The following is a 72089-nucleotide window of genomic DNA, read 5'->3' as shown; positions in this document are numbered from 1 at the left end:
CCTTCTGTTTTCTTGGAATTTTCTGCTCCAGTGAATTTGCACTACACTTTTCCTTCAAGGCTACCGATTCTTATGCTGTTAGTTTCTTTTCGGCCATCACCTCTTCCATGAATTTTTTATACATGGGCATTCTCTCGAGTGCTTCAAACAAAGACATAAGACCTTCTATCTTTTTGAACAATTTCATGAATTTCTCAAAGTATGACTCACTTGGATCCTTATTTTTCACTCTCTAAGGGTAGGGTAACTTAATCACCAGTTTAGTATCCTTTTTATTTTTCTCTTCATTTGGCTTGCCAGGGGGTATAACTTTTCCCTTTTTAGAGGCCCTCTCCCTTTTCATCGTGATGGTATTAGCATTCTCCCGATTTCTTGGATTTTGAACTATTTCACTTGGTAAGGAACCTGGTGTTCGAGAACTTACTATTTGTTGTACTATCTGACCCAGCCGAACCTCAAGATTCTTTAGAGAGACGGTGGTATTTTTATGATTGTTTCTAGTCTCTTCTTTGAATTGCCTATTTTGAGCATCCATGTTTTCAATGGCAATCTCCCAGTCTGCTTTCTTTGGAGCTTGCTGTTGCTGTTGTTGTTGATATTGATTTTGATATTGACCTTGGTCCTATTGAGGAACATTCCCTCTCTGATCTTTCCAGGAGAAGTTTGGATGATTTATCCAAACTGGATTGTAAGTGTTGGAGTAGGGCTTATTCTGATTAATTTTTTTATCCCTTCAATTTGTTGAGGGGTGGCAAAGCAATACACAGTGTGGTGCGGCCCGTTATAGATTTCACAAGTGATGGTCTGAGCAAGTTGAACTTGAGCTACCTGTTGGGTACCTATGTTCATAGCTTTTAATTTCTTTTCCACTTCAGCAGCTACTGTATCTTCCAATCAGGTTTTATTAGTTTCCAGCTTTAGATCAATCACTCCATCAGGTTTACTAGTGCACCTATCATACAATTCCAAATTCTCATTGGCAGCTATCACTTCAATAATCTTTTTAATACAAGTGGCTATTGAGAAATTTGTTGAGCCACCGACTGCTGTATCAATCAACTGTTTTGTCTTTATTTTCAGCCTGTTAACAAACATCTACATCTATTTAGTTTGATCCATATTATGAGTTGGACAAGCTACTAAGACCTTTTGAATCTTTTGTAGGCATCTCCCAAAGACTCACCATCTTTCTGTTTGAAGTTCAAGATTTCATACCTTTTTCTCAGAAATATCGATGCTGGAAAATACTCATTTAAGAACGCATTTTCCATCTCTTTCTATGATGTAATACTGCCTATTGGGAGAGAATATAACCATTCTTCTACCTCTCCAGCTAAAGTAAATGGGAACATTCTCAACTTCTTTGCTTCGTCAGTATGGCCATCAATTTTCAAAGTAGTACTCATGGTTAGGAATCTCTACAAGTGATTGTTTGCATCCTCATTTACCTTTTCGGTGAAAGACTTTCGTTCAAGTTGATTGATTATGCTAGGATGCAGTTGAAAATTAGTTACATTCACCGGTTTATTGACAATGATTAATCTACCACCCGACGCATTTGCACCTCCATAGTCACCTAGGTGTCTTTCCGGAGGTGGAAGAGGTGGAACTAGAGAAATTTCTGTAGCGGGAAATTCATGATCATTAAGCTATTGACAAGCTAAAGATCAATTAATAAGAGTCGCCACCGCGATTTTGTTGTTTCCAAGGGAAAAGGGAAAAAATGCGAACAAAACCCAAATAGTAAGAAGTTTTCAAATAAAAACTAATAAAAGTCAGAGATCACATGTAAGGGGGTTGGTTACACAGAGAGAAGGTGTTAACACCTAAAGTGTCCTAGGTACTCCTAGGGAGCCCTTTTTGTGTGCATATGTATTTTGTACAAATTGATGTTTACAAACAAATAGAATGGGGGGGATGAGAAAAGAATTGATTAATTATATTTTTTGTGTTTGACAAGACCTTCGGTCTCGTGCCTACGTACCAACATATAAATGAGGGATCAAAACCTCGTAGTTCGTGCTAGAAATTTCAAAGTGAGTATATTGGTTTTAATAAAAATTGAATTTGGAAAGGCACAAAGGCCTAAAAATGGTTTGAATGAGTTAGTTCTTTTTGGCTTTTTTGAGAGTTTAAGTCAAGTACGGTTAAGTTCATTTACAAGTTTGATTTAAGAAAGCAAGTTTGAAAATGCAATGACATAAGGCCAAGGTTTCTACCTTTTTGAAAGTGGTCAAAGTTTAGAACAAAAATAGTTCACACAAAGAAAATTTGAAAATGGAGGGAGAGATTTTGAAATTAAAGAAATGGGGAGAAGATGAAGAGACTACCCTAGATATAAGAAATTTAAAAGTTTAAAGTTGAAAAGATCTAACCAAATGGGAGCAATCCAATAGACAAGTATGTCAATGGAAACCCAAAATTCCCTTGGACGTTTAGAATCAAGCAACACACAAATGCACAATTATATCAATCTTGAAGAGCAAAGGCATCAAATAAAGATGGCCTCATCCAAGCTTATCCACTTCAATGATCTTCTTCAAAATAACCTATGTAGCAGATGAATTCCACAAGTCACAGGTTCAACATGACAACTTAACAAGGATTAATGTTGCAGATGAATCTGGAGAGATCTAGAATGATGTATCAGATGAATTCAAACTTGCAAGACTTGGTTCTTCAATAAATTGGCATTGGCCAAGTCCATTAGCAAAGGAATGTTGCCTAAATTCTAAGTCTAATTGGGGAGATCAAAACAACAGTCCACTCAAAAAGTCTTTTAGAGTTCTTGTTATTATTATGTGCATTAATGGTCAAAGACAAAACAAACAAACAAGGCAACAAGGTATATCACACAAAATGGTCCAAGTGGACAAAGTGAAAATTGCATAAACATAAACAATTAGAATGATATGTACAATGACAAATGATAATAAAAATAAATTGCATTAAAAGTAAAAGCTTGAAAGTAAAGGTTAATGGTTAGTAAGTCAATAGTTAGTTTTGTTTTGCTTTTGATTTCAAGACATTCTTTGGAGAACACTCAACCCACTTGCCACAAGTATGGATCCTTGAACCAAAACATCTTCCAAAGGAAGGAAAGAAGGCCAAGTTTCCACACAATACCATGGAAGAGGGGAGACTTACAATCTCACTAACTAGAATGCTTATATGCCTTTATGTCACAAATTTAACGCTATGTTAAGCAATCGTAATTGGACTTATATAGAAGTCACAACTATTTGAGGCCGGGCAATAAACTTTTGGTGTTAATGCATGTTGGAGACATATTATTAAGAACTATGCTCATTAAACATACCACACACAAAAAATATGCAAAGGTGTGGCCTAATCTCATCCATACTCATGTTAATCTATCAATCAACTAGCATTAGGACTCTAAGATGTCATTGGCCAATTGAAAATGAATGGATGAAGAAGGGGAATTAGATGAAGAGGGAAAAGGATGAATGAGATCACAAATTGGTCAAAGGAGGACTTTTACCAAATTAATATTATTCATTCATTTTGGGAGATGGAATGTACATTCCATCAATCCCCTAAATCCAATAATATTAACTTGACAAAGTCAAATCAACCTTGATCAAGGTCCAACAATAGATGAGAAACTCAAATAAGTCAATCCAAATGGTCAACAAAATTAAAATGGCATTTATTCAATTAAAAATATTAAAATAATACATTAAATTCAAATATGTTTTTTCCAAATCCTAAAATCACATCAAAACACCAAATAAATGGCCATGTGATTTATCATAGGTTAAACAAGGTCAAAAGGCCTTAGATAAAAAATTTCATAATTTTTGGACACTTAAAAATATTTTTAAACAATTAAAAACAAATGAAAAATCAATTAATTCATGAAAAATATTAATAATGAGCCAAAAAATAATTTTAATTCAGAATATGAAAGAGAAAAATATTTGAGAATTTTTGGTGAAAGTCCCATATTTTTTGGATCAATATTAAATTTATTATGAATTATTGAAAATAATGGAATTAAATGGAAAATCAGAAAATGCAAAAATACGTGGACCATCAAATCTCCCTCATCCACAACGCGTGTTCCACCAAGGCACTAGTCAACTGCGTGGAAAACTTGTTAATCACAATGCACGACCAGGATTAGAACACAGGAATTGGATCACACGGTCTAGACCTCAACTACATCATCACCGCAACCAGAGCTCTGGTTGTCTTCTCCGGCGAGCCTCGCCGGACTAGTCATCATCAACCATCACGAAAATTTCAAACAGGGACATGATTTTAAAGAGAAAACATCACTGAACAAGAATATCACCTCCATTTCTACCAATTCCAACTATATTGAGAGATATATGGAATTGAAAAATAAGGTTCATGATCTGAGTTGCTTCGATTCATTATCAAAACAACTCAAACACCTTGCCTACATTGGTAGGACTTCAGCCAACACAATAATCAAGAGAATTGAGCAAGAAACAAGGAGAATCAAAGAGATCTAATTTTCTGAAATTTACCTTCAATGGAGGTCTGAACTTGTTAGATCTCGATCTGAATTGTGCTTTGCTTCACTCCAATAGCTTGTAGAAGAGGAATGGAATGGCTTAGAATCAATGGACTCATGGAGAATTTAATTCCAAAACAGTGGAGATTTAAGCTCAAATTCAACAGAAGTTTTCAAGTTTATCCTCTCAATGTGAAGGGTTTTTTGTGGGGAATCAAAGCTGGCGCAGTGTGTGTGTTGATTGTGAGCAAATGAGCTTCAATTTATAGAGGATTCAAGTTTTAATTGCACACTCCATTCAAGTTTCTAAAATTGGCAAAGTGAGGTAAGCAGCTGCGTGGGCACGCATAAGCCCATCAAATGATTGCTATAAGTCCAAATTTGAAGTTCAGATAGGTTGAAGCAAGCTTGGAATGCAAGGCAATTGAGAATTTGAATTTGAAGTTTGATCCATGACACATGATACCATCCTGTTTAAGCCATGCGCAGCCTATGCATTTCTCATCCAAAATACATGAATTTTAGCTCTTTGTAAAGGTGAGATCAAGAGGAACAAGTTTTATGTTGAACACTTTTTCATTTGGAGATTGGAACTTGGAGATATTTGAGGTGGAAGTTTGGAAAAATTTGACATATTGAAAATTTTCTAAGTGTCAAGCCATATGTCACAATATTCCACCTTGATTAACTTTTTATGAGAGCTTCAAATGAGAAAAGTGTCTTCATAAAAGTTTTATCTCTCTCAAAGACCTTAAAAATGGTCACCAATTTAATGTCATTTGGATTTGAAATGATAGAGTTATGCATTTTTGAAGTTTGGCAAAATCACTTGATCAATGGTATAGGTCAAAAGTGACCTATAATGTAGCCTTATATCACATGTGCAAAGAAATTTAATTAGCTCTCACTCCAAACATCAAAGTTTAAGTAGACACATTGAATTTGATTGTGAAACTTGGAAATATTTCATATCATAAAAATTGAGCAAGTTATGGCCTTGGGTAGTTGACTTTCAAATTAGAGTTTAGACAAAATGACCTATAATGTTTCAACATAGAAAATGATTTTCCAAGCAAAACTAGCTCTAGGTCTCAACATGAAAGTTGTTTATAATGTCATTTATAGTACGTTTTATCTTGGAATCATTTTAATATGATGAGAATTGTAGGAGATAAGGTCTAGGGAGACCCAGTTTTGATCAGATGAACTCATCTGGCCAACCACCATCAATCAACTTGCTAATTTCCAATTATCTTGACTTTCTTGGCTCATGGTAGATCATATATAAATAAGATGATGAAATTTGAAGTGTCCCTTGAGAAATTTGATCATTTGGTGAGATAGCTTGTTGGAGAAGTTACTCAAGATACCCAGTCAAACTAGGGTTTCCAAGGCAAATCACCCTCAAACTCTTGAAGCAAACTTGATCAAAATAACATGTAAAAATGATTGGGACTCTTACATGATGCTTATAACCATTCTTGAATCAATTATTGATTGTGCTCTTTGTTCGTGAGGGTCTTAAACCCTAAATGTGATCAATGAATCAAGGAAATCATGTCCCCTACCTACAAAAGAGTTAGATAGATACAAAGACATATTTTTGGTATTTTGGTTAGTAAAATGATAAAATACAAGTATGATATAATAACAAAGTGCTTGGTGATCTCTCCCAAAACAAACCCAATGAAAGAGGGGTAAGGAGGATGCCAAGGTATGATCCCAATGCCCATGCTTATGATGAAATGCATGAGGGATCTTAGGGTCAAAATTGGGGTCTTACAGCTGCCCCTATTTAAGGACATTCTAACTGAGGAGGTGAAGGTTAAAATCTTCGGCTCGACTCAGTAGAATACGCTTAAATAACAACATAGAGAAACAAATTTTGGTCCCTAAGAGACCTCACGATGTATATGATATGAATGCAAAAGTTAACGCTTTGTGGGGAAATATTGCCACAAAGGAAAAAGAAATCAGAGAAACCGAAAATCCGCAGGAGCACAATGCATTCCATAAGGAAAACTCACTGGGGAGACAGAGACTCTAGGGGGGATAAAAGGAGTTATGTGTAGGCCAGACTACGACTTAAAACTACTGGGGGACTCGAGGGAATCCATTTAAAATGGAAAGTACCAGCCGGGGAAACAAACACATTTGCAGAGGATACGAATAAGCCAGGATAAAACTGAAGTATTTAACTCGTGCAGGGAAAAAGCGATTTCACTAAGGAAATACGCACTCGACTCGACTGGGGAGAAAATAAAATTTCAACACAGGAGGAGCAGAAATCTATTATCTACTACCTGTTACTGGGTAAGGAGATAATAAAGATCTGACAGAGAGGACATCCGTCATCTGTTAAGATGAACATATCAAGGATGACTCGCTGAGGAAAAACCCAGAGGAAATATTCATTACCGGTTACTGGGTAAGAATAGCCTTGCTGGGGAAAACTGCAGAAAATAGGATTTACAACTACCAGTTAATAGGTAGAAAACCAAAGGTGAGAGTATCCGTCATCGGTTAGGATGAACATATCAAGGATAAACTCGACAGGGAAGAAAATCCGTCATCGGTTAAGATGAACATATCAAGGATAAACTTGCCTAGGGATGTCAAGGAGGATACCCGTCATCGGTTAGGATGAACATATCAAAGATATACAGACTGAACAACAAAAGGGGAATTACATCTATCAAAAACTGGATAGAAAACCATCAGAGAGAGAATCCGTCACCGATTAGGATGAACATATCAAGGATTAAGCTCTGCGAGGGGACAAACATTCCATCATAAATAATACCTAAAATATCAGTCAGGATAAATTTATTGAGAATACAGACAAATCGGTTGAATAATTTCTCAAGAACGTGCACAAATCAGCGGGTAAAAAGTTTCAAAATTAAAATTACAGACACCAGTGCAAATTTGACCCGCCTGAGCCTTTTAACCGGTGCAAATTTATTTCAGAATTTGAAGAAACGCTGTATTTTTTCAATAAGTATATTTTGTGCTAATCATTTTAGTGTGTCTGATTTAATTTTCCGAGCAAATTTCCATCCGACTCCTGTTTATAATCGGTCCTTTCATTTCTTTGTTCTAAGTACCAGTTTGTTTTATTATTATTATTACTTAAATAGAATTATTATTTAGGAATTTTTAATAAATATTTCTCTTTAATAATAGATAATAAAAATTGTTAATAAAATAGATATATTTAAATAGCATTGGATTCTGTTTTTTCTTGCAAATGAACAGCTCATAAAAATTCTCTCTCTCAACCGACTCTCACGTGACACTCCTCTCTTCACCTCACATTTTCTTCATTCACACTTTCCCTCACAGCTTACACACGCGTCCTTTTACTCTCCCTCACTGTAATACCCCAAAATTTACCCTTCATTTTTCTTGGAAGCATGGGATTTTGTTTCACACTTCATTAGCATCATACTAGGTCATACTCATTGCATACTGCATTAGTGACATGGATATCAGATTTTGATTGATCACTCCTTAACAGAAGGAGCCCACACAAAGCAAGATTGAGAATTGGACTTCATTTTCTAAATATACAAGTCTCAAGGGTCTCAAGGGGGTCCAAGTATCTCATTGTGGTCCTCAGTTCATCAGTGAAGGATTCAGAGCTATCAGAGTGTTCATCTGGATTTAATCAGAAATTAGGGTTTCATGGTTACCTGCAACAGGAAATGTTTGGTTGAAAGTAGAGGGTCTCATCCATGTCATGATTAGAGAGGAATCTTGGCATGGGAAGATTCACAATTATCTTAGAAAGATCCATTGGCAATCAGTTCTTGATCAATTTTGCCCTAAAACTAGGGTTTGGTATAAAATCAGTTTATTTCTGATTCCTTGGGTGAAACTCTTTTCCATGGACCTCCATATGTCCACAAGGGTCTACATACAAAAAATCAGCTCTTTATTTGAGCCAGAAGTACTTCAATTGATCACTGGAATCGGGAATCAGACAATTTGGGAAAAGTCAACTGTGGGGCCAGAAAAGTCAACTCTTGACATTTTGAGAGTGGAATCTCAAAATCCATGCCTAAGGGAGCCTACATGTGAAATTTAATCAAGGTTGGATCATGGATTCATCATTTAATCAGGAATTGAAAAAAGTTACTTAATTTGGAAATGGTTGACTTTCCATTTAGGGCAAGTTTTCATGGTTGTTGCACTCACTTTAAGCCCATTTTCCATCAAGATTAAATCTCCATTTGAAAATATCTCCAACATGAAAGTTGTTCCTCTTTTTCCAAGCTTTCTAGAAATATAAAGTTTGCTCCATTTGGATCAAAATTGAGAAAGTTGTGCTTAGTCAAAGTGAGACATATTTTTAGGACACTTAGAAAAATTTCTAAGTCTCAAAATCTTCAAAGTTTGTCAAGACTTCTTGGCCAGTTTACTTGCACTTCAAGACATCATCTGAAAATAGTTTCTTCACAACAATTGTACCTTGCCATGTCCTCTTTCACATCCTTTTGGAATCATCTCATTTGGATTCATGGTTTGAGAGATACATTCACCTAAAGTGGGCATCATGACTTGATTTTCTAGGCAGCATTTAGGCCAAACTGGCCCAACCATTTTGCAGTTGTTGAGACATGATCTTGAGGACCTTTTTTCACCTTCTTCCATTCATCATTTCAACTTGTGATCAACATGAAAGATGACATACTCCATGAGGTCTTGCTACTATTTGCATTGGTTCATCATTTGGTGACTTGATCATCAAGTTACATGGCCATAAAGTCACTACCTTGGAATGGATTTCTTGCTTACCAAGCCATGCTACAAACCAAGTCACATTTTGCTACCTCATTTTGGGCCTTGTAACAATATGTACATTCATTTAAACTTTGCCAAATAACACAATCTCACATGCCCTCACCAAATACACCTCACTTTGCATTTTTATTCTTATGGATAAAACATCATTCTAAGCCCATTAGAACATTTGACCTACCTATTTAAAAGATGCAAACCCTAAACCTAAAAAGAGCATTGGAATTTCGTGCAAGCAAGCAAGGGCAAAGTCACAAGTCAACTTCCATTCTCTCTCAACAAGCTCTTGAGTTAGGGTTCTTAAAACACAAAGGAGGCATCATATTCTTCCATCATCTTCTTCTATCAAAGGGGCAGTGGACCTAACCTCCACTAGGTAACTCTATTATTCTATCTTCCATGGCCATGTATGGATATATCCATGTTCATCATCATCATCATTACCATCATCATCATTATCATCACTACTGTTTTGCCATGCTAATCATAGGTTCATGTTGGCTTCAAGCCCTGTTTACAATGCCATCATATGCTTGTAATTCTTGATGTTGGTTTATGTGGAATTTTTTGCCCTAGCCCGTGTCCATGTTGACCTCTTGTGGTCAACTTTTCTCCATGATTAAGCCATTATTTTTACTAAAACAAGTCACCATGATGATCTATACATTTCATACTTGAGATTTGGTTTTTATTTCGTGGCATTTGGGGCACTATAACGCTTGCATTCTTGAATGGAAAATGGAAGAAATCCACTGCGTTTTCACGCGTTTTCTGCATGCATGGCTAGGGTTTTGGTTTGTGGAAGGAGACGATGACGTGGCGCCTTGATAGCCGTTAGATCTATCGCGCGTGCTGTAATCGTGGCCGCCCCTTGTTTTTTGTCTTGTAGTGTTTTAATGAAAGTTGACCAATTGATAGGATGTCACATGATTTTTTAAAAATAAAATGTACATTTCATTTTGTCACGCCCTGTTTTATTTGTTTGGACCATGGGCCTATGCATTTCGCTTTCCACACCCCCACACGCCTGGCCCATCAACATTAATCCATCCCTTTTCAATCTTTTTTAATTCCACATTTAATTTCTGTTTTGCTTTCAATTAATTTAAAATATTACTTTATTCATAAAAAATATCCAAAAATATTTTTCATATTTCTTAATGTCTTATTTAATTTTATTTAATTTTTATTTTCGTATTTATTTAGTATTAATATTTTATTTTAATTATTTATTCTAAATGGTTCATTTTAACACACATTTTTTTCTTGATTTTATTTTTATGACTTAAAATTATTTTTAGCTTTTAATTTTTGGGATGAAGGTTGACCAATGTCCCTTGGTCAAACTGACCTTTTCTTGAAATTTTATTTCTCATTTTTTATTTATTTTGGATTTATTTTTGACCTAGTTTGGTTGGTTGACTTTTGTTTTAACCTCTATTTTATTCCAATTAATTTATGAACCAATTTTCATTATTTTTAAAATCTTTTTGGGGGATGATGATGTCCTGACCCCATATAACTTAGTTTAATTTTTCATAATTTTATTGATTAATTTGCTATTTATTTCATATTTTTTAAGTTGACTTGAACTTTCAGTTGACTTCTTTATGATCGATGTTTGACTTAGGGATTGCTTATGGCAATTGAAGAGATCTTTTGATCCTCCCTTGTTCATCTCATATGCCATGTATTAAAGGCCTTTCATCTTGATTTTATTTGGTCCTCACCTCATTTCCTGATTTAATTATTCAGTGGCCCCTTTTGTGCATCTTTTCATGTGTCTGATTCATCTGTTATTTGTTACACTTGTTTCTTTCATCCATGCTTACCATTGCTTGATTGTTTAACATGTTCATATTCCCATGCATTGTTTAATACTCCATTATTTCGTTCTTTGATTCTTTGGCTTGATTGTATACTTATTTACTTATTCGATCTGATTGATAACTGTTGCCTACTTGTATGATGTATGAGGCATATATTCTTATTGTTTGGTTGCCATGAACCATCCCCATTCATAACAAATGTACCCCTCTTCCATGAAGTGTATACTATTTATTCTTTCATTCTTTATTCATCTGTTAATACAAGAATTAAAACGAACACCCGATAATCATTTCAAAACAAGATCAAAAGCTCGATCCAACGTCGAGTAATCATTTTTCAAAACTGAACAGAACCAGCACATATTCATCCATCCTTTTGTAAGTCGATTGCTTCATGCATCGCCATTTCTTTTGTAAGTCGATTGCTTCATGCATCACCGTTTCTCTTGTAAGTCGATTGCCTCAGGCATCGCCATCTACCCTTATCCCTTTCCTCTCCTTGCTCCATCCGTCGACTCTTGTTCCGTTTAAGTAGCACCCATTAGGTAGAACCCTTTGTATGATAACATAGGTAGAATTCCCTTATTCTTTGCATGCTAACATTAGGTAGATGTTCCCTTTTGTAAATCCTAACACATAGGTCCATATTACATGACAACTCTAGGGCAGAGCTTCCCCACTTTTAGACCTTCTGTGCGTCTCCGATCTTGTGGCATGTCAATCTGTTCTATTGCAAAGAGGTAACTGCCTAAGACTCGATTCAGCGAGCTGCGGCATCTACTGCTAGGACGTTGAACACATTGCCCACTTTCCTTTGACACAACTGGTGTCCTCTTTTGTAAGTCCATGTTCAGATGGCAATCTTTAACCCCTAGTTAGTCGAACTACGACAACTCTGATTCTCATGTTCAGATGAGATACGTAGGCACGAGACGTGATGTCTTGCCGAGTTTTTGACTAACGACTAACAACTAATCTTTGCTTGTTTTTGCCCTTGTTGTGATTCTTTTCTCTCGCCCTCGTTGCGATCGAGACCTTTCCCTTTCTCTTGCCCTAGTTGCAATCGAGACCCTTGTTCCCGTAGTTAGCTGAACTACGTTTTGCTCTGATTCTCATTCCAGATGAGATACGTAGGCATAAGACGCGATGTCTTACCGAGCACACTTCTCTTTAACCCATAAGTAGCCGAGCTACGAAGACTCTGATTCTCATACTCAGATGAGATACGTAGGCAGTGAATGCGACATTCTTGCGAGTCACTTTCTTTTAACCTTCCTTTTAGTAAATAGTACCTTAGATAAACCTACACCCTTTAGACAAGAACAACAAGAGTGGATCCCGTAGAGTACTACGGATGCGTAGGGGTTCTAATACCTTCCCTTCGCATAATTGACTCCCGAACCCAAGATTTGGTTGCGAGACCTTGTCTTTTCCTTCTCTTCAGGTTTTCTTCGATCGTTTTCTTTCCCTCCTTTGGGATAAATAACGAACGGTGGCAACTCTTCTGTTTTCTTTTCCTTCGCCGGTTTTTTTTTCCGCATTCAGTTGCAACACTCACCCACTCACGATCCTCACACTCACTCATTCTCTCCATACACTCATTACACACGTTCCTCTCACACACTCATAACCTCCACTGTTCACACTCTCTTTCACTCACGTTTCTCCCTCCATTCATAACAAATTCACCCACTCTCCACCTCACTCACTGTTAACTCAACCGAAAACCATCTCAAAACCTTCATCCCTCATCTTCGTCGACGTCGATAACCATTCCCTTCTCAAAAACTTCCAACACCGCCGTCACCTCCTTGGATATCTCCTCCTACTTCATCTCAACCGCTACCCTCAACCGTCGATCCATCAATCTTTTGTTTTATCGCCAAACACAAATCGCCAAACCCTTCAAAACCTCCACCCTCGACCCTTCACCTTCATCGTCAACGCCACCCCAACCATCGACCGAAAACCCCTATCCTTCAACGACACCGCACACTACCACCGTGAAACCCCCGAAGCCGCCGGACGAACAATGACCAACACCACCAAAACACCGGCGAACCCTTGCTAACTCCTTCGCCGTTCAACGGTTCACCAGTTGACCTCCGTTTCCGTTCTTTCCTTCAACAAAGAACTCAGATTCATCTCTTCCAGCCATTCACAATGCCGGTCGACGAATCCTGTCAAAGGGCCTCTTCGGTTGTTTTTCAGGAACAAGTCTCCAGTTGCAACTCACATCCCGGATATCAACACCAACGAATTACGGTAATGGTGTGCGTCACATTCTCCGTGACGCTGTACTATTTGCTGTAAATTATTTGAATTCTGATTGTTTACAGTCGTATACATTGATCTTGTTTGAGCATTGTGTTATGATTGTTATATTTTGGTTAAAGAACCGATTTTTGTTGTCGCGGAGTTTTCACTCGTGGCTTTCACGCCTCAGGGTCCACGTTGTAACCTTGTTTCTACCTTCATTTTTAAGTCTTCCAATGTGCTTACTATATTCTTTTTATTTTTACTTAAATGTTGATTAGAAACATGAAGTTATTTTGTTGATTACACACTCCCTGGATTTGATTAATGATTTTTGGGCCTGTTTACGTTTTGGTTCCTTGAATAAGGACCGGGCGTCATGTAAGTTCTGAATATGTGTGTACATCAAGTTCCGGAGTCACGCGGATTGTGCGGTACTGCAAGTGACCGTTTGATAAGCACCTTTCATCCGGATGTCATCACAATATGCGGAGTTCTTTTTTCTCCTTTAAGATGATTCTTGCATTTGCGTACTGCACTATAGAGGGATGTGCGAGAACTGTAATATGGTGCTGTCACGGTCCTTGTGACACCAATTATCATTTACGGCAATAGTGCATAAGGTCCATGAATGTTATACAAAGTTCACAAATATTGCAAGAATGGTTTGAGTATAGCTAGGAGATGATAATATGGGATCTCTAATATGCGGATCCAGCAATTTCATGCCGGTATACCGCCAAACTTCAATAAATTAATTGTACGATTTCACCGTATTTAGAACTCACATACGACATTCTAATTTCATGGTCGTTTTGTACAAACCGGTTTGAGCACACCGATTTAATTAAATAAATCAACATTTGTCACTTATTTTCATTTGTTTTTAAAATAATAATTAATTGAACTTTTGTTTGATTAATTCGGTTTAATTAATTAATTAACTTAATCATTTGGGATAATTAAATAATTTTGATAGTTAATCTTAATTAATTCAATTAATCAACTTAACCAAATTCTGATAAATTAATAACTGAAGGTTGATCGATTTCTTTTCTATCATATTTTCATAATAACAAATTCAATTTCATTCCAATTCATCATCATATCAAAACAACTTCAAACCACAAATAAATCATACAATTCTCGATTCAAATGTCGAGCCCATTTTCAAAACACCTTTGTAAGTCGATTGCTCTCTAGCATCACCATCAACCTCACATAGCTTACTCTTGGGCTTTCTTACAATGAGACCTATTCGATTTTATTTAATCGAGTAGAAGAACAATACACTAAAACGGAATTCACTTCATTCATAAATACCAATTCAAACCTCGATTCAACGTCGAGTATTTTTTCAAAATAAATTAATATAACTTCTAAACATTTTTTTATTCTAAAACTTGGGCTGAAAAGGATATAGGAGGCGTTCGCTTCACTATTTCTCAATTACCCGAATGATTGGCGTATGCCATATTACTCGAGTTCTTGTCACCCGATTAAAACATCAAACCATAATATTTTGAATCACGTCTTCTAAATCAACTACAAATTCTAAAACCTAAATTCTAAATTTCCGATAATAAGAGGATGGGAGGCGTTCGCCTCACTATCCTTCGATTATTCGAATAATTGGCGTACACCATATTGGTCGAATTCTCGTCGTCAAATTAAAATACAATCGAGCAAATTCAAATCACCTTTTAGATCAAATCCAATTTCACAAAATAAACTTTAACTTAAACTTCAATTGAGAATGGGAGGCGTTCGCCTCACCATCCTTTGATTATTTGAACGAGTGGCGCACACCACATTGCTCAAATCACCGCCTTTTCAAAACCCACAAATTCAAATTCAAACTATTTTCCTATATCAAATACAATATCTAAAAACATATCTTTTATAAATTAAACTTCGGATGATAAAAGATGGGAGGCGTTCGCCTCACCATCTCTCAATTATTTGAATAATTGGCGCTCGCCACATTGCTCAAATTATTGACTTCCGACTAAAACACGCTAAACAAACTTGGATAAGGGAATAGGTGGCGCTCGTCTCATTATTGTTTGAATAAGCAAGTAGGAGGCGTACGCCTCACTACCGTGCATATTCAACATCCACAAACAAACTTTCAAAATAATTCGAACGAAAAAGGAGTAGAAGGTGTTCGCCTTGTTATTCCTCGAAAGAATTGGACGATTGGTGTGCACCATATTGCTCAATCTTTCATCGTTCTTCAGAAACATCTCAAGCAAATTAAACTAGCTTCTCGCCCCACACGATCGAAACCAATCAAACAAAACACCCAAACACATCAGTTCAACTCGTCACCCCCCGCGTGACCAAAACCCTTCTCTCAAAAAGAACATTGTTAATCCTTTCTAATTCGCCCAACAAACCAGTGCTAGAGCCTCCATCGAGAGTAGACAAGCCAGCGTTTAGCCGTTAGAACGCCGACCTACACAGTCGTTCATCAAACAAAATACACAAAATATTCGTAATAGCCCGAACTACGAATGCTCTGATTTCCTTATTGCACCATCAGGATACGTAGGCAGGAGATTGTTGTATCTTTGCAAGCACACTAATAAAAATCTCCCATTTCCCCCTCCTGAGGCCTTCATCCATATTTATCATCAATTCTAATTACTCGAAGAAAGCGAATAATAGTCAACTAACATTCAATTAGCAAATCGGACTAAAAGGTTCCCGTTGAGTACAACGGACGTGAGGGATGCTGTAAGACCCCAATTTTGACCCTAAGATCCCTCATGGCATCATAACATTGTATTTGCATTGCCTCAAGGATCATAAGCATCTTGGCTCCTTTACCTTTGGGTGGGATCTTTTGAGAGTTGGTTTGAGATCACCAAGCATACTTGAATTGTATATTATTGCTTTTCTCATTTTATTTACTAACCAAAAGCACAAAAATATGTCACTAACATCTCTTATTTGTAGCTTGAGCAGTCACAAGGTCTAAAGCTTCTAGGAGATCCTATGTGCATTGATATGGCCAAGAGAAGATGAAAGCAAGCATGGCAATGGTTCCCAAAGCTCTCATCCATCAAATATGCCTCCCAAGTATATCAATCCATCATTTTGATCAGAGCAAATCAAGGGGTTTGAGGTTTGTTTCCCAAGGAAACCCTAATTCACCTGTTCATCAACTGTGCCTTGCTCATGAAGCAACCTTAACCCATGGTCAAATACAATCAAGGGAAGTTCCTTAATTCATAATTTCATGCATATTTGAACTTATTTGAGTGTCCTCAATCATCAATTCATCAAGATATGAGGTTTGGACTTGAGAAGTTGATCAGTCAATTCATCTGACTATTTTGAAATATACTGAGACCTGAATTTTTATGTGTTTGTCAAATGGATATGACCCCAAGATAAAAAATGTTCTTAAGAACCATATGAACAACTTTCATGTTCATAAAAGTTTTATTTGAAGCTTGGAAGATCATCATCCATTCCAAGACATTATAAGTCATTTTGACTAAAACCCTAATTTTGGGTCAACTTCCCAAGGACATAACTCCTTCATTTTTCATGATTTTGAGGTGAGACCAAATGCATTGGAAAGGTTAAGATGTCTAATTTAAATGTTATGTTGAGCAAAATTTCAAAATCTCAAAATAAATACATGTGATAATGCAAAACATTATAGGTCACTTTGGACCAAATGCATTAAAATGTGAAAAAGTCCAACTTCAAGTGCCCATAACGTCTTCATCAAAAATCCAAATGATGCACAATTTAGGTCCAAATTGATTTCCTTGAATTGATCTACAACTTTCATGTTTAAGAGTTTGTCATTTGGAGCTTTCATAATTGAGACATAAGGGCATGAACTTTGGCCAATTTTGAAAATCTCATATATGCATGTTTTGCACCCTACACTTCACGTCCAATTTTCATCAATTTCCAAGGCCCAAATGGAGTTTTGATCAACATAACAAATGATCCTTATGCAATAAGCTTTCCAACCATTACTCATAAGGTGGTGTTTCCATTTTAGCATTTTCGAAAGCTTGAACATAATAGTGCAATTTTGGAAAATCATTTCATTTTTCCTTGCATGAGCTAATACAGTCCAATCTGCACATCCATTTTGTTTTCATCATGCATCAACTTTCAATTCCAAGTGGAATTGGGCCCTCCATGCGCCTGTGCAGGCCCATGCATGGAGGCCCTTTCCATTCATGCAAGCATTTTGATCATGCATTTCAGCTTGCTCCTCCTATAAATACAAGGCCAATGCTCTTCATTTCTTCAACCTTAAGGCGCCCCGATTGCTGCTAAACTGAAACCTCAGCCATCACTAAAGGAACTAGCTCATTTTCTTCAAATTTTTCAGATCTGAACTTTGATTTCATTGATCAATTTTCAGATCTTAAAGTTCCTAAACCTTTTTCTCCTTGATCTATAGTGTCAACTGTAAGAAATATCATCCAAGAATTGTGACTCAAAGCCTTGCAAATCAAAGGTTCATACCAACTGTTATTTTCTTCGAATCTACTTGCATAGTGCTTAATTCTCATTGTTGTTGTGTGATCTGAAGTCCTCTGCATAAAGGCAACATTGTTGTGCTTTCAATTTTTGAAAATCATGAAGTTCATATGAACACCACAGATCTTCCACTTCTGATTTCTCTCAACATAGAGATCTAGAATGGATTTGAGTGGTACAGGGGTGATGTACATCACCCCAGCTCTCGATTGATACCTAGATCGTGCCTTTTGGTTACCATTTTTTCTCTGCAACTTTTGGACATGTCCGAAACTTTGCCGGAGAAGACGGTGGCGCTGGCCACCGTCTGGTCTCCAGATTTAATCAGAACCGTCCATTCATGTTTCCAGATGCAATCACGCACGTCCAATGTTATGACTCATTTAATGGCATGGTGTATCACGTTTGACTCACGCATATGGTGAACACGCGCTTCTTAGCCGTGTGATGATCCACGTCAATTAATGAATCATCATCAGTCGGCTCACGCTTTTTCCAATTTCTATTTTCTGTTTTTTATTTCCATTTTATTATTTTAATTCCCTTTCTTTTCAAAAATTCATATCTCTCTCATTATTGGTCCAAAAATTATGGGACCAATTTCATTCTTCTCCTTTTAACTTCTACTTTCTAAAAATGATTATTAATATTTTTTATTTTATCATTTGATATTTTTTAGTAATTTTCTCTTTTCTGGTTATTTTTAATTCATTTAAAATAGTTTTTGATATCCAAAAATACAAAAATATTTTTCCAACCCCTTTGAATGATGATAGATCTATGAAAAATATTCTCATCAATTTATTAATTGATTTGAGATTTATTTGAGGTTTTAGTTCAATTAGGTTATTTTTATGCATTTTTAATTGATTTAAAATAGTTTCTGACTTCTAAAAATGCTGAAATTTTTTGTCAAACTTTGTTTGACCTTGTTGAACTTGGGATAATTTATTTGGACTTTTCAAAGTTGATTTGAAGTAAGTTTGAAGTTTGACCTTTCTTTTTATTTTAATTCAAGTTTTATTTTAATATTAAAAAAATACCAAAAATATTTTATTTGTTTCTTGACTTCTAATCTTCATTTTGCTTCTGTTTTCTATTGTTTGACCTTGATCTTCTCTATCTTTGGTCAATACTTGTTGGTTATCTCATTCCATTTCCATTAATGCACTTTAATTCTTCATCTTCTTCTTCTTCTTCTTCTTCTTCTTCTTCTTTTCTTTTTTTGATCAATGAGTTAAAGATTGGTGGTTAGCATTGATACATGGAGGTTTAATCTTCCTTGATTCAAGTTTAATTCATTTTGATCATGGATCAAGTGAATGGATTTGCATTAAGGATAGGTTGCTTCATAAATCATGCAAAGAACCTAAATCAATACAAGATCATTTCTCATCTCCTTTTTGGCATGGCAAGTTGTTGGAGTTTGATTCACTAATCAAAATCTCTAACTTGTGTTGTTGCCTACATTATTATTGACCGGCCTCAGATAGTTGTGACTTCTACATAAGTCCAATTACGATTGCTTAACATAGCGCTAAATTTGCCTTATGGCACACTAACTCTAACACTAACCATTAACCATTAACATTTACTTCTTGCTCTTTACAGTTATGCGATTTACTATTCTTGTACATATTATTCATTTGCTTTTCCCCTTTGCTCATTTGAGCACATGTTTATGTTAATGCAATTTGCCTTTTGCTCACTTGAGCACATAATTGTGTATATTATTATTGTGCTTGTGTTTTGTTTTGATTGTTGTGGACCAAATGCAAAAATGGACAAATGGACTTAGTTTCTAGGACATTCCCTATGCAAAATTGGAGTAAAAAGACCTTAATGTTGAAGATGGATTAGAAGGACCAAACCTCTAAACTCGCTCTTGTCCATTCTTGATTTGCTTCATAGAACTCTTTGATGTGTGTGCTCTTTGTGCTAGGGAATCCTATGTGAGCCAAATTGAAGAATCATTGCCATGTTCATCCAAAGTGAAAGATACAAGAGACATTGGGGATCTTCTAAATAGCATGTTTGATTGTGTTGATTGCTTGAGCTTACACTTATTTTGCTTACATATTCCAAAGGACGGGAGCTACTTGGATCATCAATATGATCTCAAGAGAGGAACTCCATTTGTGGTCTTGTTTCTTATCCCTCATCTCTTGTATGATTAGGACTTTAGCCATTCTTCTTCTTCCCTCCACTCTAACCCAAGCCAAAGCTTTTGTGCAAACATTTAACATTTGTTTTCAATATTAGAAACCTAAGCCTTATGCTTTTGATTTTCAAACTTTCTTTTCATAACACTTATTTTGAATTAAATCTTTAAGTCAACTTTGACCATGTTTTGTAAATACTTTTCATTGATAAATATAACTCATTCAAATACTTTTTTTTGTGGTTTCAATGGCAACTCCCTTAATCAAAAACCTTTCATAACCTTTAGCTATTAGGTTTGAGTTATCCTTGAGGTAGATGTAATACTCACCTATATCCTTAGTGATGAACAATGAGTCTTCCATGCTTATTATAGGGTTAACCCCTCACTAGCATGTTGAAGCTATCCTCACATGGTGGATTTGTGGTTTTAGGTTGACTTTTCTCCCTTGGATAACAAAAGACCTTAAGGCTTTTGGACCAATCAATTCACCAACTCATTTTGAGACTTTTACCCCGAACTACGAGGTTTTGATCCTAATCTTTTTAAGATGGTACGTAGGCAATGTATTTATCCATCCAAACACAAAATGTAAATAACTTGTATATTCTCTTCTTATCTCTTCAATCGTGTTTGCACAAACAAATTTTCACAAAATACCAACCTTACAACAAGTGTGAAAAGGGCTCCCTAGGTGTACCTAGGATGTTTTGGGTGCTTAAAACCTTCCAATTGCATAACCAACCCCCTTACCCCGATCTCTGACATTTTTACTAGTTTTTGATTCGATAAAACTTTTAGGTTTTTGTTCGCTTTCTAACCATTCCTTTGGATAAATAGAAGTGCGATGGCGACTCGATTTGTATGGTTTACCTTGGATTTAGTCAATATCTCTAATGGTAACAAATACCTAGTGGGTTTTGCCTATTTTTAATATTTTGTTGTATTGTTGTGTATATTATTTTGTGACATATTTTTGTGCAATTTGGGATTACTGTATTGTATGTAATGATTGAATTGCTTGAATATTAATTCCTTGTATGCTTGGTGATCTTTGTGAGATGAGTTCTATACCCGAACTCGAGTGCACTTAGGATAGGAGAATGGCATAGTCTTGTTGACTTGTGTGGAGTTATTCCTTAGCAAGTTGACTTGCAAGCCCATTCACTTGGTGGAGGTCATGTTGGGATCAATAATGTCACACGAGTAGTCGTGGTTAGACATTACTCTTTCCAATATAGACCTTAGAAGCCAAGGACCTTAGTTTACCAAGCCCATCTTGGCCTATTTTTAGGATGTAGTGCGAAAGTCGTTCAAGTGTAAGATTTGATACGATTGTTACTCGATACTACACTCATAAGAGTCTCTCTTGAGAATATTTTTGGAATACGAGTAGTCGTTTCTCCGATAATATCCGAAAGATGGGATGATGACTATGGGAACCTCTTGTAGAACATGTTTGGCAGGTTTAAACCCTAGTACACTCCCTTTGGGTGGTTTTTAACCGAGACTCCATGCTCGTGACTTGCAACAAACCCTTGATTCATGGTTGATCCATTCTTGTGTCCTTAATATCAATGGAACTTGGGTGTTGATAAAGTGTAAATCATAATCCACCAAAATGGATGGTTGATATTAAGGATGACATGATCCATCCCATGACCTTTGTTTGGTGTGCTTTGCTTGATCCTTGAGTGTGATTGTTGCATTCATGCATTCATGCACCCATTTGCATCCATATCATCAACAATGAGAAAATTTTCAAGGAACTTAAGAGGTCTATTTGCAAACTTTCAGACATGGAAAGACAAAGAAGGAATACAAAGAAGTACAGTTTCAGACAACCCGACTTGAAAGAGCTAAGGAGTTTGACATCCTATGTATTAGATCCCTTGGGGTTCAAGGCTCGTTATGGGAAGCTTCTATCTGTTTTGACTACTCAAGTGCACGAAGGATTGATGAGTGTATTGGTGCAGTTTTATGATCCCTTGTACCGTTGCTTCGCATTTCCGGATTTCCAGCTTTTGCCTACGCTTGAGGAGTGTGCCTGTCTTGTGGGTATACCTATCCTAGATCAGTTGCCGTTCAGTGGCTTAGAGAGGGTTCCTACTTCTCAAGAGATAGCTGATATGTTGCATATAGATAAATCTCTGGTTGGTGCTCATATGACTACCAAAGGTGGAATTCAAGGTCTTCCTTCTGAGTTCCTCATTGCTCAAGCTATTATGTATGGGAAGGCCATGAGTGAGGACGCCTTTGAGGCCATATTTGTACTTCTCATCTATGGGCTAGTGTTATTCCCCAACATCGACAAGTTTGTGGATGTGAACACTATTAGGATTTTCCCTACTCTTAATCCCGTTCCGACTCTGTTTGGTGACACTTACTTTTTTTTGCATATGAGGAATGCAAAGGGTGGTGGTACCGTTGTGTGCTGTTTGCCTCTGTTGTACAAGTGGTTTATTTCGCACTTGCCACAGACGGTCGCCTTCAAGGAGAACAAAGGATGTCTACGATGGTCCACGAGACTTATGTCTCTCGCTAATGATGATATCTTTTGGTACAACCGTGTATATGATGGTGTGCAGATTATCGACTCTTGTGGTGAATTCTTCAATGTGCCTCTTCTTGGTAGATGTGGTGGGATTAACTATAACTCTATTTTGGCATGTCGTCAGCTTGGGTTCCCCCTAAAGGATAAACCTAATAACATTCTGTTAGAGTGTGTGTTCTTTCAGGAGGGTAAAGATCCCCAAGGCTTGAAGGGCAGGATGGTCCACGCTTGGCGCAAGATCCATAAGAAGTGAAGGAAAGAGCTTGGTCCAAAGAACTATATCGCTTTGGAACCCTATACCTCTTGGGTTAGGAGGAGAGCTTCTGAGTACCTCATGCCTTATGAGTATCCAAAACCTACACCTTTGGTTGTGGCTGGGCCTTCAACCCTCCCTGACCAAGGAGTAGAGGAGTTGAGAGACGAAGACCATTCGCGTGCCTGGATCCGTGAACGAGAGGAGTTGCTTCAGCAGATCAGAGAGAAGGATGCTTTGATAGAGTTCCTTGAGCACAAGGTTATTGATGAGCCTGATGATGCATTGAATTCTCTACTTCCTCGGTCTTCCAAGTTTTGGAAGAGGAAGTATGATCGACTCGCCAAAGAGAAGGCGGATATGGAGGCAGCCTACGAGAGGGAGGTGAAGAGGCTTCGTGCAGCTTATCTTCCAGTGTCCAGAGCTTTAGATGATTGTTTCTAGGGTTCCATAGGATGTTCATTTTCCTTCTCTCTTGTATTGAATTTGGTTACCAAGACTGTACTTCTTTGGTGTAAAAATATTTCCAAAATTATGTGATGTGATATTTCCATATGTGATAAATGTTTAATATTTCCAATATTTGCGAATATGACTCTAAAGTTCCTCTGATATAAAAATTAAATCATATGCATTGCATGCATCATGTGCATAAGCCGGTTTTGCTCCAGGCTTCTTGTTCTATGGTCTAACTTTGTGTTCTTCATTTATTTTGAAGACAAGCTGACTCACCGGTACTACACCCGAGCCAACGCATTAAGACTAATGGATCATTTGGAGCAACAGAACTGTGAACTCAAGGAGGAAGTAGCCAGATTGACTGCCCTGATGGAGTCATTCATGGCTGCCCAGAGCCAGTCGTCTCTGACACCTTCAACTCCTCCCAAGAGGACAGTCATCTCCGAGATTGCCTCTTCAACTGTGCCTGCGGCCAACGCCCACTTTGCACCAACAGCTATGCCAGCCGGGTTTCCTTGGGGGATGCCTCCCAACTTCATGCCTGAGGGTCCTGCACCCACCTTTGCTTCTCTGCCGGCATCTAGCCCGGTCCTTGCTGTTCCTCCTCCTGTCGTGCATACTATGCCTAGAGTAGACAACACCATCTATCATTCTGAGCCGTATGAGGGCCCAAATGTCTATGAAAAGATGGATGCTATGAATGATCAATTTCTAGAGCTCCGCAAGGAATTGAAAACTCTCCGAGGAAATGACCTCTTCGGTAAGTCTGCTGCTGAACTCTGCTTGGTCCCCAACGTCAAAATCCCTGTAAAGTTCAAGGTACCTGACTTTGAAAAGTACAAGGGAAATACTTGCCCTCTCAGCCACCTGGTTATGTATGCCAGAAAGATGTCGAATCAGACCGACAATGATCAACTTCTCATTCACTACTTCCAGGACAGTTTGTCCGGTGCTGCCCTAAGATGGTATATGGGCTTGGACAACATGAACATCTGATCCTTCAATGACCTTGGCGAGGCCTTCGTCAAGCAATACAAGTATAACATGGATATGGCTCCCGATAGGGATCAATTGAGAGCCATGTCCCAGAAGGACAAAGAAACTTTTAAAGAGTACGCCCAGAGGTGGCGAGAGTTAGCAACACAGATTGTACCCTCGCTGGAGGAGAAAGAAATGACCAAGATATTTCTAAAGACCTTGAGTTCTTTTTATTACGAGCGGATAATTGCCAGCGCTCCTTCTGACTTCACCGAGATGGTGAACATGGGGATGCGTCTGGAAGAAGGAGTCAAGGAAGGGCGCCTGACCAGAGAAGAAGGCTCTTCTGCCAAACGGTATGGGACGTTTGGAAAGAAGAAAGATGGCGAGGCACATGCTGTGACCTCCCATGCTAAATCTAGAAGACCCTCAGTAAGGAGGAAGACCATGCGTCCTGCCGGTAACCAACATCAGGTGGCTCACATAGCACCTGTTTTCAGAGATAATCAGCAATATCAGCATCACAATAATAATCAGCAACTACAACATCCTCAATATCAACAACAACAACACCGTCCTCAACAGCAGGCCTACCAACCTCGAAACAATAATCAAGCCAGTACAAGCTATGAGAGGAAGAAGGTCACCTTCGACCCTATTCCCCTGACCTATGCCGAATTGTATCCCTTCTTGATAGAGAGGAAATTGATTACTCCACGAGACCCACCGGCTATACCTACCCACCCTCAGTGGTGGTATAAGCCGGTGCTCCCGAACATGATGTGGAAAATTGTTACCCACTGAAGACCAAGGTTCAAGACCTTATGAGATGTGGTATTCTGTGTTTCGAGGACGTAGGTCCTAATGTGAAGAAGAACCCATTGCCCGAACATGGGAAATCCTTCGTCAACATGGTCCAGGGCTGTCCTGGTAAATATAAAGTCAAATATGTCAGCCATATTCGACAATCTCTGGTCGAGATGCACAGACTGCTGTGTGAGTACAGTCATTACGAGCATGACCACGACAGATGCCGAGTCTGCACTGTCAATCAAAGAGGATGTTGCCAAGTCCGCAAAGATATCCAAGAAATGCTGGATGAAGGAGTCATTGAGATACTTCAGAATCGAAATGTTGATGAGGATGATGATAAAGTCAATGTAATATCTTCAGTATTTCGGATCCCTGAGCCCGTTGTCATCAGGTATGATGGCAGCAAGCAGAAGGTTTCTCCCTCTTAGATTATTAAACCAGCTGGCCCTGTGCCATACTCTTATGATAAACCGGTTCCCTATCGCTACAATGTTGTGGCATTGGAGGATGGGAATGAGGTCCCCCTGCCCTCTACCTCTGTTGTTAATATTGCCGACGTCAGTGGCCTGACCCGTAGCGGTCGTGTTTTCTCGACTCCGCCAAAACCCCAAGCTGACAATCGAAGGGCTGATGTTGCCGATTATGCTGAACGCCCGATTGGGACTGCTGTGAATGCTCCGAATCCGGCACTTGTTGCCACTAAACCTACCTCTGTTATGAAAACTCCAGTCTCTGTTGGCCAGAGTGGCAATACGAAAGAAGACTGTGATGAGATGCTGAGGCTCATCAAAAGGAGTGAATACAACGTTGTAGATCAGCTTCTACAAACGCCATCAAAGATCTCTATAGTGTCTTTGTTGATGAATTCAAAACCACGCCGAGAAGCTCTGCAGAAGGTGTTAGACGTGGCTGTAAGACCCTAATTTTGTCCCTAAGATCCCTCATGGCATCATAACATTTCATTTGCATAACCTCAAGGATCATAAGCATCTTGGTTCCCTTTGCCTTTGGGTGGGATCCCTTAGGAGTGGTTTGAGATCACCAAGCATGTTTGAATTGTATATTATTGCTTTTCTCATTTTTTTTATTATTAACTCAAAAGCACAAAAATATGTCACTAACATTTCTTATTTGTAGCTTGAGCAGTCACAAGATCCAAAGCTTCTAGGAGATCTTTTGTGCAATGATATGGTTAATTTAAGATGAAAGCAAGCATGGTAATGGTTCCCAAAGCTCTCATCCATCAAATATGCCTCCCAAGTATTTCAATTCATCATTTTGATAAAAGCAAGTCAAAGGGTTTGAGGCTTGTCTCCCAAGGAAACCCTAATTCATTTGGTCGTCAACTGTGCCTTGCTCATGAAGCAACCTCAACCCATGGTCAAATACAATCAAGGTAAGTTATTTAATTCATCATTTCATGCATATTTAAACTTATTTGAGTGTCCTAAATCATCAATTCATCAAGATATGAGTTATGGACTTGAGAAGTTGATCAGTCAATTCATCTGACTATTTTGAAATACACTAAGACCTAACTTTCTATGTGTTGGTCAAATGGAGATGGCTCCAAGATAAAAAATGTTCTTAAGGACAATATAAACAACTTTCATGTTCATCCAAATTTTATTTGAAGCTTGGAAGGTCATCATCCATTCTAAGACATTATAGGTCATTTTGACTGAAACCCTAATTTTGGGTCAACTTCCCAAGAACATAACTCATTCATTTTTCATTATTTTGAGGTGAGACTTAATACATTGGAAATATTATTATGTCTACTTAAAATGTTATGTTGAGAAAAATTGCAAAATCTCAAAAGAAATACATGTGACAATGCAAAACATTATAGGTCACTTTGGACCAAATGCATTGAAATGTGAAAAAGTCCAACTTCAAGTGCCCATAACGTCTTCATCAAAAATCCAAATGATGCAAAACTTAAGTCCAAATTGATTGTGTTGAAACGATCTACAACTTTCATGTTGAAGATTTTATCATTTGAAGCATGCATCACTGAAACAGAAGGGCTTGAACATTGGCCAAATTTGGAAACTTCACAAATGCATGTTTTGCACCCTACACTTCAAGCTCAAATTTCATTAATTTCCAAGGCCCAATTGGAGTTTTGATCAACATAGCATTTGTTCCTTATGCAAGAAGCTTTCTAACCATTACTCATAAGGTTGCATTTGGAGTTTGGAAGCATCATTTTCGAAGGCATGAAGAATTAAGTGCATTTTGTGAAATTCATTTCAAACACATTGCATGAGCTGTTAACATTTAATCAGCACGTCTATTTCTCATTTGATGATGTATAGCAATCCATTCCAATCAGAATTGGGCCCTCCATGCGCCTGTACAAGCCCATGCATGGAGGCCCTCTTCTCCCATGCACACTTTGTTCATTGCATTTCAGATGGTTTTGGATATAAATACAAGTGCTATGCTCTTCAATTCTTCAACCTAATGGCGCCTAAATCCCTGCTGAATTGAATCCCCACCCATACCAAAGGAACAAACTTCATTTTTCTCTAAAATTTTCAGATCTGAAATTCAATTGCATTGATTGATTTTTAAGATCTAAAGTTCCTAGACCTCTTCACCTTGATCCATTGAAGCTTCTGTTTGCAAAAGGAACCAAAGAGAGTGACTCAATTCTTCACAATCCAAAGGTTTTGCTCAACTGAATTTTGCTTCGAATCTCATCATACATTGCTCCATTTGCCTTGATCTTGTGTTGTCTCAAGTCCTCTGTCTAGAGGCATCATTATTGTGTTCTTAATTGTTGAATTTTGATGTGTTGTGTTACTCTTGGTGTGGGGTAGTTGCCTTAGAATTATAGAAATTGAGATATTGGGGGGTGTATGAGCAAAAATATAGAAAATATGGTATGGTGAGTAAAACTAATTAATTATATTAGTTATTATTTAGTTAATTAGTTAATATTAGTTGAATATTAATTTTATTAGTTAATTGAGTGGGTTAATATTATTATTATTATTATTTAATAGGTGGAAATTAGTGATAATAGTAATAAGTTAATAAAATAATAAGAGGTGATTATTATTTAGATTAAATAATTAGGGGATTTTTATTTGTTATTATTTTATTTAATGGAATTAATAATAATAATAATAAGAGTTATAATAAAAATAGAAAAGGGGATAGTGAGATAGAAACAAAGAACACGTAACAATTGGGAGAAAAGAGAAGAAACTGGGAAAGGGAGAAGAAGGGGTTGGGACTCAAGAGGAGAATTTACAATTGTTGAAGGTCAAAGAATCAATTGCTAGAAAGTCTAAGGTAAAGGTGGGGCTCAGATTATCTAAGGGTTAACATGATGATGGTTGGTAGATCATGCCATGTAGGTTTTGTGCTCTTCGTCTCTATATTCATGATCATTGTGATAATTGGTAATTGTTGAATTGATCAATTACTTATTAAATTGTATGTGTGTTGTATGATAATGTTATGACTGATGTAGGAATGATGAATTATTGTGATTGTTGTTTTTGGAATCATAAAATTTTGTTGGATTGTATGATGTCAACGTTGTGCGATTGATGTTGTTTTGGGTCAGAGTCGGAACTGAGTTATGAATGTTTTCAGTGTAAATAAGTTGGGGTTTTGAACTTTAGAAAAGTGTTTTTTCGTGTTAAAATATGGTATAAATAATTTGTAAGAAAATGAGGTTTTGGGATGAATTTTAAGTGATTTTCATTTTGAAAAAGTTGCAGAAAAATGCTTCTGCAACAGTTTAATCGGTTACCAGAAATGGAGAAAAACTTTAAAAATTCATAACTTTTGTTCTGAGTGTCCGATTGGAGTGTCGTTATCAGATGTGATGGTAACAAATTGGTGGCTTTGATCCTAGGATGTGAGGATCGAAGCGGTGAACCTGCGTGTTCACGTATTGGTATCACACGTATTGAGTCGAGTTGTTGAGTCTCATTGCATTGTATATTGGTTGAATTTGTTATTGTGTTGGATGGTTGATTATGTTGTTATTATGTCAAATGGTTTTTATGTTGTTGTTATGTTAGATGGTTGTTATCCGGTTTAGATAATTGTTGTGTTGTTATTCTGTACGGATAGTTGTGATGTTTCTATTATGTATGGATACATATTATATCGATTCTATGGAATTGTGTTATGGAATGGATGATGTGCATGTGATAATATGATGCTTACTTATTATCATGATTTCCTTTATATTTTATGATATCTCACCCCTTCTGTTTGAATGTTGCCTCCACGTGGGTAACGTGCAAATAATTCGCAGTACGAGCTCAGATGTGAGTGGAAGATGAAGTCTTCCATTTTATTTTAGTGTCGGTGTCTGCTCTGATGTGTAACACTGGGGAATTTGGAACGTGTCTTTTGTTATGTTTTAACATTTCTTATAATGACATGTTATGTTGATGTTGGATATGTGAGTTAACTATTTGTTATTGTTGTTCCACTGCTATTTAATAAAAGTTAACATTCAGACATGTAATTATTACTACTATTTTTATAACTGTCAAGTGTTACATGTCTTTTCGGTTGAGCAGGTTGACTGTATTATGTAGTGTAGCATCCTAAATTGCATGTTAAATTTTTTACTCTGATAAATGTTTTAAATTTATACGGGGGAAGATTTAGGGTGTTACATAGTGGTATCAGAGCAGGTCGGTCTGTCCGACAAAGTTGTTGAGTCGGTGTGGTGTGATAGTTGAATATTGTTGATGTTGTATCTTTAACCATTATTATTGTTGGTGTGAAATAGAGAATGTCTAGAAGAAACGACGTTTCTATTGTTGCTTCTTTGTAGGTTGTTGCTCAGGCTGTGCAGAATCATCCTAATGTTGGTGGGAACGACGAGTTCTGACATTTGGGGAAGTTCCAGAAGAACAATCTGCCTACTTTCAAGGGTATGTACGATCCTGATGGAGCATAAAATTGGCTCAGGGAGAATGAGAGGATTTTCGTAGTGATGTATTTCTCTAAAGCACATAAGGTACGGTTCGGTATGCATATGTTAGCTAAGGAAGCTGATGATTGGTGGATCAACACTCGTCAGGTGTTGGATACTACAACTGATGTTGTAACTTGGGTTGTTCCATAAGGAATTTCTGAGAAAGTACTTTCCTGTGGATGTTTGTGGGAAGAAGGAGATTGAGTTTCTAGAGATGAAGCAGGGTAACTTGTCGGCTACTGAGTATGCTGCCAGGTTTGTGGAACTTGCTAAGTTCTACCCTCATTATAGTGAGGTAATTGATGAGTTCTCGAAGTGTATCAAGTTCGACAATGGTTTGCACCCTAAGATTAAGCAGGTGATTGGATACCAACAGATTAGGAGGTTTCTAGAGTCGATAAATAACTGTAGAATTTATGAGGATGGTAGTAAGGCTCGGTCGGTTCATTGCAAGGGGATGAGCGAGAGAAGAGGAAATCAGAATGTGAACCATGGGAAGCCATATAGTGCTTCAGTTAATAAAGGTAAGCAGAGTGTTGCTGAAGGTAAGAGGCCAAGTGGGGGAGATGCTCCTACTCCTCTTAAGTGTTATAGGTGCAGTGAGTTGGGTCATTGTGTCAGTGAATGCAAGAGTGATCTGAAGAACTGTTACAAGTGTAGAAAGTCAGGACATATGGTTATTGATTGCAAAAAGAATATGGTGACTTACGACAACTGTGGTGAACCATGACATATCAGTACTCATTTCTCAAAGCGTAAGAAAGCTTCAACTGGAGGAAAGGTGTTCGCTCTAACGGGGACTCGGAATTCCGATGATGATAGGTTGATCAGAGGTATATGTTATATTAATAATGTGCCTTTGATTGCTATTATCGATACTGGTGCTACTCATTCTTTTATTGCTGCTGACTATGTGAAAAGGCTAGGCCTTGTTGTGTCTTCTATTAATGGAGAAATGGTTATGGAAACTTCTGCTAAGGGTTCGGTGACTACTACTTCAGTTTGTTTGAATTGTCCTTTGTTAATCTTTGATAAAGATTTTGGCATTGATCTTATTTGCTTGCCGTTGGAGAATCTTGATGTTATCTTGGGGATGAACTGGTTGGAGTTCAATCATGTTCATATCAATTGTTATAACAAGTTGGTGCGGTTACTTACTTCTAGGGAGGAGGAAGAAGTTGGTTTCTTGTCTGCTAGAGAGTTGAATGAGCTTTTGGAAAAGGAAGCTCAGGTGTTTGCGTTGTTTGCGGCATTATCTTCTAAGATTTAGGCGGTGATTGATGAATTATAGGTAGTGCAGGATTTTCCATAGTTGTTTCCAGATGACATTTTAGATGTACCTCCAGAGAGAGAGGTGGAGTTTTCTATTGATATTTTCCCTGGTACCAGGCCTATTTCTATGGCACCATGCAGGATGTATACATCGGAGTTAGCAGAGTTGAAGAAACAATTAGAAGATCTGCAAGAGAAGATATTTGTGAGACCAAGTGTGTCGCCTTTGGGAGCTCCGGTGTTGTTGGTAAAGAAGAATGACGGTAGCATGAGGTTGTGTGTGGATTACCAACAGTTGAATAAAGTGACGATTAAGAACAAGTATCCACTTTCGAGAAAAGATGAATTGATGGATCAGTTGGTGGGTGCAAGTGTGTTTAGCAAAATTGATTTGAGGTCAAGTTACCACCATATCAGAGTGAAGGATTAAGATGTACAGAAGGCGGAGTTTAGAACTCGATATGGACACTATGAGTATTTGGTGATGTCGTTCGCTGTTTCTAATGCATCTGGAGTATTTATGGAGTACATGAATCGTATCTTTCATACTTACTTAGATCGTGTTGTTGTGGTATTGATTGATGACATTCTGATCTATTTTAAATCAAAAGAAGAACATGTTGAGCATTTGCGAGTTGTATTACAAGTGTTGAAGAAGAAGAAGAAGAAGCTTTATGCTAAGTTTTCGAAGTGTGAATTCTGGTTGAAAGAGGTTATCTTGCTTGGTCATGTTATTTCAGGTGGTGGTATTGTTGTGGATCCATCCAAGGTAGATACAGTTCTACAATGGGAGTCGGTGATAAAGATTAGAAGCTTTTGGAGCTTGGTTGGTTATTACCGCAGGTTTATTGAAGGTTTTTCCAAATTGGCACTTTCGTTAACTCAATTGACCTACAAAGGTAAATCATTTGTGTGGGACGTTCATTGTGAGAACATTTTCATAGAGCTGAAGAAAAGGTTGACTGCAACTCCGATTTTGATTTTACTTGAACTGAATGAATAATTTGTGGTATATTATGATGCGTCGTTGATGGGTTTAGGTGGTTTGCTATTGAAAAATGGAAAGGTTGTGGCTTATGCTTCACAATAATTAAGGATTCATGAGAGAAACTATCCTTCTCGTGTTTTGGAGTTGGTTGCGATGGTGTTCGTGTTGAAAATTTGGAGGCATTATCTATATGATTCCAGATTTAAAGTGTTTAGTGATCATAAGAGTTTGAAATACTTGTTTGATCAGAGGGAAATAAATATGAGATAGCGCAGATGGTTGGAATTCTTAAAGGATTATGACTTTGGCTTGAATTATCATCCTGGTAAGGCGAATGTCATGGCTGATGCTTTAAGTCGAAAGTCTTTACATATGTCTGTTGTGATGGTTAGAGAGTTAGAAATGATTGAATAGTTCAGAGACATGAGTTTGGTTTGTGAGCTGACACAGCAGAGTGTGATGTTGGGTATGCTGAAGATCAACAATTATTTTCTTAATAACATTAAAGAGAGTCAAAAGTTGGATGTCAAAGTTGGTGGACTTGATGGTTTGAAGTAATTAGACTGAAAGTAATGATTTCAAAGTGAATGAACAAGGTGTGTTGAGGTTCAGAGACAGAATTTGTATTCCTGACAAAGCTGAGTTGAAGAAGATGATTTCGGAAGAAAGTCATCGAAGTGGCTTGAGTATTCCTCCAGAAGCTACTAAGATGTATCAGAATCTGAAGAAGATCTTTTGGTAGTCTGGAATGAAACGAGACGTGGCTCAACTTGTTTATGCTTGTTTGACTTGTCAAAAGTCAAAGGTTGAACTTCAGAAACCTGTTGGGTTGATGCAGTCGTTGGATATTCCAGAATGAAAATTGGATAGAATTTCTATGTATTTTATGACAAGGTTATCGAATACTTCGAGAGGGAATGATACCATTTGGGTAATTGTTGATAGACTAACGAAGTCGGCCTATTTTATTCCGATTAACATCAAGTTTTCTATGCAGAAGTTGGCAGAGATATATATCTATGTGATTGTGAAGTTGCATGGAGTTCCATTGAGTATTGTGTCAGATAGAGATTTGAGGTTCACTTCCAGATTTTGGGAGAGTTTGCAGAAAGGTTTGGGTTCAAAGATGAGATTGAGTTCAACTTATCATCCGTAAACCGATGGTCAGACATATAGGACCATTTAGTCATTAGAGGACTTGTTGAGAGCTCTGTGTTCTCGAGCAAGGAGGTGCTTGGGGTAGTCATTTGTTGTTGATTGAGTTCACGTAAAATAACACTTTCCATTTTAGTATTGGAATGACACCTTTTGAAGCCTTGTATGGTTGAAGGTGCAAGACACATTTGTGTTGGCATGAATCTGGCGAGAGTGTAGTACTTGGAGCTGATATTGTCTAACAAACTACTAAGAAGGTGAAGTTGATTCGGGAGAAGATGAAAGCTTCGCATAGTAGGAAGAAAAGCTACCATGATAAGAGGAGAAAGAATCTTGAGTTTCAAGAGGGAGACCATGTATTCTTGAGAGTCACTCCGGTGACCGGTGTAAGACGTGCATTGAAGTCGAGGAAGCTTACTCCTCGATTTATTGGTCTGTATCATATATTTGGGCGAGTTGGACCAGTTCCTTATAGAGTGGCGTTGCCACCGAATTTGTCAAATCTATACGATGTGTTCCATGCTTCACAACTTCATAAGTATGTTCTGGATCCGCCGTATGTGATTCCAATGGATGATGTTCAAGTGAGGGATAACCTTACAGTTAAGGCTTTGCCTATAAGGATTGATGATTGAGAACTGAAACAATTGAGAGGAAAAAAGATTGCTCTCATGAAGGTAGTGTGGGGAGGCACTGTCGGAGGAAATATGACTTGGGATTTGGAAAGTGGGATATGAGAGTCGTATCCTGAGTTGTTCGCATCAGGTAATTTTTTAGGATGAAAATGTTCTAAGTGGGGGAGAGTTGTAATGCCCTGATTGTATTTAAATTATTTTTTGTAATTTAATTATGTGATAGTTGTGGTTGTGTTGTGTTGATTGATGTTTTGTTCTGTTGTGTTACCCTTGGTGTAGGATAGTTGCCTTAGAATTATAGAAATTGAGGTATTAGGGAGTGTGTGAGCAAAAGTGTAGAAAGGATGGTGTGGTGAATTAAACTAATTAATTATATTAGTTATTATTTAGTTAATTAGTTAATATTAGTTGAATATTAATTTAATTAGTTAATTGAGTGGGTTATTATTATTATTATTTAATAGGTGAAAATTAGTGATAATAGTAATAAGTTAATAAAATAATAATAAGTGATTATTATTTAGATTAAATGATTAGAGGTATTATTATTTGTTATTATTCTATTTAGTGGGATTAGTAATAATAATAAGAGTTATAATAAAAATAGAAAAGGGGATAATGAGATAGAAACAGAGAACGTGTAACAATTGAGAGAAAAGAGAAGAAAATGAGAAATGGAGAAGAATGAGCTAGGGCTCAAGAGGAGAATTCACCATTGTTGAAGGTCAAAGAATCAATTGCTATGAACTCTAAGGTAAGGGCGGGGTTCAGATTATCTAAGGGTTAACTTGATGATGGTGGGTAGATTATGTCATGTAGGTTTTGTGATCTTCTTCTTTATATTCATGATTATTGTGATAATTAGTAATTGTTGAATTGATCAATTAGTTGTTGAGTTGTATGTGTGTGATATGATGATGTTATGACTGATGTGGGAATGATGAATTGTTGCAATTGCTGTTGTTGGAATCATAAAATTTGGTTGGATTGTAAGATGTCAACGTTGTGTGATTGATGATGTTTCGGATCAGAGTCGGTATTGAGTTATGAATGTTTTCAGTGTAAATAAGTTGAAGTTTAAACTTTGGAAAAGTGTTTTTTCGTGTTAAAATATGGTACAAATGATTTGTAAGAAAAATGGGGTTTGGGGGTGAATTTTAAATGATTTTCGTTTGAAAAAGTAGCAAAAAAGTACTTCTGCAACAGTGTAATGGGTTACCATAAACGGAGTAACCGGTTACACTGGGAGCATTTTCGTAAACACTTAAAAATTTCATAACTTTTGTTCCAAGTGTCTGATTCGAGTGACGTTAAAAGCTTCAAAAAGATGAGAGTATGTACTTTCATTTAAAATTGGCTTCAGTACCTGAAAATAAATATTTTTCTATGTGATGGGGTTGAAATGCATTGTAATGTTTATGTGGTGGTGTGACATTACCTTAAATACATTGTTGTTGCTTGTTATGTTGTATGTTGATGTTGTTGAGCTGTATAACACGTTTTTTATGCATGATGGTCAGTATTGGCGATGTACATTGACTATTATGGTGGATTGTTGTGCATGATGTTGTTGTTGCTTGTATAATATATTGCATGCATTCATGATGTTGGACAAATGGTTTGTTGTTGGTGAACCTCAAATCCCATTATGTGGATTGGATCGGTAGCTGATTTCGGATGTGATGGAATCAGTGAGTCGTGGTAACGAATATGTGGCTTTTATCCTAGGAGGTGAGGATTGAAGCAGTGAACCTGGGTGTTCATGTATTGGTACCACATACATTTAGTCGAGTTGTTGAGTCTCATTGCATTGTACATTTGTTGAATTTGTTATTGTGTTGGATGGTTGATTATGTTGTTATTATGTCGAATGGTTGATATGTTGATGTTGTGTTAGATGATTTTTAGGTTTTTATCCTGTTTGGATAGTTGTTGTGTTGTTGTTCCGTATGGATAGTTATGATGTTGCTATTATGTGTGGATAATTGTTGTGTTGATTATGTGGAATTCTATTGTGGAATGAGTGATGTGCATATGATAATCTGATGCTTACTAATTATCATGCTTTCCTTTATATAATTATGATATATCACCCATTTTGTTTGAATGTTGCCTCCACGTGGGTAACATGCAGATAATTCGCAGTAGGAGCTCAGATGTGAGTGGAAGGTGAAGTCTTCCATTTTATTCTAGTGTCGGCGTCTACTCTGATGTGTAACACCAAAGAATTTGGAATATTGTGTCTTTCGTTATGTTTTAACATTTCTTATAGTTACATGTTATGTTGATGTTGGATATGTGAGTTAACTATTTGTTATTGTTGTTCCGCTACTATTTAATAAAAGTTAACATTCATACATGTAGTTATTACTACTATTCTTATAACTATCAAGTGTTACATGTTTTTTCGATTGGGCAGGTTGATTGTATGTTGTATTGTAGCATCCTAAATTGCACGCTGAATTGTTTTACTCTGATAAATGTTTTAAATTTACGTTGGGTGAAATTTAGGGTGTTACAAACATCCTATGATGTTTTTTCCCATTAAAGCAGTTTTTACAAGGACACCAAAAAATCTCATTATTGTCAGGAAGGTTTTTTTCAGTGAGATCAAAAAATTATTTAAATCCATTCTCATATTCTATACTTAATCTCTTGACTTTCATCCAACTATGATCCATAACCATATAAAGCTTCTGAAAAAAATTAAAATAGTACACAACCAACAAAAATAAAGCTTCTCGACAATAACAACAACAACAACAATAACAGTAATGGAGAATAACAAGAACAACGATAATGGACCAAAGCAACAACAAACAACAACAATAATAACATATCGGAGAATAATGGTGACAAAGTTTTTTCGTCCGCTAGGGATTCTTGGAGAATAAGTTTTCTTTCGTTGGCTGAAGAAGAAGTGTTATCTCGCTACGGCTCAAGAAGTGAATGAGGTAGACACTGAGGGAATAAAAATATAGAGAATATTTATCGCGGTTATACTGAAAACCGAGATAACATATCCGAGTAAAATCTTTAAAAAATAAAGGCTCCTTTTTTGTTCCAAAAAGAATAAAAAATTAGAGACTATTTATCTCGGTTTTCATGAAAACCAATGTAACATATCCGACGTAAAATCTATAAAAATTAAAGGTACTTTTTTGGTTCCATATAAAACATAAAACTTTACGAGCTGGAAATCGAATCTCAAACCCTGAGCATATATTTTTGACGGCTTTTCAAAAAATCGAGATAACATATTGATTTTTTTTAATAAAAAAATAAGGCGCTCCCGTTACATACACTTTCGATTTTATATTGTTTGTGGTGAAAGCTTCATCATAAAAAACATTATTTGTTGTAGTGAAGGGAGTATCTAGGCTACAAGAGTACTCTTAATAGACTCGCCTATGTGTTTGTGGAACTTAAGCTGATTCCTATGGAATTTTGAGGCAGAATTCCTAGAGCCTTCACTAAACCGAGATACATGTGCAATGCCATTAAAGGACGGGCTATTAGAATACACCTTAAGAAAAGGTTGTGTGTGGATTTGATGTCTGAGATAGAGTTCAAGTCACTTATGTCACTCTTGTTGAATCGGAACCCTACTTGCTACACAAAGGTTCAAGTCGTGAACACATTTGTTTATGCATAATTTTAGAAACATTTGACGTTACTTATAAAACATTTTTTTTTAATTCAAATGAGAGATTTTTAGAACATTATTTCAATATTTTAATATAGGGAGATGAATTTGAAAAAAAAATCCTAAAGTATGTTTGTTAAAAAATCTCCTTAGTCTCACTCTTAGTTAGCTCACTTCATTATATAAGGAGTTTCCCTGTTTAATTCTAAAACATACCAAAAACTCCTTTTGTTGAGTTTTTCCTTCCTCACTATCATAACTTCATGTTTTTTGAATTGTCAAAATGCCAACTTCTTCTCTTTCTTTCTACTCATTCAATTTTTTGAGTACTTTTTTTGAATCATCTTTAGTTAATTGTGTTAATTTCTCATCATTTGAGTTGATAAATTATGAAGTATAATTTTTGGATTCTCTTTAGAGAACTATTTGAATTTCTCTTTATTTGAGAAATCATTTTGAATGGTTAAATCATCATTATTGAATTCTCTTTGGAAAATTATTAAAATTTCTCATGTTTGAGAAATTATTATGAATGGTTGTTATACCAGGTACTACGAGTGATATTTATGTTAGATTAATATATATATATATATATATATATATATATATATATATATATATATATATATATATATATATATATATTGATCCTATGTTCCTGATAACAAAAGAACAACAAGAACAATAAAACAAAATGTGGAAATAGAATTAGAGGTTTTACCTCCAACCGTTGTTGCAGTGTTTTGAGTGCATTGCCTTTGATTCTTCCAAGCTCTTGCTCTCTCAATATAGATGGTGTATTTCTTTTGTGATGAGAGAAAGCTTTGGGGACCAAAGACTATTTATAGGCTTGATTCTACCATCAAGAATTTAAAGCCATTAAAACTCATTATCACCCAATTAAATGGTCATATCAATTTACATTAAAACCAAAATAAAGCATACCCTTTTCAGAATCAAAATCCCAAAACTATGGATCACATTAAAATTGGTTTCTTATTATTAATAATTATTATAATAAAAATAAGAAATCGTTACATTCTCCCACTTGGTCCATAGAACTGATTATTGGCATAAATGAGTCATGGAAAACTTACTCAAGAAATAAATATGTGAATCATAGAGATAGTCCCTCTTAAAGCGAGTAGTCTCATTATGTATTACAACATGTCTATTTTCAAGTATGTATCTGTAATGTGGTAACTAACTTGATGGATAAACCAATGTTTACTCTTGGTCCAGATATAACATATTTTCTCAAACTGATGTGCGCATGAAAATGAGAAAACATCACAATATAAGAGTTTTATTAATAACCTATATGTATACAATCATAAGGAGGACCCAAGTCCCATGTTCTCTACATCATCCTTAAATTTTATTGGTGGCATGCCCTTAGTCAAAGGATCAGCGATCATTAAATCAGTAATAATGTGATTAATAACTATTATTTCATCTTTAACTCTTTCTCTAATGGCTAAATAGTTTATGTCGATGTGCTTGCTTCGACTTCCACTTTTATTGTTCTTAGCCATAAAGACAGCTGCTGAATTATCGCAAAAAATCTTCAGAGGTTTAGAAACAGAATCCATGATTCTAAGCCCAGAAATAAAACTCTTAAGCCATACACCATGAGAAGTAGCCTCAAAACAGGAGACAAACTCGGCTTCCATAGTAGAAGTAGCAACCAAGGTTTACTTAGTACTTCTCCATGAAATAGCTCCATCAGCCATCATAAAAATATATTCTGATGTTGATTTGCGAGAATCAACACAACCAGCAAAGTCGGAGTCTGAATAGCCGATCACATCAAGATTGTTCGTCTGCCTATACATTAGCATGTAACCTTTTATTCCTTTAAGATATCTCAACACCTTCTTTGCAGCTTTCCAGTGATCCATACCTGGATTACTCTGATATCTTCCTAAGATTCCAACAGCAAATGCAATGTCGGGCCTTGTACATACTTGAGCATACATAAGACTTCCAACAACAGAAGCATAGGGAACTTCATTTGTTCCCGCTCAAAATCATTCTTAGGGCATTGATTCAAATTAAATCTATCTCCCTTGACAATGGGTGCAACACTTGGTGAATAATCTTTCATTCTAAATCTCTCTAAAACTTTATTGATGTAGGTTTCTTATGATAGACCCAAAATTCCTCGAAGTCTATCTCTGTGGATCTTAATGCCAATGACATAAGATGCCTCACCCATATCCTTCATATCAAAGTTTTTAGAGAGGAATTATTTCACCTCATGTAGAAAACATTTATCATTGGTTGCAAGTAGTATGTCATCCACATACAAAATGAGAAAACAAATTTTACTCCCACTGACCTTCTGGTATATACATTGATCCATGGGGTTTTCAATAAACCGAAATGAGGATATCGTTTCATGGAATTTAAGATACCATTGACGAGAGGCTTGTTTTAACCCATATATGGATCTCTTAAGCTTGCAAACCAAATGCTCACCATTATTAGAAGAGAAACCTTCAGGTTGTTTCATATAAACCACCTCCTCTAAATCACCATTAAGAAAGGCTGTTTTCACATCCATTTGATGCAACTCAAGGTCAAAATGTGCAACTAATTCCAAGATGACACAAAGAGAATCTTTCTTAGATACAGGAGAAAAAGTATCAGTGTAATCGATTCCCTCCTTTTGAGTAAATCCCTTAGCAACGAGTCTGGCCTTGTATCTCTCAATGTTGCCTAATGAATATTTCTTGGTTTTAAAGACCCATTTATAACCAATGGCCTTTTCCCAATTAGGTAACTGTAAGACCTTGATTTTGACCCTAAGATCCCTCATGGCATCATATCATTGCTCATTGCATCTTGCCTTAAGGATCATAGCATCTTGGCTCCTCACCCTTGGGTTGGGACTTATGTGAGTTGGTTTGAGACCACCAAGCATGCTTGAATTGTATATTATTTCTTTTCTCATTCTGTTTACTAATCAAAAGCACAAAAATATGTCACTAACTTTGTTTGTTTTGAAGCTCAAGCAGTCATGTGATCCAAGGCTCCTAGGAGGCCCTTATGCTCAATGAAGTGGCTAGATGAAGATGAAAGCAAGTATGACAATGGTTCACAAAGCTCTCAATCATCATATATGTCGCCCAAGTATCTCAATTTTCCAATTTTATCAAAATAACCCAAAGAGCTTGAGGATTCTTTCCCAAAGAAACCCTAATTCATCTGTGCATTGACTGTGCCTTGCTCATGAAGCAACCTCAACCTATGATCAAATTCAATCAAGGGAAGTTCTTTAATTCATCATTTTATGCATATGTGAGCCTGTGTGAGGCCTCTCAATCATTCATTCATTGAGATTTGAAGTTTGGACTTGAGAAGTTGACCAGTCAATTCATCTGACTAAATTGAAATCCACTGAGACCTAACTTTTGATGTGTTTGTCAAATGATGATTACCCCAAGAGAAACAATGTTCTTAAGAACAATAAGAACAACTTTCATGTTCATCAAAAATCCATTTAAAACTTGGAAGGTCATCATTCATTTCAAAACATTATAGGTCATTTTGACTGAAACCCTAATTTTGGGCCAACTTCCCAAGGACCTTACTCCTTCATTTTTTATGATTTTGAGTTGAGATCAATTGCATTGGAAATCTTAAGATGTCTACTTAAAATGTTATGTTGGACAAAATTTCATAATCCTAAAATAAATACATGTGATAATACAAAACATTATAGGTCACTTTGGACCAAGGCCATTGAAACAAAAGGGCTTGAAGTTGGTCACTTTTGCAAAATTTTCAAAGACATGTTTTGTACCTTAAACTTCATGACCAGTTTTCACAATTTTCCAAACTCCAAATGGATTTTTGTTCAACATAGCTTTTGTTCCTCATGTCAAGACCTTTCCAACCATTACTCACATGCCTATGTTTGAATTTTCCAAATGGGACTTTCGAATAGATGAATATTTGTGACCATTTATGCATTCCAAGTGAAACCTTCATGCACAAGTCAATGCCATTCAATTTGCACGTCCAAACCTTCTCCAAATCATTTCAGCATTCATTTGAATTAGCTTTTGGACCTCACATGCGCCTGTACAAGCCCATGCATAGAGGACCCAATTCTCATGCACATGAGTTCCATCCACTCTCCTTTGAATTTCATCTATAAATAGGATGCTTGCTTCATTGAATGATCAACCTGAAGGCGCCTGAAACCCTGCTGGAATTGAAACCCAACCTCACACCAAAGGAATTTGAATTTTCATTTCTCATTTTCAAGTTTGATTTTCAACAACATCAGTTGATCTTAAATACTAATTCCTAAGCCTTGCTCTTATATCATACATCAAGATCAAGCTGCAAGCAAGAGTTTGGTTAGATCGTGCTCATCAAAGTTGCACTTCAAAGGTTTGCAGCTCGACTGTTTTGCTTCAAATCTCACTATATATTGTGCATTGCTTGTGTTGGTTTGGTTTTCTGAAGTCCTCGTGTGAGAGGCAAGCCAATGGTGGCTTTAATTTTGTGAATTGTTGAACTTCAGATTGAACACCTAGATTTTCCACCTCAGATTTCTCCTTCCATAGGGATCTTGAGTGAAAACTAAGGTTACAGGGGTGATGTACATCACCCCATCTTTAATTTGGTATAAAGATCGTTTGATTTGGTTGAGGTTGCAAAACCTGCAACTGGTGGCCGGATTTAGTGAGTTCACCGGAGAAGACGGTGGTTTCCACCAGCGTCCCCACGTGGATGGCCTCATGTCCATTGGATCCAACTGCTGTGATCTAATCTTGGCCTTTGTTATGTTTGACTTTATTTAATTGTGTTTACTTCGCGTTTGACTGGGGAACACAATGAGCACGCGCTTCCTGGCCTTTGGATGATCCACGTCAATTAATGAGTGTTGATCATGCGCTCCAGATTTTTTCTATTTTTCTTAATTTCTGTTTTATTTTCTTTAATTCCTTTTATTTTCAAAATTTCATAACTATTTTATTTGGAATCACAAAAATATGGTACCAATTGCAAAAAAAAATCTTAAATTCTAGTTTCATAATCTGATTTTTTATTATTTTTGTGATTCCATTTAATATTTTTTTGTGAATTATTTTGTTTTTGATTGTTTTTAATTCATTTAAAATACCTTTTGATATTCAAAAATGCCAAAAATATTTTCTTAATACATGTGGATGATGATAAGTCAATGAAAAATATTCTCATCAATTTCTTAATTGATTTGAGATTTATTTGAGATTTTAGTCCATTTGTGCTATTTTTCTTCATTTTTAATTGTTTAAAAATAGTTTCTGTTTTCAAAAAAAGTTGAGAAAATTTGTCAAACCTAGTTTGACCATGTTAGACTTATGATGATCCAATTGGACTTATCCAAGTTGATTTGAATTGGATTTGAAGTTTGACCTCATTTTGTTCATTTTATTTTATGTATTATTTTAATTCCAAAAAAATACCAAAAATATGTTTGACCTTTCTTGACTTCTAATCTTCATTCCACTTCTGTTTACCATTGATTGATGTTGATTCCATTCATATTTGATCAATGTGTTTTGGGTTATGTCATTTAAATTTCCATTTTGTACATTTAATTTTCATCTCCTTTCTTCTTCTTTTTCTTTTGACTAGTGAGTTAATGATTTGTGGTTAGTCTTGACATATGAGAGGCTTAACCTTCTTTGATCCAAATCAAATTCAACTTGATCAAAGATCAAGTGAATTGCTTTGTGTCCAAGATAGGTTGCTTCTTGGTCAAGCAAAGAACCTGAAGTCCATACAAGGTCATTCTTCTTTTCTTTTGGCATGACAAGTTGTAGGAGCTTGGCTTACTAGTCATGATCTCTAACTTGTGTTTATTTGCCTATAGTTTTATTGAACGGCCTCAGATAGGTGTGACTACTATATTAGTCCACTTACGATTTCTTAACATAACGCTAAATTGCCTTATGGCACACTAACACTAACCACTAATTACTAACTTTTAATTCAAGCATTTAATTCATGCAATTTACTTTAATGCAATTTAATTTCTTGCTCATTTATTCATATTACCTTTGCCCTTTGCTCACTTGAGCTCATGTTTATGTTTATGCCATTTACCTTTTGCTCACTTGAGCACATTATTGTATATAAATATATCTTGTTGCTTTGTGCTTGTTTTGTTTTTGTTTGTGTGATCCAATGCAAAAAGGAGAAAGGAGTTAGAATTAGGACCTTACCTATGCTTAATGGAGTTCAAGAGAAACTAGGTCTCATGCCTTTAGAATGCTAAAATTGATTGAAGAGCAAATAGGCCTCCTTCCTTTAGAGTGCTTAATCTTGAAAGTTGAATTGAAAGGACCCCTAATCTAAACTCTCTCTTTGTCCATTCCTCTTATTGCAGTGTGAACTTTTTGATTGTTTGCTCTTGTGTGATAGGGATTCCAAACTTGAGATAATTAGAAGGACCATTGTCATAAGCATCCAAGTTAAGAGAGACAAGCCAATTGGAAGATCCTAGGAGCTTGATTGAATATTTGTTTGATTGCTTGAGTCCAAAGGAAATGAGCATCTTGGATCATCTTTATGATCTCAAGAAGGGAACTCCAAGGGTTTTATTCTCTTATCTCATCTTTTGCATGTTTAGGACTACCCCTTCTCTTCTTCTCTCCACTCTAACCCAAGCCAAACTCATTTTGTGCAAACATTGACATTATTTTCAAAACTAGAAACCTAGGCATTATGCCTTTGATTTTCCAAACTCTTTTCATAATACTTATTTTGAATTGAACCTTAAGTCAACTTTGACTTTATTTTGTGAATACTTCTAATTTGTAAATACAACTCACTCAAGCTTGTTTTTGTGGTTCCAATGGCCACCTTTGTTAAAACTTTTCATAAACATTAGCTATTAGATTTGAGTTATCATAGTGGTTGATGTAAACCTCACCTTATCCTTAGTGATTGGACTATAAGTCTTCCATACTTATTATAGGGTGGATCCCTCACTAGTATGTTGAAGCTCTCCTCACATGGTGGATTGTGGTTTAGGTTGAGTTTTCTCCCTTTGATAACAAAAGACCTTAAGGCTTTTGACCAATCAATTCACCAACTTATTTTGAGATTTTTACCCCGAACTACGAGGTTTTAATCCTACCTTTGTGATGGTACGTAGGCAATGGGTTTATCCATTCAAACAACAAAATTGTAAATAATTTGTATATTCTTTTCTCATCTCCCCAATCATGTTTGCACAAATATTTTTTCACAAATACCAACCTACCATACAACTTTGCAAAAAGGGCTCCCTTAGAGTACTAAGGATATTTTTGGTGTTTAAAACTTTCCCATTGCATAACCAACCCCCTTACCCAGATCTCTGACATTTTTATTAGTTTTTGACTTGATAAAACTTCTCGGTTTTTGTTCGCTTTCTAACCTTTCCTTTGGATAAATAGAAGTGCGGTGGCGACTTGAATTGTATGATTTACTTTTGATTTAGTCAATAAATCTAAAGGTAACGAATACCCCGCTACAATAACTCTACAAGATCCCATACGTCGTTGTTTTTCATGGAATTCATTTCATCATTCATGGCATCATACCACAAATTTGACTCTTTGCAACTCATGGCTTGTCTAAAGCTCTCAGGGTCATTCTCAGCTCCAACATTATAGTCAGATTCTTGTAGATACACAATGTAATCATTAGGAATAGTTGATTTTCTTGTCCTAGTAGATCTTCTTAATGTTTGATCAACATTTTTTTGTGGATCTTGTTGTTTAACTAATTATTCATCATCTTGATGACCAACTTGATTTACTGGATCATCAGTAGCTTGTGGAGTCTCGATGATTGGTTGATCAACATCCATTTGAACTTGAGGGATGTTGTAAATAGTAACCAATCTATTACTTGAAGTGGAAGGTTCATACTCTATATGATCATGCACATAAATTGAATTTTTGATTTGATCGCTTCCACTAGTCAAATGATTTTCAAGAAACTTTGCATTTCTTGACTCCACAATCCTAGTTGTATGAGATGGACAATAAAATATATAACCTTTAGACCTTTCAGCATATCCAATGAAATACCCACTAATGGTCCTCGAATCTAGTTTCTTTTCTTGTTGGTTATAAATTCTCACCTCAGACGGACATCCCCAAACGCGCATATGTCGTAAACTCGGCTTCCATCCTTTAAATAACTCAAATGGTGTCATTGGGACAGCCTTGGGTGGAACCCGGTTTAGAATATACACAGTCGTCTTTAGTTCTTCATTCCACAATGATTTAGGAAGATTAGAGTTGATAAGCATACTCCGCACCATGTTCAATAATGTTCGGTTTCTTCTTTCTGCAACACCATTTTGGTTCGGAGAACCGGGCATGGTGTATTGGGCAACAATCCCATGTTCTTAAAGAAACTTAGCAAATGGACCAGGTGCTTATCCACTCTCAGTGCATCTACCATAGTACTCACCACCCCGATCTGATCTCACTATCTTTGTTTGTTTTCCACACTGGTTCTCAACTTCATCCTTAAAGACTTTGAAGGCATCTAATGCTTCATATTTATTGTTAAGCAAATAAATATTCATATATCGTGAGTAATCATCTATGAAAGTGATGAAATATTTCTGACCATGTGCATCCATATCAGGACAGCATATGTTTGTATGAATTATTTCTAATATACTTGAACTTCTATTGGCACCTTTCTTAGACATGTTGGTCTGCTTTCCCTTAATGCAATCAACACAAGTTTCAAAGTCAGCAAAATCTAGAGTATTAAGTACCCCATCTTTTACTAACCTTTTAATTCTCTCTATGGAGATATGTCCTAATCTCTGATGCCATAACACAGAAGAATTCTCATTAATATTACACCGCTTAGTGCCAGTTTGAACATGCATTAAACTATAAATGGATTCGATTTGTAAATTAATACGATAAAGACCATCAGACAATATACCATTCCCAACATATTCCGAATTATAAAATAATTCAAACAATGTGTCTTTAAAATTAAAGGAATGTCCAAAAGGTACAGGTCTAGAAACTGAAATCAAGTTTTGTGAGAAACTTGGTACATAAAAGGTCCTTTCTAATTTCAAAACAAAACCATTATTCAAAATTAAATTGCAAGTTCCAATAGCTTCCACATGTGAGCCCATCCTGCTTCCTGATAGGACAGTCCGCTCACTTCCCACTGGCTTCCTTAGGTTTTGCATACCTTGTAAGGAATTTGTTATATGGATTGTTGATCCAGAATCAATCCACCAGGTGTTAATATTAACATCGGTCATATTAGATTCATGACAAACAAATGAGAATAAATTACCTTTCTTCTCAAACCATTCTTTGAATCTAGGGTTTTCCTTCTTCATGTGTCTTCCCTTTTTACAAAAGTAACACTTTGCTTCTTTCTTGATATCACCTTGCGGTGGTATTTTGAATTTCCCTTTCTGATTGGCTTGTGACTTGTCAGTTTTGAAAGTTTTGTTCTTCCCGCGAGTGTTTGTCAGCAATGCACTCTCACTCTGTTCCATTACAAGCCTTTCTTCTTCCTGAACACACATGGTCATTAATTCATTGATTGACCATTTGTCTTTATGTGTATTGTAGGAGATCTTGAAAGGATCATACTCAGACGGAAGAGAGTTCAGAATATAGTGCACCAAGAAGGAGTCAGACATATCAACCTCAAGTTTCTTAAGTTGAGCTGAAATGTCACGCATTTTCATTATGTGCTCACGCACACCTTTCACACTAGTGAGTCGGTAGGAGGAAAATTTCATAATTAATGTGCTTGCCAAAGCCTTTTCAGAAGTGACGAACTGATCGTCAATGGCTTTCAGCAAATCACAAACATTCTCATGTTGATCGACCGAACCACGTATTCCACCTGTGACCTTAGTCTTAATGACCATCGCACTGATCCGGTTATATCTCTCCCACCGCTCATATAGTGAGATATCAGCTGGAGTACTTTCATCTATAATTGCAGGTGGTTCGTCTTTCCTAATAGCATAATCTATGTCCATCCATCCTAGATGGAGGAGAACTCTTTCCTTCCACACCTTATAGTTATCTCCTTTGAGCTCGGGAATATCACATTGGATATCCGAAAACTTAACAGGTTGAGAAGCTACAAAGATAAACAAAATTGATGTCAAAATTTGAGGCATAAATATTATCCAAATTGTATGTATTATCAATATAAACATACCATAAAATAAATCTTGCAACATAAAAATTACTTGTGGGGTAAATTTTAATGTAATAAGATTTAAAAAAAAAAAATTCAATAGATTTTTCAAACCTCACACTTTACGTGCATGATATGATTTTGTTTTTCTATCCAAAATTAATACTTTATGGTAAAACTATCAAATTATGTACCAATTCATAATTCCTGTGGGCAAGTTATGAAAATATTTTGACATTTTATCCTAATTAATCATACAAATATAATAAAAATTTATGTAGGATAAAATTCATTGTACCACGTATAATTAATTACAATTTTATGTCTAATAATTTATGTGATCTCAAAACTTAAAAAAATAATCTCAATTAATTCAAGGATGTTATGGTTAATTCAAATTAATCAAAATTATAACGATCACTAGACATAGTAACTCAATTATATAAGAGAACAAAAATAAATAAATAAGATCTCTTATACAATTGCTTAACAAAATAATAACATTATAAATCAATTTTAATTTATGCATAAATTTAATTCAAAGATTAAATAATAAGGCATAATAATCAGTAAAAATGAAATAATATTGATATGAACCGAATCAAAATACATGTTTAACAAAGCAACACAATGGTAATATTCATGAATGTTGTGGATAAGAAGTTGGGTTCAATACCTAGACATAGCAAAAATAAATAAAAAATTATTTTATTATTACTCACGCGATTACTGGTCATATCAATTTACATTAAAACCAAAATAAATCATACCATTTATCTTTGAGGCGGCGTGGTCGTGGATCAGAACTTGGGTTCAATACCTAGCTATAGCAAAAATAAAAAATAAAATATTTTATTATTGTTCACGCCATTACTGGTCATATCAATTTACATTAAAACCAAAATAAATCATACCATTTATCTTTGAGGCGGCGTGGTCGTGGATCAGAACTTGGGTTCAATACCTAGCCATAGCAAAAATAAAAATAAAAATATTTTATTATTGCTCACGCGATTACTGGTCATATCAATTTATATTAAAACCAAAATAAATCATACCATTTATCTTTGAGGCGGCGTGGTAGTTCGACTGCTTTGTATAATTTTGGACAGTGTCTATTGTTGGAACATTTTGTTAATATTCCAATATAGGGAGATGAATTTGAAACTTTTCCTCAAGTCCCAAATTGTGTGTTTATTGAAAAAACTCATTAGTCACACATTATTGAGGTGAGATATCTTAGCTAGCACATTTCATTATATAAAGAAATTCCTTGTTTTCTTTAAAAACACACCAAAAACTTCTTTTGTTGAATTTTTCCTTTCTCACTCTCATAACTCCGTTTTTTCTGAATTGTCAAAATGTCAACTTCTCCCCCTTTCTTTCTACTCGTTGAATTTTACGAGTACTATCTTGAATTCTCTTTAGAGAATTATGTTATTTTTTCCTTGTTTGAGTTAAGGAATTATCAAGTATAGTTTTTGGATTCTTTTTAGATAATTATTTGAATTTCTCTTTCTTTGAAAAATCATTTTTAATGGTCAAATGATCATTATTGAATTCTCTTTGGAGAACTATTGAAATTTCTATTGATTTGATAAATTATTACGACTGATTATTATATCAGATACTACGAGTGATATTTATACCATATTCGAATGGTCTTTGTGCCATCAGAGGGTGTATTTTTAGACAAATTATCTATTGTGCAAGTAGTAATCGTATAGTATAGAAATAAGTTGTTTTATCATAGAATAGGTGCGATAATTAGAATGCTTTGCATTATTCTGAGTTGTGCTTATTGTTGGAAAATTATGCTAATATTCCAATTTAGGAACATGAATTTTACAGTTAATAAATGAAGCTGCCTAGAATGTGCCTTGCCTTGATTTTTCTATTAACTGTTAAACAGCCTCGCATGCATTTTTCTTAAACATGAAAATAAACCAATGGCATAAATAAATAACAAAATGAAATCATGAAAGCTTATTTACATAAATTTTTCATTGAGAATTTTAAATAGTTAGATGTACAAAGAATGGGTTAATTGTTAAAACTTCAATATCAAGCTTTGGCTATATATGGATTTCTTCAATATTGAATTACTTTCCAATTGAGTATTATTGAAACATCTTTCTGCTAACGATAATTAGTATTAGATGCTTAAATATCTAATGCATAATCGCCCTTTATACTTGCTAGAGTGAAAAAGGAGCTATTTTAGTCTTCAGATATTCAACAAGTGAAAAGGATGACTGTTAAATTATTGAAGGTATCCTTGTTATATGGTAGATTATAGGTAGATTATAGATTATATAGTAGAAGAAATGTTTTTAGAGAGATTTTATGGAAAGTCTTAAAGAAGAAAGAAGTATCAGATGGATCAATAAGATTTACATCTAGCTTTCGTTGACTAGAAGAAGGCTTATGATAAAGTTTCTAAAGAGGTTTTGTGGAAAGTCTTGAAGAAGAAAGAGGTTAGAATTGCTTATATTCGAGCTATCCAAGATATGTATGAAGGGCTATCGAATAGTGTGCAAATATAAGGTGGAAAGACAGTGATTTTTCCCATATGATAGGATTGTACCAAGGTTCAATTCTAACCCATTACCTTCTTACTTTAGTTTTGGATGTACTTAAAGAACACATCAACAAGTTATCAACGAGAAGTATGTTTTTTGTAGATGATATAGTCTTACTTGGAGAGTCGAATGAGAATTTAAATGAGAGGTTGAAGACAAGCCTTAGAAGCGCATGGCTTTCGTAAAAGCAGAAGTGAGATAGAGTATATATGGAATTTAAGTTTAAAGAGAAAGAGAAGCGTTTCTAACTTAAGAGGTTAAATTTGGAGATCATATCTTACCGCAAGTTACACGACTTAGATATCTTGGGAATAAAGTATAAAATGATGGAGAAATAGAGGGAGACGTAAACCATCGAATCCAAGCTGGGTGGTTGAAATGGAGGAGGGTCTCACATGTTTTATGTGACACGGAAGTACCGCTTAATCTGAAGGAAAACTTTTATTGGACAGTTGTATGACTGATGATGTAAGAGTTTTCTTGAAGTGGAATATAACTCAAGCCTCGTATCAAGTGAACTCAAGCAAGTATCTACAAAAGAAAATATCCGACAAAGTTTTGAAGTGCAAGAAAGCCCTACCTAAATTAGTATGAGTGAATACTTTGTAAAGAATAAGGGTATTCTCGTAAAAGTATGTGGCTAAAGCGTGCGCGCACACACACACTAATATATCTTTAACTAATTTTTATTCATAAAATATCTTCAAAAAGTCTTGAAGTTGTGTCATATGAAGTGGGATCTCTCTGAATAGCTATGGGCAAATTTTTGACTTTGCCAATCGATTAGCAGATTGACCTAATCAAGTGGCTGTGTTCAAAATTGAGCTCCACGTGATTAGGACAACACCTTAATGATGTACAATGGCTAAATATGTTATCTTTCCTATCTTTGAACTTACAATCGATTATATTTTGAATATCTAATCGATTGACATTAGGTGTTAATCAATTGGGAAGACTTAAAAAACACTAAAATCAAATTTCTTTTTTAGACAACCTCTAGCCTATAAATAGAGGCCTCTTCCCTCATTTCAAATCATCCAGAATCGTGTTTTGACACAACTCACACTCCCTCTCTCTCTCTCACTCTTTCTCTAAACTTTTTTTTTACTTTCTCTCACTGATATTTTAGCTTAAGTGCTTCCGTGAGAAAGTCCTTTTGTGAGTGAGGTTAAGATATAATTCTGGAATGGTAGAATTATAAAATTCACCAAGGGAAAATTTTTGTATACACGTTGGTTGAATTTATCCATTTAGGGATTTTTTGTGAGTTATAAGCTAAACCTGTAAAAAAATTGATTTGGGGATTGTATGATCAAGCCCTTGTTTAGGTTTGAGATAAGCCCATATTAAAATCTCTTTAGGTTAGTGGTTAGCTCATTGTAGAACCAAGAATAGGTTCAAGCCTAACTCGGTATTAAAAGCTTGATAGATTTTAGATTATCCTGGTATTAAAATATCTCTGGTTGTTGGTTAGCCCGTGGTAAAACCAATGTTTAAAGGTTCGTGAACTCAACTCGTGATAAAAGCTTGTAAATTTTGCTTAGGTCCTTTTGTTTTGGACGAACCTTTATAATTCTCAATGCTCACTCTTTTCCTTAAACTATTTTGTTTTTGCAATTTATATTCCGCAAACTTATTTTATGTTGCTTGATATAAAATGTTTTTAAACTCTGATTTTAATTCGCAATTTTTTTCAAAATCACTTTTTTCTGAATCACACAACTCAACCCTCCCCCTGTATATGAAGTCACATGTCCAACAGATACTTCGTCATATCATTCACGATCTGCCTTTCCTCAACTCTTAAGCAGTTAAGGATATCATGACCATTCAATGTTTTTACTATATCAATATTTTGAATACGACATTGAACCTGAACTCCCCCATTCAACACCATTTTAAATAAGCACTAATATCGGCTAAAAAGACGCTTAACCCTTTTAATACATGTGACATTTGAACTTATTTTCCTTATATAGTTTTTGGCTCTCACGACTAAATATTAATTTATAACTCTTGCCTATTTTATGGCGGTTGTATCAAACGAATAGTAACTATAATAATACCATGGTGTCATTCACTACTTTTTAACCATAATAATATATCTCTTATGGTAGAAAGTATCTACAAAAGAAACATAAAAAAATTAATTCTAACGAATAAGTTTATAAAATTCAAATGACAAAAATATAATTCTTAATTAAACATAAATATGTAGTGGTGAAGGACTGTCAAAAGTCCTTAAGAGCTCCACATATTTTATGGGATACCATATTTTTAACAAATGTGGAACATGCCACATGTTTTAAGATATACTAAAAAAATGATTAGCACATTTTTTATTTACTATGCAGTATTATAGTAATCTCAAGCAAAGTCAGTTATACTAATTATGGAAATATTGTTAGGAAGTTAGTTAGGAAGTTATAAGAAAGTAACTAACTTAAGATATTATAGATGCAAATCATAACTCTCGTAACTGTAATAAAATGAATAGACTCAATGCAAGAAGATCTTACACTATCTCTATGAGATTCATTATCTTCTCTTTACATGCTTGAATTCTCATCTAGTATGGTATCAACCTAGAAGGGATATTTATTATGCTACATCATCTTCTTCTTCATCATATTCACCATAGGATAAGATCCAACCTTCAAAGAGGCTTCATCTTCGTTGGTGTGTTTAGGTTTTTTTGAGTTCTGCAAGTAGCTCCAAAGAAGCATCAATGGTATAATTTGAAACCTCACCACTCAATTTACAACATGTAGGTAATTTCTTTGAAGCTGCTACATCTCAAATGGTGTTCCCAAGTACAAAAAATACATTTTATCCAAAGTTATCAATCAATATGCAACAACTGCTTGCAATGGAATAAAAAATTTAAGGGATTATTTCTCTTGCATAAACTCCACATAGTGGTGGTTAATCCACAAATTCCTCCAATGTTCAAAACATATAATGATATAATAACAAACATTATTTCTGGAAAGTATGAAGCTTGGATTGTTTAAGATCAAGCTTTGTTTATATGGCTTGTCTCCACGATCCTTGGATTTGTGCTACCATGTGTGATTTCTTACAAACATGCATATGAGGTTTGGGATAAAGTGCATAAGCACTTCAATTCTCAAATGAAGGATCGTGGGCATAAATTTTAATGTGAAATCAAGACAAATAAGAAAGGAAATTGATGCATATCATATTATGTTTTAAGAATTCGGGTTATAGTTGACACACTCCATGCTATTGGAGATCCAATCTCTGAAAGAGATCAAATTGATGTTATTATACAAAGATTGTTTGAAGAATAATGTCCATTTATCATGGTGATATATGGAAAAGGTGAAAAAATGGACATTTATGATTTGTAAGCTCTGATATATGTGTAAGAAGCACAACTTGACAAGTATAGACAATAGCTTACAACTCCAAGTGCAACTGCCAATGTTGCACAGGTTATGATCAACTCAAACTCTAGTAGAAATGACTATGGTTTTGGTGTCAATCAATTGTTTCATGGAAAAGCTAGAGGAACACAAGGTTGAGGTCGTGGGAGATAAGTGTATATTATAAGGAACAAACTTAGAAGTTAACTATGCAACAAATATGGACATCAAGTGGTACTTTGAGCCTACACCACCTAAAGCTCAAGCATAAAAATTTGCACCAAATAACTCATTCAATTCTCAGGACAGTCAAAAGAATCATGCCTCATCATTTGCATGTCTTGCTCATCAAGGTCAGATGTAGGTGTCGCGGGATCTTAAATCCCAACCTTGGTTTGCAGATTCAGGTGCCTCAGATCATATCACCTCTAGTGATTCTAATTTGAAAAAAAAATGCCATGTGTATGCCCTAACAAAATATTAGTTTATAATGGACATGGCATGGTAGTTAAGTCTATTAGTCAGACTAACTTCAAGTCCAAATTCATGCCAATTCTATATTACAATTAGGTTGTTTGCTTCATGTCCTTAAAATTACGAGACACTTAATCTTAGTGTCAAAATTTGCCAAAGAGAATAATTGATTTTTTTAATTCCATTCTGAAAAAGGCTATGTGAAATCATATGAATAAAAGTTGGGTTTACTTGAAGGATTCCTTGATGAGAATAGATTGTACCGCTTCAACAATCTTCCTCTTGAACTTTCAAGAAGTTGCTTCAGTCACAAATCACAACAGTTATCTTCTTTTCCTCATAATACTATTGCATATAATCTTGTTAGTAATGAGAATTATGTTGCAAATAAATTTTAAATTTGGCATGTTAGGTCAGTTCATGCAAATCCTAGGGTTATCCATAGTATGCTTGAGTTGTGTAACATTCAGTTTAAGAATAAAGAACTTGTTGAATTTTGTAACTCTTGTTGCCTTGGCAAGTCATGTAGACTCCATGTTCCTTTTTCCACTACCAAGTACGCTAATGCTTTTGAGATTTTTCATACTGATTTATGGAGATCATCACCCACACCCTCGAGTAATTGTTACTCTTATTATATAGCATTTGTTGATGCATTCTCAAAATATACATGGCTTTATCTCTTAAAACCAAAAGAGTGATGCTCTATGTGCTTTCAAACTTTTTAATAGTTATGTTGGCACTCAATTCTATGCTAATATAAAAGTTGTTCAGTCTGATTTTGGGGTGACTTCAAGGCCTTCACCAAATACATCAATGATCTAGGAACTATGCATAGGTTGACATGTCCAAACACCTCACATCAAAATGGAACAGTGGAGAGAAAACATATGCATACAGTGGTTTCTCATGCTTTAATGTCAATCAAGTTTTATAACCATTGATTTACTATAACACTCTTGTTAGAACAAGATTTTGGTTCTGCAATTTATCTCTATGTTTTGGGATAATAAAGAGTGAAACAATTTGGTACCCTAATAAATTTTTTAAGTGTGTAGGACTCTAATGAAAAATGAATCTGATAAAACAACATTTGATATCACACAAAATCTAGAACAGCTGACTCGGAGTTAAAGAAATTCCTATATGATGCTGAACACAAGCATAGCCAAAAAAATCACATACAGAATCTAAAGACTATGAAGAAACTAAAGACCCTGATTAATGTACATATGTAGACTCTGAATATGCTCCTTATGAAGATAAGTCAAAGAACTATCTGAAGAAAACACAACAAAGAACTATCTGAAGAAGACACATCAAACGACTATCTGAAGAATACAACATCTGAGAAAACACAATGATTTCTGCTCACTCTGATTCACGCCCAACAGACCATCTGACCAATCAAGATCAGTGACTTAACAAAGAAGTATTCCAAGTATGGTATGAATCTCTATATGGATAATATTAAATACACTTCAAGACTGATATGGAAAGGACAAGAAAATTAATGTCATGAAGTCCTATTATTGGCAAGATATCACCATCAATAGTATCTCCAACAGTATCATCTCCAAGCACTATAAAAAGGCCCAACTATCATCATACCAAAATGCGAAGCTATCACACAAGAATTATGCATATCCAGTTTGAATCATATACAAAATTCTTGTTATCTTATATCTCAGTTATCACACTCGAGTTATTGCTCTAAGTGTGATCATTGATCATTGCTTTTAATTGTGTTCTTATTACTTATATAGAAGCACGAAACACATTCTTGTAATTTTCATTAGTTGTTATAAATTCCTCAAGTGACTTGTGAAGTCTGTAGACTTGAGAGGGCTAATAGATTGTTGTACTCTTAGACATTTGTTGTAAACTTTCTAGATTATTGTATTAAGTCCTTATTGAAGGCGAAATCACCTTGGCCGGGTGGACTGGAATAGCTTTGATTTTCAAGTGAAACAGAATAAATTTATGTGTTGTTTGTTATTATCATTGTGTGTGTAGCATTGTTAAAAGTTTTTATTGTCAGTGAAAACAATTCAACCCCTCTCCCCCTTCTTGTTTTTCTCTATCTTCAATTGGTATCAGAGCTTCAGCTTTGTTATTGATTTTTGAATCAAACACTTAACAGTGTAGAGAGATCCAGTGTGAGAAAAACATCTTGGCTAACACCAATGAAAGAGATAGCTACAACGTTAAATCTTCATTGCTCTATGGAGAGAATTTTGATTATTAGAAGGACAAAATTGAAAGCTTCTTCCTAGGTTATGACGCTGACCTATGGGACATTGTTACAAATGGTTATAAACCACTTGTATCTGCTCTTGGTATTGTCATTACAAGAAGCAAAATGAGTGATGATCAGAAGCGTGACTTCAAGAATCACCACAAATCCATAACTATTATGTTGAATGCAATATCCTACAATTAGTACGAAAAGATCACCAACAGGGAAACAGCTAAAGAAATCTTTGATTCCCTAAAGATGACTCACGAAAGCAATAATCAAGTCAAAGAGACTAAGGCTCTGGACATAATCCAAAAATATGAAGCCTTCGGAATGGATGATGATGAAGCTGTTGAGGTAATGTTTTCTAGATTCCAAACATTAGTTGAAGGACTCAAGGTTCTGGATAAAGGATACATAACTACAGATCATGTCAAAAAGATAATCCAAGGTCTTCCAAAGAAATGGAGACATATGGTTACTGCTTTAAATTTATCCAAGTATCTGAGCAACATAAGCCTTGAAGAACCCATCAACTCCCTCAGGAGTCATGAGATAGAGCTAAAGGAAGATAAACCTCAAAAGAAAAGCAAATCAGTGACTCTGAAATCCAGATCAGAAAGAAGAAAGCCAAAAAGGAACAAAGCATTTTAAGATGAAGAAGAAGACGACGATGACTCTGAAAAGGAAGATTATGATGATGAAGAAGAGTTATCTCTTTTATCCAGAAGAATCAAACAACTCTAGAGAAAAATGAATAACAACTTCAGAAGACCCATACAAAAGGGAGATCGTCCAGAGTCAACTTCTAGAGACAGGCCAAACAAAGAGGCAACCTGCTATGAATGCAAAGAACTTGGACACTACATAAATGAATGTCCAAAGCTCAATAAAGATAGTTCCAGAAAAGAAGGATTCAAGAAAAACTCCTTCAAAACTAAGAAGGGGCTCATGGCAACCTGGGATGACTATGAATCTGACGCTTTAGAATCTGACTCTGAAGAAGAACAAAAAAATATTGCATTCATGACTACCACATCTGGAAGTTCATCCGAAAAGGAATCTGACTCTGAAGAGGTATTTTCTGATTTCTCTCGTTCTGATCTGGAAGCCTGTTTATCAGAATCTTTAAGCTCTTATTAGAAGCTTCGACAGAAATTCAAGATCCTAAGAAGGGTTCATGAAGAAACTGTTGAAAAATGTGATAAGCTTGAGAAAGAAGTTTCTGAACTTAAAGGAAAAAAATTTATCCTTGAAAAAGAAAATGAATTTTCAACCAAAAAATGTTTAAAACTTGAAGAAACTCTTTCCAAAGCTCCACCAACTTCTAACACCATCATATATAAATATGAAAATGTTTTTCAGGAATTTCTGAACAATGGGCTTGAGAGAAGCAAAATGGCTTCTATGATTTATGGTGTTAGTCACAATAAGAAAAGAGGAATTGGATATGACTCTGATGAATATGAGTTAATACCTTCTGCAGAAGACAAACCTAAATCTCCTTTTTCTTATCATTACACACATGCACAAACACAAAAATTTTATAACGCCAGAAAATCCAAAGTTTCCAAAAACTATGGGAGAACTAATCATAAAGGACCCAAAAGATTTTGGGTACCAAAAGATAAAATAGTATATGTTGCACATATCTTGTGCAGCAGAGTTAAAACACCAATCATGGTACTTGGACTCTGGATGATTGTGACACATGACGGGAAGAAAGCATATGTTCCAAAGCCTGGAACTTAAAGACGATGGCTTCGTAGGCTTTGGAGGAAATCAGAAAGGAAGAATCAGAGGATCTGGAACGGTTGGTAGTGGATCTCTTCCCTCTATTTCTAATGTCCTTTATGTTGAAGGATTAATGAATAACTTGTTATCCATAAACGTGCAAAGCTATCAATCAGAAAAATGGCACAGTCCTTTTCACTGGTAAGAGGAAGAACAACATTTACAAAATTAAGCTTTCAGACCTAAAAGATCAAAATGTAAAATGTTTAATGTCTATAAATGAATAGAAATTGGTGTGGCGTAGACGCTTGGGTCATATTAGCATGAGGAGAATTTCTCAGCTAAATAAACTTGAGTTAGTTAGAGGCCTACCTAAGATGAAGTTTTCTTTAGATGCTCTTTGTGAGGCATGTCGGAAGGGAAAATTTTCTAAAACAACTTTCAAAAATAAAAATGTTGTTTCTACCTCTAAGCCTCTGGAACGTATACACATTGACTTGTTTGGACCTGTTAAGGCAACGTCAATCAATGATAGGAAGTATGGACTTGTCATTGTTGATGATTATAGTCGTTGGACATGGGTAAAATTCCTAAGACACAAGAATGAATCACATTCTATGCTCCTTAGTTTCTGCTCAAAAGTGCAAAATGAATTTGACTCTAAAATCATCAAAGTCAGAAGTGATCATGGTGGCGAATTTGAAAACAAACTTTTTGAAGAGCTTTTTTATTTAAATGGAATATCTCATGATTTCTCCTGTCCTAGAACTCCACAACAAAATGGAGTTGTAGAAAGGAAGAATAAGACTCTCCAAGAAATGGCCAGAACCATGATCAATGAAACAAATGTAGCTAAGCACTTTTCGGCAGAAGCTGTGAATACATCGTGTTATATTCATAATAGAATATCTATTAGACCTATTTTGGAGAAGACTCCTTATGAACTGTGTAAGGGAAGAAAACTCAACATTTCCTATTTTTCATCCTTTTGGATGTTATTGTTTTATCCTAAACACTAGAGATAATCTGAATAAGTTTGACTCTAAAGCACAAAAGTGTATTATGTTGGGATACTCATAACGCTCTAAAGGCTATAGAGTATATAATACAGAAACACAAATTGTGGAAGAATCAATACATGTAAGATTTGATGATAAGCTTGACTCTAAAAAGTCAAAGCTAGTTGAGAATTTTGTAGAATTGGAGATAACACTTGTAGGTTCTGATGAAAAGACTAAAGAATCTGAAGAAGCAGAAAAGGGAACATCAGAAGCACTTGAAGTCACAATCAATCAGAAAAGATCTAGAAAAAGATAAAATGTTTCTGAAGAATTGATTATGGGAAACAAAAACGAACTTGTCAGAACAAGATCAACATTAAAAGGTTCTGAAGAAACACTTTTGGGACTAGTATCTTTGATAAAGCCAACATCATGTGAAGAAGACTTCAAGACAAAGAATGGATTATGGAAATGGAAGAAGAACTTGATCAATTTGCAAAGAACGATGTTTGGGATGTTGTACCAAAACCCAAGGGAACCCACGTGATTGGAACCAAGTGAGTGTACAGAAACAAACTCAATGAAAATGGTGAAATGGTCAGAAACAAAGCACGACTTGTGGCACAAGGTTACAGTCAACAAGAAGGTATTGAGTACAATGAAACCTTTTCTCCAGTCTCAATGTTAGTATCTATTCGTCTACTTGTATCTTTTGCTGTAAATTACTCCATCAAACTATATCAGATGGATGTCAAAAGTGTGTTTCTGAATGGATATATTTCTGAAGAGGTGTATGTTCATCAGCCTCCTAGTTTTGAAAACTCAAAATGTCCAGAACATGTTTTTAAACTGAAAAAATTTCTTTATGGTCTGAAATAAGCTCCCAGAGCTTGGTATGAAATACTAAGTTCTTTTCTTCTGGAAAATGATTTTATCATAGGCAAATTCGATTCCACTCTCTTCTGTAAAAACATCATAAACGACCTTATGATCTGTCAGATATACCTTGATGACATAATTTTTGGTTCTGCTAACCCCTCTGTCTGTCAAGAATTTTCTGAGCTAATGTAGGCTGAATTCGAAATGAGTCTGATGCAAGAACTAAAGTTCTTTCTAGGAATTCAAATCAATCAAACATCAGATGTTGCTTATCTATATAAAATCAAATACATAAAAGACATTCTGAAAAAGTTTGAAATGTCAGAAAGAAAACCAGCAAAGACTCTAATGCACCCCGCTTGCATTCTGGAGAAAGAAGAGGTAAGTCAAAAGGTTTGTCAGAAGCTCTATCGTGGTATGATCGGTTCTATTCTCTATTTGACTGTTACATGTCCAGATATATTATTTAGCGTGTGTCTCTGTGCCAAATTCCAGTAAGATCCAATGGAATCTCACTTAACAGTTGTTAAGATAATCCTAAGGTATCTAAAAGGAACACCTAACATGGGCCTGATGTATAAGAAAACATCAGAGTATAGGATTTATGGGTATTGTGATGCAGATTATGCTGGAGAAAGATCGAAATATAAAATCACATTTGGGAACTGTCAGTTTTTGGGAGGAAACCTCATCTCATGGGCTAGCAAGAGACAATCAACCATTGCACTCTCAACTGCAAAAGCAGAATACATCTCAGCTTCACTATACAGCACTCAGATGCTCTGGATGAAGAACCAGTTTGAGGACTTTCAGATATATGAGAGTAACATTCCTATCTTTTGTGACAATACTACAACCATATGTTTAAGTAAGAACCCTATTTTACATTCCAGAGCGAAGCACATAGAAATTAAACATCATTTTATCAGAGACTATGTTCAGAAAGGGGTAATAAGTTTAAAATTCATAGATACAAACCATCAATGGGTTGATATCTTCACAAAACCCTTAGTTGAAGATCGATTTTCCTTCATTTTGAAACATTTAAACATGGAAGATTGCCCAGAATGATTCTGAACTCGTGCTTCTCTTCTGATTTGTTAAAATAGGCTCTGACTTAATAATTGTTGGTCATTTGGTTCTAGTTCTGATACTTCTACTAGTTAGACGTTATCTGAATTAGAATCCTTCTGAATCATAAACCTTTTGGTATTCTTGATGTCAGAAACATCAACACATGGTATCTCAAACGTATGGCCTTGGATCTTCTAGACAATTGTCTGGCTTAGAACTCAAGAGCCAAACTGTTGAGATCTCCTCGAGCAGTGTGCATATTCTTGAGATTAGATAACCATTATTAGCTGCAATTAATTCTCCCTAAGCATGTCAACTCGGATTTCTGGACTAATTATTATTGTTGTTTCTTATTCTCTTTATACGTTGTCGTTTTGCATGCAAATTGGTTATGTATATATATTTTCCACATTTCTCACTTTCACACTTTTCACTCACAAACCTACACAAACCCATTTGTTCTTGTATTCTCTACAACCTCTTCAACCTTCATCAACAACAACAAACGTCATCTTCTCCAAACTTTAAATGGATTCTCAACAACAACAGGTTTATAACTATTCTCGGCAAATGGAAGCTACTGAACAACATGTTGAAGCTCCACAACAATCTACTTTAACCTCAAAAACTTCCTACAAAGAACCCCACGTTCTTGACCCCCCCCCCCCCCCCCACCCCCACCCACCCATCCACCCACCACCACACACACATACACACACACATAAACCCTGCAACACCATTTGAGAAGATGGAGGTTTTATGTGAATTACTGGTAGATTTGACAACTTGAAGTGTAACGGCGTTGATCTCACTGAATAACTAGAGAAACAAGGCTGGGGAAATTACTTCAAGAAATAGTATGGTCCAATTTACACCTTCCTTGTAAAGGAATTCTGGAGATTTGCAGATTGCGACGACCACTGTGTTGTCTCCTACGTTCTGGGGGTAAAAATGGTCATCACAGAAAAGTCCATAGCCAAGCTTCTGGACATGGAAAAGACTGGGGGCAGAAGGATCTACAACATCAACCCCAGGGCAAAATACGTGTCCCGGGAGATAGTCCCTACTATCTTTAATCAGAACCCGGAAGGGAAAACCTCCAAGAACAAGGAACTTCACCAGAATCTGAGGGTTTGGCTGAAGATTATTCTAGGCACCATCCACCATCGTCCAACATCAAATTCATCTAACTACATCAATACGGATCAGAAGTGCATCCTGTATTGCCTCCACAAGGGATTGAAGCTGAATTTACCCTCCTTACTCTTCAAATATCTGAGGGACTCAGTCAAAGATACAAGGAACAACATGAAACCCAGAAACTACATACCTCTGGGAAGGCTCATCTATGACGTCCTGATAGAAAGTGGGATGGTGGACCATCTAATCTCCATCAACATGATGGGAGATGTAACAGTGGATTTTGGCAAGCCTCTGAATGCCAGAAATCTGAAGAGCATGGGGGTCATTGACAGAGTCTTAGTCAAACCCACTCTGGACACCTCCTGGGATACTCTGAAGGATTAGAGGAAGATACCTCATACAATGTATATTTTCTCTAAGATAGATCCCCTAGAGGTTATTGCTCATTACCTTCAAGACCTGGCGTCTCAAGGTATCGACATTTCAGACTTCTCTGTGGATTGGCTACCAGAACATCCACCCAACTTTATGAAGAGGATGATAGATCCCTCTGAGAGGAAGTCAAAGAATAAGACTTTGAAGCCTGAAGAATCTACATCAATACAGAAGCTTCTTGCGCCTCTGGACTCCTCTGCTCTAAGTAGGTCATCTCTCTCTGAAGCTCCTTTACATTATGGATATAAGCAAATCTCTTCCTCCCTACCTCAACCACCTGCTACATATACTCCTTATGAACCCACTATCTCCATCGCAACTCCCTCTGAACCTCACAACTCTGAAACAACCACATCCTCACTCACTCTATAAAAATTCGACCTCACCACCACAACACTTCCTGTATCTGAAGCCTTACTTTTTAATGAAACCATTTCACCTCCCTCATCCACTCCCTTATCTCCTTCATACTACGACCTTCCCTCCAAATTTGATCAGCTAGAAATCCCTGACCCTTCCTCTCCAACCTTGGCTCAACTCCAAGACACAGCAAACTCTGAATAGACCTTATTTATCCCAAAAACCTCTAAACCTACACCATCTCTCTCTGCACCTCCTTCAGCACCCTCAATAAACCTACCAACTTCTGAACCTCCCACTGAACCTTCTGAAACCACCAAAATTCCCTCTAAACCCATTAATCCAACCTCTGAACCCGAACCAACCTTCTCAACCCTGGAAGAGTCATTTGCTTTATTCTCATAATGCTCAGTTGTGAAGCTCAAAATGCTATCTGAATAATCCAGTCTAAGTGACAATCCTTCTGAAGTAAGGACTCACTGGAATGGATTTCTCAGATGGATGACATTTGAGGTCGTCAAGTTGAAAGGACTCTCTGAACAAGTTAGAAATGACTATATCAGAGGAGCTGAGGAGAGACTAGAGGCACATCTGGCCAAGGAAGCTAAAGAGAAAGCACAACAGGAAGCTGAAGAAAAGGCTAGGTTAGAAGCTGAAGAGCGGGCGAGAAAGGAAGCTGGGGAAAAAGTTGATGCTGCTGAAGCTAAAGCTAACGCTGAAGAAGCAGCACGCATTGCTGTAGAGGAAGCTGCAAAATCTACTACAGTTGCTCTAACTCGAGGTGAGTCGTCGACATCATACATTGCTTTGTTGGTGCTCCAGACTCTGGAAGAACTTCATAAGGAACAACAACTTGTAAGAGCCAGACTCGACAAGTAAGATTCAATTAACTCAAGCATCCAGAACCTTCTCACCCAGCTACTTTAGAGGATGCCTCTTCCTCCAAACCCTTAGGCACCCTAGGCTTTCTGTTTTGATTTTGTTCTAAGTGTTTTTGCCTCTAAGGCCCTCTTCTTTGTACTTTTCTCATATTATCTAATGAAAAATTCGTTTGCCCTACATGTTTTTCTCTGTTATGTTCTTTTTGAGTCTGACAAAAAGGGGGAGAAATAAATAAACAGCCTTCTGATGAAATAAACATCTAACTCTCATAATGCATTGCTTATATCCTAATACTCCAAATATTGCGTAGTCTAAGTTTTCTTACAGGAAGTATCAAAATTAATATCTGAGAAACAAGTTAAGCAACATAAGAGGCTATGGTAAAAAGCTATAAACTCTCTAAGTATCAGATTTAGGGGGAACTTGCTAATCCCAGGGGGAGTCTTACTATATCTAACTCTAATTTATTTTCCTCTCCATATTGTGAAGTATCATTATTTGATCAACAATATGAAGTTTTTGTCATTATCAAAAAGGGGGAGATTGTTAGAACAAGATTTTGGTTCTGCAATTTATCTATAAGTTTTGATGATAACAAAGAGTGAAACAATTTGGTACCCTAATAAATTTTCTAAGTGTGCAGGACTCTAACGAAAAATGAATCTGATAAAACAACATTTGACATCACATAAAGTCCAGAACAGCTGACTCAGAGTTAAAGAAATCCTATCTGACACTGAACACAAGCATATCCAAGAAAATCACATACAGAATCTAAAGACTATGAAGAAACTAAAGACCCTGATGAATGTACATCTGTAGACTCTGAAGATGTTCCATCTGAAGATCAGTCAAAGAACTATCTGAAGAAAACACAACAAATAACTACCTGAAGAAGACACAACAAACAACTATCTGAGGAATACATGATCTGAGAAAAGACTCTGATTTCTGCTCACTCTGATCCGCACCCAACAGATCATCTGACCAATCAAGATCAGTGACTTAACAAAGAAGTACTCCAAGTATGGTATGAATCTCTATATGGATAATATTGAATACACCCCAAGACTGCTATGGAAAAGACAAGAAAAGTAATGTCATGAAGTCCCATTATTAGCAAGATATCACCATCAATATTCTCTCCAACGGTATCATCTCCAAGCACTATAAAAAGGCCCAACTATCATCATACCAAAACGCGAAGCTATCACACAAGAATTCTGCATATCCAATTTGAATCATATACTAAATTCTTGTTATTTTATATCTCAGTTATCACACACGAGTTGTTGCTCTAAGTGTGATCATTGATCATTACTTTTAATTGTGTTCCTATTGCTTATCTAGAAGCACCAAACACATTCTTGTAATTCTCAATAGTTGTTGTAAATTCCTCAAGTGACTTGTGAAGTCTGTAGACTTGAGAGGGCTAATAGATTATTATACTCTTAGACATTTGTTGTAATCTTTCTAGATTATTGGATTAAGTCCTTATTGAAGGCGAAATCACCTTGGCCGGGTGGACTGGAGTAGCTTTGATTTTCAAGTGAAACAGGATAAACTTCTATGTTGTTTGTTATTATCATTGTGTGTTTAGCGTTGCTAAAAGTTTTTATTGTCAGTGAAAACAATTAAATCCCCCACCCCATTTCTTGTTTTTCTCTACCTTCAACTCTATCTAATCATCATGCTACCAACTGTTGGTTTAAGTGAGTACCTTTCTCCTTACTTTGCCATGTATAACAAGAAACAAGACTACAAGTCAATAAAGGTATTTTGTTGTGCATGTTTTCCTTTCCTCGGGCCATACGACCAACATAAGTTGCAATTTAGAAGCAGACAATGTGTTTTTCTAGGGGTGTGTCCTACTCACAAGAGCTACAAGTGTCTTAACACTGAATATAGATTTTTCATTTCCAAGGATGTAACTTTTAATGAAATTGAGCTTCCATACAAAATCTATCATTCATACAAATCTGAGTTGAAATCCAAATGTCACCCTCATATCCAATCTAACCTACCTCTAATCATGCCTAGCTCACCTCCAATTACAAAACACAAAAAACATGTAGAACAATTGATTGTCACAAACCATGACAACAAAGTTCAAGACACTGCACCTAGTAAGATTAGTCCTTCCGATCAAACAAGTGGTTACAACTACTCCACACGTATGAGTGAAAGTTACACTTCTAAACCAACAAATTTACTTACTAGCCAAGACCAACCTATCCACATAGAGCAATATCATGGTTTACTTATGAGGCACCCCTCTGAACCATCACATGTGTCTAATACTTTTTAGTAAGCTTCAAGTACACCTACCTATCACATCCCATGTTTACATAAGTCCAAGTCACCATAGTCTATCAATGACCTCATACGTAAGCAACCATAAAATAAGGAAAACAATTCCACCTTCTCACAAGACCAATAAAGTAAGTTCATTACTTCTTTGTTCCTTCCTTTCACACTCAATCTCAATAAACCAACCTTTTAGTCAATAATCATCATATGCTCACTAGAGCTAAAACAGGCAAATTCAAACCTAAATCCTTTTTTGTCAACACTAAAACTAGATCTACCAAACAAGCATTTTCTCATCCTGAGTGGTATAAAGCCAGAAAATTTGAGTATGAGTCATTATTGAAAAATGGAACTTGGACTTTGTCAACGCTTCCTCCTCATATGAAATATATAGGATGCAAGTGAATGTTCAAAGTCAAGGAGAATCGAGATGGAAATGTAAATAAGTATAAGGCATGGTTAGTTACTAAAGGGTTACATTAACAACAAATGTTTGACTTTCATGAAACACTTTCACATGTGGTGAAACCAACAACCATTAGAAACATTCTCTCTTTGGCTATCACCTACAAATGGAAGTTCAACAAGTTGATATTAACAATATTTTCCTTAATGGAGATCTTCAAGAAGAGATTTATATGCAACAATCTCCTAGCTTCGTTGACACCAATGCAACCCTAGTATTCAAATTGAAGAAATCCATATATGGATTGAAACATGCTCTAAGGGCTTGGTATGAGAAACTACATCAATGTTTGATTTAGTTTTGGTTCTCATATAGTAAGTCTGACCATTCTCTTTTTGTCTTTAACCATAAAAGGGTCACCTTGTATGCTTTAGTGTATGTGGATGATATTCTACTGATTGGGACTTCCTCTACATTAATCCATGATCTCATTACCAAATTGCATGACAAATTTGCTCTAAAAAAAACTTGATATCTCGAAATATTTTCTTGGCATATAAGTATTCCATGTAGCTAACACAAACAAAATATATCAAATACTTGCTTGGTAAAGTCGACATGGCAAGTGTTAATGGTGTGAACACTCCCATATTCAGTCAGTACAAGTTTAAAAAAAACATGGTATTGATGTGCTACCTGATTCAGACATGTACTAATCAACAATATGAGCTTTGCAATATGCGACGACCCTCACGGCTTGACATAACTTTTTTGTGTAAACAAAAGCTTTCCGTTCATGGCTAACCCGCTTGAATCACATTGGAACTTGGTTAAAAGAAAAACATGGTATTAATGTGTTACCTGATTCAGACATGTACAAATCAACAATATGAGCTTTGCAATATGTGACGACCCTAACACGGCTTGACATAACTTTTTTGTGTAAACAAAATCTTCTGGTTCATGAGCTTTGCAATATGTGACGACCCTAACACAGCTTGACATAACTTTTTTGTGTAAACAAAACCTTTCGGTTCTTGGCTGACCCGCTTGAATCACATTGGAACTTAGGGCTAGGAAGTTTAGAGGTTATGAATAAGGCTTGCATTATAAAAGTAATTATGATGAGTTCTGATTTGCAGAGATAAAATGTGTGTTTTTGAAAGACTTGAAGCGAAAGTGAAGTAAAAATAAAAAATTTAGAAATATAACTTATTTACGAGGGCATTTTGGTCCAAAATGTTATAATACAAGGATAGGTAATAGTTGATGGGATATAGGGAAAAAATTTCCTTCAATAAGACACTTAAATGTAGATGGAACAAAATGTCACATCAAACTGATTATTTTTGGCGCAGTTCAAAGATCAAAAGATGAAACCCTCCAATACATTTGAATATTTTAACTACTATATGAATCAGAAAATTCTTTTTCATTAAAATTCAACAAACTTTTAAGTTGGCGTTTGGCATAATACAGAGATAGTAGGTGTAACAGGTAAATAGAATACATTCTTTTGTTTCATTAAACAGATATTTGTAAAAAATAATGGTATCATATTTTTCTTAAGAAAATACGATACCAGGATAGACACATAACAACATACACGAACTTAAAATTGAACCAAAAGCAATCGAATTAGCCTGTGACATCCAAAATGAGAGCATTTATCTCCACTTCCCAACTTGCACACTCAGCTTAATCCTTGTACTTCAGCTCGGATACTAGGAACCCAGGCATATCAAATGAGGCTGAAAACTTCTCAACATCAGCTTTGAGGTCTTCAATAGCTTTGTTGTTCACCAAACCCTTGTTGAAATCCTTCAAAAGTTTGCCATATTCCTTTTGAATCTCTAGTGTCAGAGTTACTGCACGGTGAAGAAACTCACCAATCTGCTCAAAGTCCTTTTCAACCAATCCCCTAGAAGTCATAGCTGGGGCACCTGTTAACAAAAAGCTCCACTCAACAACTTGTGCAAAATGACGTTACATATTATGCATTAAACAACACTTGTTTCTATATAGTGTCTGTGTATGAACAATTAAGTTCTCAATAAAAAAGTCTCCATATATATATAGGAGCTCTTACCAATCCTTACTCCTCCAGGGGCCAAGGCACTGCTATCGCCAAAAACAGCATTCTTGTTCACAGTAATGTTACAGAGGTCACAAAGTTTTTCCACCTTATTACCTGCAAGAGTATGAAAATTGCATCAACAAATTGGTGGCCCAACTTTGAACAATCAAAAACCAATGAGCTTGCAAATTAGTTTACCGGTCAAGCCAAGAGGACGGAGATCCCACAAGACAAGATGATTTTCAGTTCCTCCGGTGACAAGAATGTATCCCTTGCTTATCAAGAAATTTCCAAGTGCAACTGCATTGGCCTTAACTTGCTTGGCATATGCCTTGAACCCGGGTGTTGTGGCCTGTTTCAAAGCAACAGCAAGGGCACCAATCTGGTGGTTGTGAGGACCACCCTGAAGGGAGGGGAAAACAGCAAAGTTGATTTTGTCTTCAAAATCATAAACTGCATTCTCGGGCTGACCCTTCTTTGGTGGCTTAGGTCCCTTCCGGTAGAAGATCATTCCGGCCCTAGGACCCCTTAAGCTCTTATGGGTTGTTGTTGTGACAATGTCACAGAACTCAAAGGGATTATTAGCTTCCTGTATCCACAAAAAAAGAAACTCAAAATCTTAAATTAAAACATCAAAAGTCATGTCTATAAGCATATTCAATGAAAAAACTCAATCACTGAGCTTAAAATATCTATATCATTAAGTTTAAATATATTTTTTATATAAAAATTATGATCCATGATATAGGGCCGAAGTTTACACAACTGTTTAGCTGTGACTAATCTATGATACAGAATCTGTAGCGCATACAAGAAGTGAATTTAATCGATATGCAAAAACCTATTGATCGAACTCCTGACAATTTGCTTAAGGGGCCTAAATCCCTAACTTTTGATCCGTATCGATTAGTTTGAATCTAGAAATACATGCCCATGTTTAAATTAATCTTCCTATGAACCATATCTCAAGAACAAAAATACAATAGTCTAGCTATTACATAAATTACATGTATCAAAACAAAAATACAAAGCAAAATTCATGTACTTCAATACTAAATCAAACAAAAATATATAAACCTTATTATTATTGTCTTATTATAAGATCACCAATATTATAACACGAAATTATATTTTGACATAAATCTAAATTCCATATTATTATATTATAACAAGGCTTTCTAATCAGATCTAGCAAATAACAATAATAATCAAGAATATACACTCCATTGTCATCCATGAAACATGAACAAAAATTGCAGATTTGTTATTTTATCTTCCTAATCCTATCACTATGAGATAGATCCATGTAGAAATAATAGAAAGAATTCATACCTGAGCAGCAACTAGGCCACTGATGTGAGCCATATCACAAAGCAAAAGCGCACCACACTTATCAGCAACTTGTCTAAACCTCGCATAATCCCAATCTCTAGGGTAAGCACTACCACCACAAATGATCAACTTAGGTCTAAAATCCAAAGCCTTCTCCTCCAACCTATCGTAATCAATAAACCCCGTAGTCGAATTCACCTTATACGGCAAACTCTCAAAGTAGATCGAAGTCGCCGAGATCTTCTTCCCACCGGAAGTATAGTATCCATGAGTCAAATGTCCACCGGAAGGCAGATCCAGTCCCATGATACGGTCATGAGGCTGAAGCACAGCCGTGTAGGCGGCAAAATTTGCCGGAGAACCGGAGTAAGGCTGAACGTTAACGCCCCAACTTGCGGCGTCGAGGTGGAAAGCCTCGAGAGCGCGTGAGCGGCAGAGGTTTTCGATCTGGTCGATGAACTCGTTACCGCCGTAGTAACGGTTACCGGGCATTCCTTCGGAGTATTTGTTAGTGAGGGCGCTTCCGAGAGCCTCGATGACGGCGAAGGAGGTGAAATTTTCGGAGGCTATGAGTTCGATTCCGCGGCATTGACGGCGTTTCTCTTTTTCGATTAGATCGTGGATTTCTGGGTCTACCGTAACTAACGGCGTGTTTCCCCACTCGCTAACCGGATCCATTATCACAACAACAGAGTAAATAGCACAAAGAGTGGTGGTGTCACTGGTGTGTGCCTTTGTTTGTGTTGTGGTTTTTGTACATCTGATTTTAGGTGCTGGGTGTTCCTTTTAAAAGATTTCTTAGCGGTTGAATTGAATAATGAATGTACAATTATATCCTTTTTCGCTTTTTCTTTTACTACTTGGTTTAGGATTTGGTGGATTAGGTTCTTTGAGAGTGATGTAGGAAAATCTGCATGTGACGTCGATATAAAGTGTGGTTTAAGTCCTTGTCTCATTTTAGAGTAAAGGAAATTTTGGATGTGAAACTGTGGTTAAGTTAAGTTTAATCTCTCCGAGTAAGTTGGTGACAAAAAGTTTCAAATGGGTGGGTTGAGTTGGTGAGGGTAATTCAGTCATTCTATTTTCACCAACCCCGACTGCCGTTGTTCTTGCGCCCGTGTTTACTAATACAATTTTTTAATTAAAATTAAGTAACGGGTCTCCTACTATATTATATAATACAAATTTATTATATTTCTTAGTAAACTTTTATTATTATTATTATTATTATTATTATTATTATTATTATTATTATTATTGTTTTTGTTAAGAGATATTTTCCTGCTTAATTCGGAGAGATCATGGGTCAGTTTGTTTTAGCTTAAAAAAAAATGGATTTTTTTTTTATATTTTTGAAAATGGATTTTACAAAAATATTTTTCAAAATATTACAAGTTTTTTTAAATTTATTTTTTATAAATTAAAAGATTGAATTGTTCATTGTATAACATAAATATATATTATTGAAGATCAAAACATAGTTAAAATCACAATTTTTAAAAAAAATTGTATCTCAAAAATGATTTTTAGAAATTTTGATATTCAAAAAAAGTTTCGATAAAATGATAAAATACCGAAAATAAAATTTTAAGAATAACTATTCAAACAAAATTTTCATTTGAAGCTTTTATGAAAAGTTTCTTTGTAAAAAATTTTTACGCTAAAATATATAATACTATAAAAATCATTTTTTTTAAAAAGCCAAAACAAACGGACCCCATAATCATTCTATTAGTTTAAGAGATATTAGTAGTTGTTCATTTTTTTATTGGAAAAATTTTC

The 72089-nt window shown here is 35.8% G+C and overlaps 3 protein-coding genes across 3 annotated transcripts; 2 read left to right on the top strand and 1 right to left on the bottom strand.

The window, feature by feature from the left end:
* The first annotated feature begins 30109 nt into the window (after positions 1 to 30109).
* LOC127079896 (uncharacterized) lies at positions 30110 to 31361 on the top strand. The gene is made up of 3 exons (XM_051020249.1): positions 30110 to 30133; positions 30243 to 30791; positions 30846 to 31361. The coding sequence occupies exons 1-3, from the start codon at positions 30110 to 30112 to the stop codon at positions 31359 to 31361; spliced, it is 1089 nt and encodes a 362-aa protein (XP_050876206.1).
* Positions 31362 to 31847: 486 nt separating this feature from the next.
* Positions 31848 to 32366, top strand: LOC127079894 (uncharacterized mitochondrial protein AtMg00860-like). Its single transcript, XM_051020248.1, has one exon. The coding sequence runs from the start codon at positions 31848 to 31850 to the stop codon at positions 32364 to 32366; it is 519 nt and encodes a 172-aa protein (XP_050876205.1).
* A 35945-nt stretch (positions 32367 to 68311) lies between these two features.
* Positions 68312 to 71129, bottom strand: LOC127083179 (serine hydroxymethyltransferase 4). Its single transcript, XM_051023426.1, has 4 exons — positions 70308 to 71129; positions 69174 to 69564; positions 68988 to 69089; positions 68312 to 68841 (listed from the first exon to the last, which is right to left on the bottom strand). Exons 1-4 carry the CDS (start codon positions 70983 to 70985, stop codon positions 68597 to 68599), a joined length of 1416 nt encoding a protein of 471 aa, XP_050879383.1. The 5' UTR covers positions 70986 to 71129; the 3' UTR covers positions 68312 to 68596.
* Between the last annotated feature and the right edge of the window lie 960 nt (positions 71130 to 72089).

The sequence above is a fragment of the Lathyrus oleraceus genome, chromosome 5 (assembly GCF_024323335.1).
Source record: "Lathyrus oleraceus cultivar Zhongwan6 chromosome 5, CAAS_Psat_ZW6_1.0, whole genome shotgun sequence".
NCBI classification, from domain to species: domain Eukaryota; kingdom Viridiplantae; phylum Streptophyta; class Magnoliopsida; order Fabales; family Fabaceae; genus Lathyrus; species Lathyrus oleraceus.
The sequence above is the reverse complement of the archived record's forward strand: the minus strand, read 5'-3'. Positions and strand labels throughout refer to the sequence as shown.

Coding starts and splice junctions, on each gene's coding strand:
- LOC127079896 (XM_051020249.1), top strand. CDS start 30,110: ATGTATTTCTCTAAAGCACATAAG. Junction 30,134..30,242: donor ATTTCTCTAAAGCACATAAG/GTACGGTTCGGT, acceptor TTGTTCCATAAG/GAATTTCTGAGAAAGTACTT. Junction 30,792..30,845: donor TTGATTGCAAAAAGAATATG/GTGACTTACGAC, acceptor CATTTCTCAAAG/CGTAAGAAAGCTTCAACTGG.
- LOC127079894 (XM_051020248.1), top strand. CDS start 31,848: ATGTCGTTCGCTGTTTCTAATGCATCTGGAGTATTTATGGAGTACATG.
- LOC127083179 (XM_051023426.1), bottom strand. CDS start 70,985: ATGGATCCGGTTAGCGAGTGGGGAAACACGCCGTTAGTTACGGTAGAC. Junction 69,090..69,173: donor CCGTCCTCTTGGCTTGACCG/GTAAACTAATTT, acceptor ATACTCTTGCAG/GTAATAAGGTGGAAAAACTT. Junction 68,842..68,987: donor CCCTGGAGGAGTAAGGATTG/GTAAGAGCTCCT, acceptor TTTTGTTAACAG/GTGCCCCAGCTATGACTTCT.